At 54.6% G+C, this 60948-nt stretch overlaps 1 protein-coding gene and 2 non-coding genes across 3 annotated transcripts; all 3 read left to right on the top strand.

Moving 5' to 3' along the window:
- Positions 1 to 316: 316 nt before the first annotated feature.
- Positions 317 to 46339, top strand: LOC117718704 (uncharacterized). The gene is made up of 3 exons (XR_013103363.1): positions 317 to 3037; positions 34719 to 39182; positions 45966 to 46339. It is a non-coding gene; the product is annotated as an uncharacterized LOC117718704 (transcript).
- A 28-nt stretch (positions 46340 to 46367) lies between these two features.
- Elfn2 (extracellular leucine rich repeat and fibronectin type III domain containing 2) lies at positions 46368 to 49372 on the top strand. Its single transcript, XM_076911600.1, has one exon. It carries the CDS (start codon positions 46397 to 46399, stop codon positions 48860 to 48862), a length of 2466 nt encoding a protein of 821 aa, XP_076767715.1. The 5' UTR covers positions 46368 to 46396; the 3' UTR covers positions 48863 to 49372.
- A 4958-nt stretch (positions 49373 to 54330) lies between these two features.
- On the top strand, positions 54331 to 54409 carry Trnaa-agc (transfer RNA alanine (anticodon AGC)). The gene has a single exon. It is a non-coding gene; the product is annotated as a tRNA-Ala (tRNA).
- The last annotated feature ends 6539 nt before the right edge of the window (positions 54410 to 60948 follow it).

Below are 60948 nucleotides of genomic sequence, written 5' to 3'. Positions count from 1 at the left end.
GACTTGGGTTTTGTGCAGGGCGATAGATAAGGATCTCTTAGCAATCTTCTACATGTGGGCATCCAGTTAGACCAGCGCCATTTGTCGGAGATGATTTCTTTTTTCCTTGTCCGTTTGTCAAAAATCAAGTGTCCATAGGTGTGTGGGTTTATTTGAGGGTCTTCTGATCAACCTGTGTTTCTATACCACCACCATGCAGTTTTTATTACTATTGCTCTGTAGTACAGCTTGAGGTCAGGGATGGTGATGCCTCCAAAAGTTCTTTTATTGTTCAGGGTTGTTTTAGCTAGCCTGGGTATTTTGTTTTTCCATATGAATTTTATAATTTGCTCAGCCAAGGTCTGTTAAGAAATGTGTTGGAATTTTTATGGAAATTGCATTGAATCTGTAAATTGCTCAGGGTCCTGGTGTGCACACTCACACCAAGCTCTCTCTCTCTGGGCTTCTTCGACCGGGAGGTTGCTGTGTACCCGAATTTTCACTAACATGCTAGCCACAAGCCACCTGTGGCCACTTAAGTCCAAATCAATCAAAATAAAACAGATAAGTGCATTCGGCAGCTGTAGAAGCCACGGTTTTAACCACACAACAACCACAAGAGGTTAGTGGCTCCTTAAATAATTTCTGCCGAGGCAGAAAGTTACACTGGACGGTGCTGGCGTAGAGAAGGCCCAATCAAGGAACCAGATGGTATAGTTGACAATGACTCTACCCAAGCCTCGGCCAAAGTCGTCATCTGTGTAGCTCACAGATCAACAGAGCTCAGAGGGGGAAACTGGTAACAACAGCTTATCTCTGCCCTGCAAGAGCCAGTCTTCAAATCGGGAATGTGGGAACCATGGAAGCTCAAAACTAGCGCTGAGTGAGTCTAGCCAGCTTTGTGGGGGGCCCCAGGAGAGAAGAGAGGGTACCAGTAAGGAAGCATGGCCTTCGGGACTGGCCGGGACTTAACTATTTCATACAGGAGGAAACTGAGGTAGGGGGGCGGGGCGGGTGTGACTCTCACTGGCCTGATGACCGGGAAACTCATACAGATGAACCAGAAATGTTACTTTGCAATTCCATGCCTGGGGCTCCTTGGAGTCATTGTTCAATGTCTTGGGCCAGGGCGGATTTAGGCCTCTGCCAGCGTCCACCTTAGCACACGCGAGCCACAGGAAGTTTTCGGCAGTTGCGCATTTGGTCCGCCAGAGGGCGCAGGGGCAGCTGTCTCTTCACCAGAAGCAGGCCTGGCGGTGGGGTGGTGATATGGTGGGGTGGGGGATGGTAGGGGGTGTGTGCTTCTGGAGCTGGACCCACCTCGGTGTCCAGCTTTAGGTGGGGAACCCTGAGCTCTTCCAGTCCCTCTTCGGGGAAGGGGATTAGGTTAGTAGGCGGAGGCAGCATAAGGCTTCTTTGGGTCTGCAAGGAAGACCTGAAGGACGGGTAGGAAGGAATGTGTCTGCCAACCAAAATGGTACAGGTTGGGAGGCTTAGAGGTGAGACACCCCTCAGCCTCTCTGAATTGTGACATAACAGGTGGCCTGGGTCTCAGCGCTTATCTGCCCTTCTGGTCCTATCCTGGGCTGCTTTCCTGTCCTCGGATGACAAGAGGGAGGCGTTTCTGAACAGCAGATCTTTCTGCTCTAGTAATACCCAGCTCCGCGGGTCCCTCTGTACTTAATACACCAGGATGCTTTCCGCCTCTGTGACTTTGCACATGTCGTTCCCGTAGCCTGGGATACCCTTCTCCACTTCCTTCAGCCGAGCAACTCCTACCCGCCAGCTCCCGTTCATCTGTCCAGACTGCAGCCCAGGCCTGCAGGAGACGTCCTTGTTAGGGGTTCCAGCAGTCGGGCTGAGCCGCTGGGCACCACCTGAGGACAGGCACTGGTGAATGCGGCCTGGAAAAGTGATTGCGAAGCACAAAGCCTGGTGGTGGCAGAGCTCAACTGTCTGGGTTGGCGGGTCACAGCCACTGGAGGAGACTCCTGACACCAGCCCAGACTTCCACCAGCTGCTTATGTGCTCAGCCCCGGGTGCAGAGCGTCCCTACCGCTGCCGTGCAGGGAGCCCCCCTTGCAGGTGGTGGTGATGTGTGTGTGTGTTTGAATCGGAGCGTAAGCTGTGGCCAGGAAGGCCTTAGGAAGTTTCTCTGCGTGGCCACAGAGCACAGTATCCTCCTGGGGGATGGGGTAAGGCAGCGAGAGGTACCCAAGTGCCTTGGTTTGGAGGCAGGGAGAATTGAGAGACTCCGCGAACTCGCTGTGTTAACTTTGGGCAAGCGCTCTGCTCACCCGCCTCAGCTGTCCCGCCTGCAAAATGGGAACGCAGCAGCCCCACCGCAGTGCTCTCCAGTGGTTACGCGCAGAACACAGGGCGCAGGCGGAAAGGGTTGCACGGAGGGAGGGGTGTTGGGGATGAAGTTGTCCTCGAGCAGGGCGCTGCCCCCGGGGCAACTTTGCCTCCAGCTGTTGAATGAGCTGGAGGAGGCGGTGGTGGGGTGAACTGAGACACGGTCCGGAGAGAGGTGGCGGAGGCGGTGCGGGGCCGGGGGGCGCGCTCGGCGGGTGCCCGGGGCTTGGCGGTCCGCGGTGCAGCCACCTCGCAGGGCGCTGCAGCTGCAGTAGCGCCAGAGCCCAGCGCGGCCCCCGCCCCGTGGCGTGTGTCTGGGAGCGCGCTTGTGGCCGTGGAAGCAGACAGCGGAGGGGCGGGAGGGTCTGCAGCGGAGAGGCCTGTGAAGGGATCCGGCCACAGAGCTGGCCGGCCGGACAGACGCAGCGATCGCCAGCCCCTGAGGTCCTCCGCCCAGCACCCGGGCCCTCTGCGGGCAGCAGCCCTGCGCGGCGGGAGGCGGGGGTGGCAGTGTCTGCGCGCACACGCACGCTCACAGACACACACGCCCGGGCCACGCCACAGACACACGACACGCACAGAGCCACGGCCGGCCGCCGCGTACACTCGCACCCGAGCTCACGCTCGCTCTCCGGCGCAGGCCCCGCAGCAGCCGCTGCCCGGAGGCGGTGGCATCCAGCTCGGATCCCAGTCCGGATTGGAGGTGAGTAGATTCCTCCGGATCCGAGCGCTGCAGGGCGGCTGGCGGAGACCCCGGGAATCCGGGCTGAGCTGAGGGCTCCCTGGCCGCCAGCGGGGGGTGGGGCTTGGAAAGAGACCGGGGAGGGGGAGGATGAGCCAAGGAGAGACACTCCCGGGTTCTTCTTGGTCTGGGGATCCCCGTAGGACCCCCAAGGGACCACCCTGCGCAAGGTGGTGGGGGAAAGGCTGGGCGAAGGCGTGGTGGGAGGGCAGGGAGGACGAGCGTCGAGGTGAACATTTTCGCGGTGGTGCAGAATCTTGGTGGAGGACGGTTTTGCTAGCCAGTGCCACACCGCACCTCCCTGGCCCCCATTTTGGCGAACCAGAGCTCCCGGCCGGCTTTTCCCTGAGTCGTGGCGGGTCAAGGAATTCATCACACTGGTAAGGGGTGGGGGCTGACAGGGTGGCTAGATGGCTGGCCCAGGGGAAGGGGACTGGCGTGCGGCTTGTCCCCTCATCACTCGGGGGCACTGTGAATTTAGTAGGGGTACCAGAGTTAGGGTACGTTGGGACCCTTGCAAGGGCTTGAAATCCGCCCCCCCCCCGTCCCCCGCAGAGCTGGTGTGGGACAAGCACAGAAGCACCAGCATAAACCGACAGACTGCAGCTCTGACTGAGCCACCACTGCCTAGTGGGGTGTGTGTGTGTGTGTGTGTGTGTGTGTGTGTGTGTAGACTGCTACTGGTTAGGAGGGGGCAGAGGGTGGGTGTGTAGGCTGGTGGGGTGGCATGAGGAAAGGGGATGTGTACTGATTCAGGATAGAGCCCCACTGCCACACACACACACACACACACACACACACACACACACACACACACACACGATCTGTGGCCCAGCAGGGCTTCTTTGGAATGTTTGGAGGGAAGAGGGCTTGTGTGTGTCTGTGTGTCTGTGTGTGTGTCTCTCTGTGTGAATCTGCGTACTTGGGGAGATTGTGTATAGAGGCTGCCAGGCCTCGGTGTGTCAGGCATGACCAAGGAGAATGAGCCAGGGACACTGCTTGGAATCTCAGTCAGCTTTGGATACATGTGGTACTTAAGGGCACTTCCCAGGGCTCTGGACTCTTCCTACCCTGCAGCTGGTTCCTTGTTGAGAGATACAGGTGTTGGACTGGGGTGTGTGTGTGTGTGTGTTGACTGCGCGTGCATGTGTGTGCGCGTGTGCTCTTGTGTCCGGCTGCGGATGTCACTGTCAGCAGGCCAGGCTGTGGGAGGAGAAGCTGGGGGAAGGGGCAGCTGCTCTCGGTACCTGGAGGAATGTAGTAGAAGCTTGCAGCTCTGGCTGTTGGCTTCACTGACGGAGGAGGGGCATCTCAATGCCCGGAGCTGCATTACGAGGGCTAGGCATGTTTGCCTGTGTATGTGTGTGTGCTTGTTTCAAACTGTTTCTGTAGCCTGTGAACACCTGTGGGACATGTTATGTCTAGATCAACAGTGGGCTTGCACATGCGTGTAAATGTTGTCTGGTATGTGGATGAAGGCACACTGGTGCTGTCTTAGCTCTCTGTGAGCCCCAGTGCTATGCGTGATGGACCGGGAGGCCTCTGGACCGATAGCCTTTAGGCAGGAAAAGAAGAGTAGGAAGACACGGGGAGAAAGAAGTGTGTGTGATGCCAGTGAGAACCTTGGGGTGTGACATCAGCTTCAGGCTACTGGTGACGTCACAGGGACAGCAGTGTGAGGGCCACCCTTATGGGCCGGGGCATGTGATATCACTGTGCATTTGTGGGGCTGAGTATGTTCATGTCCCGTGGGAGGGGAAGAAGTGGAGGAGGGGATAGAGCCTCAGAGCAAGTGGTCTCTTACAAGGGACCTGCATTTCCTGGTGACCTGAGGAGGTGTGGCCCTCCATTTTTAAGGAGGTTGCTCCCCAAAGGATATACCTCCTCCCACTCATGACACCCCCCAGCCTCTGAGCCTCTCAAGCCTGTGACAGCAGCTCACATACCTTGGGCACACACCTTGTTTGTAAGCATTCATGTGGATGCAAGGACATATGGCAAGGGAACCTGGAACCGTGGATTCTAATCTCAATTTGCCGTCTCCTGAGCTTTTCGATTTGAGCGTTCTCTCTCTACTTTCCTGCCTGCAGCTTCATCTGTCACTTGTGGAGGAGGCTAGCGGTGAAGGATGGGGGTCACAGGAACTACAGCGGGCCTTTTGGTGTCTGGCACCTGGGGTGGAGCTCAGTCTGTGCCAGATCTGTCTTCCATTCCCTAGAATACCCCTCCCCTCCAGCACCCCCTGCTGTTCTGGTTAAGTCAAACTTTGCAAAGATTTTGCTTCTCTCTCTGGGGTCCTCACAGTAGTCCTGTAGGTGGGTGGGCTGGCTGCTATCACATCCCTCAGGGAAACTGAGGTCAATGCATTTTTTTTTTCTTCCACAGAGTGGCTGCAGGGAAAACATCAGACCATCAGGGAAGGGGCCCTTATGTGACACACAGGGTGGGTTGAGTCAGGTTGGCAGGTGGGTTGAAAGGTTACTGGCTGCCACTCCCACAGATGTGTATAGAGGTGGGCACCCTCATCTGTCAGGCCTCTCCATGGGCTCTGAAATCTTCAGGCTCTCTCCTCAGTATGGCCCTCTTATTATCCCATGGCTGTTAGGAGTGTTAGGGCCACCTCTGCCACTCCCAGTTGTGTGACATAGGCTCTGTAGGTAGGAAGGAGTGAATGTTTCTCTCAGAATTTGACAAGTGAGACCAGGCCCTGCTAAAGCTCCAGAGTCCAGGTCCTCCCCTGCCCCAAACCTCTACCTCCTGTGTTGAACTAAGCAAGTCCACTGCTTCCCAGTTTGAGACTCTGTTCCTGTCAGGCTGCTTGGATGAGACAGTGTGTAGAAGGCTAACTCACTCGTCTGCCCTGGCTGCCCCAGGCGATCCCTGATCAAATTAACCTTCTCCTGGCTCGGTGACTACCCAGGGCAGAGTTTCTGACACTGCTGTTGGTGATCATGTCTATGGGCTTGGGATAGCAGAGTGCCCTTTCCCTCAGCCCAGCCCTGCACACAGCTCCCAGGGAAGCCCCCGGGAGATCTTGAGGACTGGAGGGACACCTGGGCCAGCTACAGGAAGAGGTTGGCTTTTGAGAATAATGACCAATTCAGTGGCAGTGCTGAGAAGAACATTAGGGAAGGTCCCTTCAGCCCTGCCTTAAGGCCTGGTTTAGGGTACAGTCTATAACTTGTCCTTGGGCCTTGCTTAATCCCACAGAATCCTTGGGTAGTAAGAGCAATAGGAATTCTTCATTTCACAGACAAGACACAGAGAGGTTGTCGACCGGCCCATGGCTGCACAGACGGGCAATCAGGACCAGAACTTCAACGGTGGACTCTAAGACGAACTCCATTCTTTTCTAAACTCCAGTTCCAAGTGGGCCTTGGTCCTCTCATCTTTGGGTGCCCCATCACTAGGGTGCTCTCTTGGCCTGTGTCACTCATTTGTAAGTGGGAACAGAGCCCTGGCCATATGGGGAGCAGTGGGTAGGGCACCTAGTGTGATGGCTGCAAGGAGAGATCGTCAGGAGGAGACACTGGGTTAGCCCCCAGGTCTTGCTCTCCCATCCCAGCTTCTCTTCTGTGATGTTCCTGAAGAAAGTTCTCTGATTCTGGCCTTCCACGATGCCTCCCGCAATGTGTTTGAGGGTATCTGGCAGTGTGTGTGTGTGTGTGTGTGTGTGTGTGTGTGTATGTACACACATGTGAGTACATACTTCCTGCTCTTTCCAGTCTGAACTGCATAGGAACCAGTTCAGAAAGTGAGAAGGGTCTGAGAGTTACGTCTACCCACCCTGGGTTACGTTGTCAGCAAGGAGAGGGCAAGGCCCATCCTCCCTGTCACCCCTCTCTTTAGGGGAATGAGAAGTGATTCTCAAGAGTTGCTGATCTGTTTGCTCTGAGACAGCCCCAAGACTCAGACTTGATTCGGTTTCTCTCCTGAGTGACATCTTTCCCCCCTCTACTGTCCTGTTGGGGTCTTGAACAGACAGAGGCTCGGACCTGCTTGCCTCTCTTCTCTGCCCTTCTCATGACCTGGGCAGGGGGAGGGGTGTATTTCACAGATCTGCTTGCTCGCTGAGCTGTTTCTGGTCTCTCTCTCCCACTGCTTGCCAAACTCCATGGTCCTCAGAAAACGCTCATCCAACACGTCTTTCATCCGCCTGAGGTTGGCCGATGCCGTTCCCATTCCGATTGTGTTCACATATGTACACTGTTCACCCAGGGAGAACAACAGGCCTGGGGCTCAGACAAGTGCCTCTGGAGATGAGTCCTAAGCCTCTGGCACACAGTAGGGCTTGCTCGACAGCTGGTCTTCATTAGTGAGTGATCTGACTAGGAAGAGCTGGGGCTGTAGGCTGAAGGCAGGTGCTCTGAAGCCCCAGGCCGGCTGGTGGAGGCTGGGCTGCCTTCTGTTCTGGGCAATCTAGAGCTCCCTTGAGCCGGCACCTGCTCGGTGCCAGAGAAGCATGAGAAACTCTTTTCTTTTTTTCCTTGTTTAATTTTGGCTAGAGGATTTTGACTGCCAGCCTCTGGGGGTGGGAACAGGAGCTCGACCAGGTGGAAAAACCGTGCGTGGGCCAGGGCCATGGAGGTAGGAAACGGGGCGTGCATTTTGAGAAGGCAAGTCTAGACTTGTGGTTTGGGGGGGTCGACCTTACAGGCCATGAGCGCTGGGCTAAGAAACTGTGAACCAAGCATGCTAATCCCTAGTGTCTGCTGAAATGTAGGCTGTTAGGCCCTGCTTGATATGACTTCGGTTCCATAGGGCGCTGAGAGGGTCCAGGAACCCTACTTTGATGCTTTTCTTAACGATCAATTCATTCATGTTTACAGTGGGGTGACAGTGGGGGGGGGCTGTTACATGCTCCTTCTGGTTTCTAGGGCTCTTCCCAGACTATGGGGGGGGCAGCAAGGCCATCCTGGTTCTCCCGAGGGACCTGAACTAAGGGCTGAGCCCTGCCTCCGGTGACACAGGTGGATATGGACTGACAATCTTCAGCTTGCCCTGGCTGCTGTTCTACATGGATTCCGTGAGCCCCTCACAGTCTCCAAACACCCTTTGGTAGCACCACTGTTGCACATATGATCAAGAGGATGCAGTCTGCCATCCCGGACTCAAGGTGGCACAGCCAGTAAAGCCAGGCCTTGGAGGCGAAGAGCTGGAGAGGGACTGTCCCAGCACCTTGGACAGAGCATCAGCTCTTACACGGAGCTGGGCCTGCCGGCTGCGCACCACAGCGGGCGCGAAGGAGGGGTTCAGAGCCCGGAAGGCGTCCCAGAGGAGGTGTGTATCCGGTGGGCCCGAGCTGGTCCTGCGGGGCCCCCCGCCGCCTCAGTCTCATCCTGCGGCTGCCCGTCCCCGCCCGGCGTCGCCCGCCCCCGGCTCGGCCGTCGCTTTCCGCCTTACTTCCCTGTGCTTAGAATTTGCAGCCGCAGCCGCTGACGCTCTCGCAACCAATTTCACGGGCTCTGGGCTCGGCTCGGTGCGCAGGATGGAGAGCCGCCGGCGGAGGCGGGTCGGGGTGGGAGTGGGAGTGGGGTTGGGGGTGGGGTGGGGATAAGGGTGAGGGTAGGAACGCAGCGAGGCCGGCGCGTTTGTGGGGCAGGAGCGTGCCCTGCTTATACGGGGATCCAACGTGCATCCTCTGAGATGTACTGCAGAAGGTGCAGGCACGGTCCAGTGTCCTGGGGTAGCGTGGCAGGTGTGCATTGGTCCTCGTGCCTGGGAGGGGTTCCCTGTGTGGGCAGGCTTGGGGACATGTATGTGTTGGCGTGTGAAACTCTGTAGGGTGTCCTGTGCACGGGGGCGTGTTTGTCTGGGTGCCTTTGGCAAGCCTGAATGTGTGAGCAGTCCGCAGTGGGGGGCTAGTGTGTGTCTGTGGGTGTGCTGATGTGTGTCTCTGCAGAGTCCCCCAGGCGTGTTGACACAGCTGTGGGGCTCTGTGTTGGGATGTATGCCTATGTAGGGGCTCCCCGCTGTCCAGGCTCTGTGGGCGTGTTGGTTCTGTCTGGGTGCACCGTGTGGGTGTCTTGTCTAGAGTGTGCCGCACAGGATGTTTGGAACCCCGCTGGCTAAGGGTCTCAGTGGGTCTCTGTTAGGACTGGGAGTCACTCTCTAAGCCCCTACCCTTGTTCACCCAATCTGCCTCTGGGTCGGCCTGAGAGAACCCAGGCAGGCAGGGCTTCAGTGTTTATGTTCTGAGTGCAATGGCTGCCAGTGCTGGGTGGGTCTACATATGTTTGTGAATGGCACTGGTGAGGGGGTGAGGTGTGAGCCCCTGCCTGCGTGGGAGGTCTGGGAGTGCCATCTGGACTGATGGAGGATGTGGGAGCAGACAGGAGAGGGGGGCCTGTGAGTGTGCACAACACGTGTGTATACATTCGGAGGCAGAGCATGGGCTCCATCGTCCCTGTTCCAACTGCGCCTGTGCAGGTGGAGAGCAGACAGGTATATGTATGTAAGCCCATGGTGGGAGGCGTGGCAGGGCAGGGCAGGGCAGGGCAGGACTGGGCAAGGGGTGTGTGTCAGTCATGTGGAATTCTGAATGAGAGGGGACACACGGGGTCAGGGCACATCCTTCCGGACAGGATGTGGCTCCAGTTGATGAGAACGAATGGGTGTTGCTGGTGAATTGGAGGACCGGCAGGAGAGTGGCACAGGTGGGCACTGAGGTGAGGTGAACATGTTACTGTGGGTATGTAACTGTGTGGCTGTGACTGTGAGAGAGGGGACTTGAGAGAGTCAGGGACCTCCTGGCAGAGCTGGAGTCCCTCTGTTCCCAGAAGATCTACCCATCTATTGGTCAATATTGATCATCTATTGATCACTTCTGCCCTCTGATTTCAAAGATGTCTGGTGGACCCTGGCCTCTCGCTCTGCCCCTAAACTCCATGGTGTACCTTGGAGAGTTCCCAGTTCCAAGGTTTGAGGCCTGAACCCTCCAGGGCTCCTCCCCCACTGGCACTCTCTCTGCTTCCGTTTCTCACCAGTTTGCCATATTGCTCCATCCTTCACCCGACTCATCTGTACTCTCCCTTCTCTTCCTCTCTATCTCTCACAGCATCTCTGTCTCTCTTCATCTCCCACAAGTCTCTGCCTCCATCTCTCCGGCTATCTCTCTCCATCTATCTCTCCTTTCATCTCTCTGACTTCTCTTCATCTCACCCCGTCTCTTTCCATATCCCACATCTCTTTCTCCTGTCTCCATCCTCTTCAGTCTCTCTCCATCTCTCCCCTCATCTTTCTGTCTCTCGACACATCTCTTTATCTCTGTCTTCCCCCCACTCCCGACCCCCCATCTCCCAGCTGCCACGGCCCTCCAGCTCCAGATCTGCCTCCATCTCTCTCCTTTTCCCTCCACCCCTCCCTTCCCTCAGCCTCTTCTCTCTCACACTGATATCATTTGTGGTATATGCTGTTGCCATGGGAAACCTAAGAAAGAAGTGAGTGTACCCTTCAAGACTTCAGCGGTTTCCCTCCTCCCTCCTCCTGCTGTCCCCTCCCTCTCTTCCTCTCCTCCCTCCCTCTCTCCCCCTTGCCTCCTGGCAGAGCGGAGGACTGAGGAACCGCTGCTATGCTGGGCCAGGACCCAAGACCTTATTGCCACCGCTGCTTCTGGGGCTGCCTAGGGGACCTCCCTCTTTGAGACCTGGGTCAGGGACAGAGCCTCACTGGCTGCAGGGGCCCCCTTTGCCGGCAGACATCTGGTAAGGACAGGGTCCTTATGACTGTGAGTGTGTGGCTGTTTGTGAGCACAGTTCACATGACCTGGCCTTGCAAACCTGTGATCTAGCCCAGCTTCAGCCTGCTGTGGGTCCCTTCCTGCACATTCCAGACCCTGCCCCCAGCCATGGGAACCCTAACCTTGCCTCTTCCTGGCTCCCTTTCCCCAAGGCCTCAGAGGCTGCGGTCAAAGTGGCAGACTATTGGGGGCTGGGACAGTCTTCACGGAGGGCGAGCAGAAACCCCTTACATCTAGCCCTTTTAGCTTAGAGGCCGACTCTCGCTGGCTTGTGCTGAGGATACCTGTATCTGCTGGGAGTCTGGGTCGGCCTCTGGGAAGGCCTCTTTTTTCTCCAGTGGGGGCTTTTCACTAGGGAGCAGGCTGATGAAGGGTTTAGGTGAGGGCCAAGATGCTGGCTGTGCATGCATATGGGGTCTGATCCCATCACTGAATTTTAGAGGTACCAGGGAGAGCAGTGTGACACCAGGAGGCCGTGGGCAGGCAGGCAGGCAGGTAGCCGGCACCAGTCCAGCCTAACTATGGTTGGTGATTGCCCCGGAGAGGAGAGGGTTGTCAATGTCTGCAAGGCTGTGTTGGTGGTGGCCACGTGGAGGGAGCTGTTGTCCAGGCAAGCGGGGCGGGCGCTGAGTGACGGCAGTTGCTGTGGCATTGTGGTCTCCATGGAGAGAGGAGGAGACAGGGAGGAGGCTGGCTGGCTGGGCTCAGTGTTGGTGGTTGCTAAGCAGAGAAAGATGCTGTCTCTAAGATGTGGTGGTCTCCACGTGGAAAGCTGAGGCCACTGAGGTGTGCAGGTCCCAGAAGGGGGTTCTGTGGGGGGGAAGGTGTGATGGAGGAGTAACAAGGTGGGGGCTTCAGGGGACTCCATGTTGCCACTACAGGCTGAAAGTGGGTGTTTGAGGGGGGAGTGCTCTTCTATGGGTGGGCCTGAGCTTTCTGTCCCTTCTGTCCTTCCAAAGCTTTAATTTGTCCTCTGAGGGGACAGTGGCCTTCCTGGATCTCTCTCAGCCCCTCTTTCCTCAGAGCCTTTGATCATCCAAGTCCCCATGTGGACATATGTGTTTCTTTCTTGCTGTGTACCTGTTGGAGACCCGCCATCCCAGGTGCCATGCTGTGGGCATGTGACATTGGTTTCTGTCACTCAGGTCCCAGTTTTAGAAGTTCATTGTGTGAGGTCACCCAAGAGGCTCAGGATCCTGGTTGCCAAATACCCAACTTTCAAGCCCCCCTTCTTCCCCAGGTGTCTCTGCCTCTCCCACTCCCCAGGAATCCCCTGGAAGCAACGTTTTCTTGAAATAACAACAGGAAGTAGCTGAGAAGGATGCTGAACTCCTGGGTTTAAGTCCTGTGATTGTGCTTTGGTTTTCCCCTCTGTACAAAGTGGGGGGGGGGGTTGGCATCTGTGAACAAGACATCTGTCTCACAGGATGGCTTGGTGGGGACATGGCACTGTATACCTAGCATGTTTTTGGGTCATAGCTGACTCACAGCAGGTGACACCGTTACTGTCCTCCTAAAGGTGACTTCAATGTGATTTTCTGCTATTTATGGAAGGTCAGTGGTCTTATCCCCAGAGATCTGCCTTCAGCCAAGCAGCACGGAACCCTGAGTTCTTGTAGACTCCCTAGCTGGTTCCTCTCCTGCCTGCTTTGTGTGTACCCCTAATAAGGGGTCCTGCTCACAGGTACTGCCTGAGTACCTGTTTTCTGCCTTCCTTCTTTTGGTTCTGTGTTCTAAGCTCTCTCAACCAGCCCTTGCCTGGGGCATTGCCCAGCCAGGTAAACTAGGAAATGCTTATCCTGTTTCCTTTCTTAGCACCACAGGGACATTAAGACAAAGGACAGAGAGGGTGCCTACAGGGGACACTGAAGTCATGAATAACAGTCAAGATGACTATTTTTCAGGTGACAAGGGTCATGGTTCAGATCCTGATCTGAGATGCTTGACTTCACCACACCAGTGGCAAGCCCCTTGCCCCTTGCCTCTCCCACCTTGCCAGCCTTCTCTGCATTTCAGGTTGGCCTGAAGAGGGAACAGAGGACTGTTCTTGGTGACCCAGATGGTGTTAAGAGGGACCAGGCATCCCTGGACCAACTTTAGTTAGGTACTATTCCAGACTTACACGGGGTTAAGCTGACGTGAGTCGGGCAGACAATGGACAGGAGCCCAGAGCTGGGGACTACCAGGCTTAGGTGGTCTCCCAAGGTACCATTATGGCCTGTGGGACCTTGGGAGCTGCAGTTTCCTTACCTGTAATATTGAGATATGCAATGAGGATGACTTGAGATGCACTGGGGTATGAGGAAGACATCTCAAATTTACAACTGCCCAGAGATGGGGGATTTAGCTGCTGGCTAAGTCTACTTTCTACTGTTTCCCAACTGTGTCTCAGGTTCCTGGTCTCATCTTATTCCCTGGACTTTGCAGTGGTTGGCTTGTCTGTCATTGCTGCTTCCTGGTTGGCCATTCCAGTTGTTACTTTTTGAGGGGAAGCCCTCCCCCCAAACCAGTGTGTCTCTCTGGGCCTCCTCTTTCTCCCTCTGTGTGGACTTGAACGCAGCCAATAGTGCTTTTAGTCTATTTTTCAAAGTTGCTATTTTATGTGTCTGGGTGGTTTGCCTGATGCCTGAGGGGCAGAAAGAGGGTTTGGATCATCTGGCGTTGGAATCATGGATGGTTGTGAGCTACCATATGGGTGCTGAGAATTGAACCTTGATCTTCTAGAACAACTAGTGCTCATAACTGCTGAGCTATCTCTTTAGAACCTATTAATTCTTTTAGTGTGAATGTGCCTGTGTGTGTGTGTGTATATATATATACATGTGTATGTTCTGGTGTTTGCATGTCTGTAGAGAACAGAGGATATCCTTGTTTGTCATTTCTCAGACACTGTTCAATTTCATTTCATTTCTTCCTTCCTTCCTCCTTTTCTCCCTTCTCTCTCCCTTCCTTCCTTCCCCCTCCCTTTTCCTCCACCCCTCCCTCCCTCCCTCCCTTCTTTCTCTCTTTTAAGACAGGGTCTCTCACTGGCCTAGAACTCACCATGTAGGTTAAACTGCCTGGCCAGTGAGCCCCAGGCACCCTCCTGTCTTTACTTTAGCCGTAGTAAGATCGCAAGCAAGTACCATACCTTACTTTTTTTTTTTTTTTTTTTTTTTTAAATGTATGTCCTGGGGCATGGACTCAGGTCTTCCTGTTTGAAGGCAAATGCTTCCCTGAGAGTTATCTCTCCAGCCTAAGACACTATTTGTTTGAGACAGGGTCTCACAGTAGCCCAGGCTCACCATGTAGGTGAGGATGACCTTGAACTTCTGATCCCCTGATATCATCTCCTGGGTCCTGGCATCACACGCTTGGCTTTGATGCCTTTTTAGTGATCTGTTAGTTTACCCTCTGTCCCCCTAACCCTGTGGTGTATGAACTCCCCAGGGCAAGTCTCTTGTGTTGCCCCTGCTCTGACCCACGATCTGTGTGGGGTCTGGAATACAGCAGGTCACTGTGTAATGAACGTGGGAGGGTAACCCTGCCTGTCAACCAGGCAGGTCAGTCTTTTCAACTCCATTTTATAGGGGGGATGGGGAGAGGGTGGGGTGGACTCAGCTGGGCCTGGGCGATTGCGATCACTGGGATCACATACCAGAAGGTAGGTGACAGGCCCTGAGTTTGAGCCTTGGGCTGACAGACTCCCAATCCGGGGCTTCTGTCTGCTGTGCTGCCAAGTCTTGCTGGGAGCCTCACGTTCCATGCTGGAGGGTTAGCGCTTGACCTGGGCTCCAAAGGCAAGGTCACAGAAGGCTTTTGGATGAGGAGCTCTAAGGACAAAGGGAAGACTTTGTGGTGACAATCAGAGCTGTCAAAAGCAAGTTGGGAACCATTCTGTGTCCTCAGTTTGTGTGACTGTAAAATGGGGATCCTCGATCGAGTCCGCAGGACACCTGAACTTAAGGCTTTGATGTACAGGTTTGGCTTGTGAGACCCCCTCCCCCAGGGTGGGAGGGTAGTATCTGCGAGAGCCACCTAGTCTAGTAGTGCCCATAGTTGCCCTACATGGAACTGAAGTTTTGATTTCTTGTGTGTGTGTGTGTGTGTGTGTGTGTGTAGATGCCAGAGGCCAATATCGTGTGTCATTCCTCAGGTGCCATCTACTTTGATTTCTAGGTGGCTTTGCTCACTTTTATCTGGCCTTCACTGATTTGAACAGTTGATCAAAAAGGAGCCGAAGAGATCTGCCTGTCTCCTCCTTCCCCACCCCAGAATCACAAGTCGGCACCTCCAAGCTGGGCTTTTTATAAGGGTTCTGGGCCTTGAAGCTGGGTCCTCATGCAGCAAGCACGTTACTGACTGAACTACCCCAAAACTCAAAGTGTTGATTTCTAAAAAGAGACATTTTCAGTGTCCGGGGGACAGGTCACACTGTTCCCTGCCAGCTTTGGGTTCTTGCGTATCATCATTATGTCAGCATGGGGATGGAGGGGCTGAGAGAAGAAAGAATATCAAAGAAGAGAGAAATGGGGGTTATAATAATAATAATAATTTATATTATAATATTAAATTTATTATTATTATTATTATTATTATTATTATTATTGTTTTGAGATAGGGTTTCTCTATGTAGTCCTGGCTGTCCTGGAATGTACTGTGTAGACCAGGCTGGCCTCAAACTCATAGATATCCACTTGCCTCTGCCTCCTGAGTTCTGGGATTAAAGTCATGCCACTACAGTCCAGTAAGAAGCTGGTTTAATGGAGCCCCCACTGTATGCCATGGACTTTCCACAGACATTGCACCCCATCCAGCATAGGGGAAGCATCTGAGCACACTAAGGTCCAGGCAGTTCTTTGCCAGGGCATGGGGGTTGGGAAGTTGAGCAAATATCAGAGCTTCCTATTAGAGGAGAGAACAATCCAGGTTTGGGAGAGGTCTATCCTGATCACCTGGACAGTGGGCTATGGTATTAATACTGCAAGGATGGGCTGTAGAGTGCCCAGCCCCATTTCAGACAAGGACAACAGTGGTGAAACAGACAGATGGCCCCCCGGCGTGGTTGCCAACCCCACTGGCAGCCACGACAGGCAGGGAATAGATCTGGCCTTGTATGCAGTGTCCCAGTGGGTTGCTCAAGACCCCATTTGTTTGGGGAGGAGAAAGGGGGGTCTGTGGTACCCAACAGAGGTGAAATTCATAGACAGGGTCTGGCAAGGAGGGTGGCCTGCCTGGTACTGGCCCAGCCTGGAGGGATGCCAGGAGGGAGGGAGAAAGAGGAGGGAATTAGGTGTGGCATACTGCACTCAAGAGGGGGCTATGTGCACAGAGAGCCCAGGCAAGAGGTGGGCGTTGCACTCTGGCTTTCTCATTTGAGGAAAGGGAGTTCCCGCTGTGAGGGGGTAGGGCTTCCTCTTCTAGGATCCCCAGTCTGAGGGTGGAGGTGCTGGGGGTGTTCTCAGCTAAGCTTGTTCTTTGAGTGTGGGAGAGGCTGGTCCCCTTGTCTGTAGGCTTGCTGAATTCTGGGGAGACTCCTTGCAAGAGGCAGCCCCTGGGGACTGCAAGGCGGTGGTTTGAAAGAGGGACAGTAGCTAGGTTTTCTGCCATTAGAAATAAGACAGTGTACATTAGAACCACATTAAAGTGCCAGTTGCATGCGTCTTGGTCTGCCCTGGGGGGGATAAAAGAGGTAAAGTTGGAAGCAGAGGGGCGCGCGAGCACACACACACACACACACAAACACATACACAAAGACACACACAAACACATACACACACACACACACACAAACACATACACAAAGACATACACAAAGACACACACAAACACATGCACATACACACACACACACACACACATACACAAAGACACACACAAACACATGCACATACACACACACACACACACACACACATACACAAAGACACACACAAACACATGCACATACACACACACACACACAAACACATACACAAAGACACACACAAACACATGCACATACACACACACACACACACAAACACATGCACATACACACACACACACACACACACAAACACATACACAAAGACACACACAAACACATGCACATACACACACACACACACACACACACAAACACATACACAAAGACACACACAAACACATGCACATACACACACACACACACAAACACATACACAAAGACACACACACACACAAACACATACACACACACACAAACACATGCACATACATACACACACACACACACACAAACACATACACAAAGACACACACAAACACATGCACATACACACACACACACACACACAAACACATATACAAAGACACACACAAACACATGCACATACACACACACACACAAACACATGCACATACACACACACACACACACACACACACACAAACACATACACAAAGACACACACAAACACATGCACATACACACACACACACACACACACACACACTCACACACACACACACACACACACACACACACACACACGGGTGTGTAGAGAAGGTCCGCAGGGCTACCGTGCCTGCACTTGATGACTTCTAGAAGTTGCTATAGACCTGCCTCCCACCCACCTGGTCCACACTGAGTCACAGCACAGGTAGCCCCGCTGTGATGGTCATAGGCATAGAGAGAGTGGGGGAGGGGCTGCAGGCCTCCTTCCTGCCTTCCACCTTGCAGAGTGACCCTGGCTAGTTCCACACTGTCTCTGGACCTTAGAATAAGAGGTCAGTTCCTGCCCTTGAGAACAGTGACAGAAGTCAGTAGTTGGACATGAACCTTTCTCTCTTCTCCAAGGGCTGGGCCTTGAGGAACCGGTGGGGAGCCAGAACTCTCCAGGAACAGCCGGGAGGAGAGGAGTATAAAAGGGTGGCCACAGAGGAGAGATGGTGGCTTACGAGCCCTGGATCTAGGCAGGACCTCCATTAGTGAGCCTTTTCTGTACTGCTAGACACTCAGGAAGGCTGGCAGGGGTGACAGATTAGAGCTGAGAAACTCCTGGGCAATGACGCATGGAGATGCAGGAGTCAAGCACGTGGGCCCCCATGTCAATTTCTGACTCTACCCACAGCAGGCTCCATTCCTCAATAGCATGAGGTGGTGTTCTTCAGTGCCCAGCCCCACCCCTGACCCAATAAGGGCTCCTGAATGCCAGCTCTGTACCAGCTTCCTGTTGTGAGAAGGAAGGTTCCAGCCATCATGCTTTGAGGCAGTTGGAGGTGAGCATGACCTCTGGTGGCCAGGGCCGGAAATGTGGAGATATCTGCCCCTGTCACCCCTCCCACTCACGGAACTCACTGCCCGTGGAACAGGGCCTGCAAAGACCCTGCCTTTGGAGTGGAAGTAAGGACTCTACCCTAGCTCTTTGCCCCTCTGTGGCTTTGTGGTTCTGGGAAGATCACACTCCCGGTGTCTGTGTCTGTAAAGGGGATCTGTGCTGTTTGGCGGATTGAGCAGCTAGAAGAGGAAGACGGCTTATGTCCATTCCTTGTCAGGCACATGCTGGACACCCACCTGCTGCTGTCTGCTTCTTGTCTTTCTGATTTGGTGATGGCAGGGCAGCGTCTGAGCAGGGTTTGAGCAGAGCTTTCCTTCCGCTGCCTCCTGGGCTCTCCTTCCAGTCCTGTCTACTCCCCAGCTCTTTGCCCGGAGACATCTGGGTTCCACAGTCTTCTCTCTGGCTCTTGGCCTGAAGGGAGTTGGATTGATTTGTGATGGATGCACGGTGGCCTGGGCAGTCTTGCTGTGTGTTAGCTTTGGGCTGCAGGGTATCCCAGTCAAAAAAATGTAAGGGTAAACAACCCTTTAAAGCCAAGGGGCTGATACATGATCGCAAAGTATGAATAGAAAGGACAAGGCTGCTGTCCCCAAGACCCCACAAACCTGCCGCTGAACCTGCCTTCAGCCCCTCCAAGCTAACACATAACAACTCTTTCTCTGGGATTCATCACTCACAGTTCCTGGGTACCCACACACGAAGTCCCTGTTTCTGTTCTCCTCAGGCATAGCCGAGCTGCCTTTCCCTGACTTGGACTTTGGTATGCCAGGTTTCTCTCTCTGCTTCCCTGCTACGGGTAGCCAGGCACTGCCTCCTTCCCAGGGCAGGCTTCTTGGTACACTCTGGGACCAAGGTGGTAGTAGTTCTTAGAGATCTGCTTCCAGGACTGTTGGGCGTCTCAGCTCCCCTGGTGCTTCTTGGCTGAGTGCACGCAGGACCCCGTTCTGGATGGGGTTCTTCCCTGGCTGCTTCTGAAGAAGGGTAGTGTGGAATCAGAGTTCTCGAGTGCCCGGATGTCTCTTGCAGTCCCCGCATGCTCTGACTTAGGCTTCTGGGTCCCCAGGGGAGCTTTTTCAGGACCCAGTAGCCTAGGGTGGCAGAGGAAGAGTGTGCCTATAGACATGCTGTGGTTTTCCATAGTTGGGGTGGGGTAGGGAAGACGAGCGGTAGAAGAAGGGGGAAGAGGAGGCTGGAGCAGGTGTAGGGATTTAGCCCCGCTCTGTCCCCTGTGTTGTCTCCCACAATTGGTCTCAGTGTTTCTTTCCTCCTTGGGGTCTGAGCTGGGTGAGTCTTGGGAATTTTGTTCTCTAGGTTAAACCGGAGATATGCCTTGGGCAGGGAAGCCAGAGCCATGGTTTGATCATTGCCTCTTACTCTCTGTGGGACCCAATTCTTGGGCCGCCCAAGAATCACAGGGAATTTCTTCTTGGGAATTATTTCTTCTTCTTCTTCTTCTTCTTCTTCTTCTTCTTCTTCTTCTTCTTCTTCTTCTTCTTCTTCTTCTTCTTCAAAATGATTCAATAACACCTATTCTGGGCACTATTTTAAGAAGGTTACAGGTGTTCATCATGTCCTCAGCATCCCAAGAAAATAGATACTATTTTATTCCCATTTTAAAGAAGGGAAAAACCAAGGCACAGAGAGGTTAGGGAATCCTGCCCATCATCAGTGGTGGAATTAGGATTTGAACAGCCTAAATCCTTAGCTGCTGCCTGTTGCTTTGTGTGCTAAGTATTCTTGGTGATCTTGAGAGTGCACCCACTGTGTGCTGAGCACCTACTATGTGCCCACCTATGACTGCCCTCCCCAGGCTCCCCATAGGCAGCAACCAGCCATACTTACCACTCCCAGCCTCTGTCTCCTTAGCCCAGTGACCAACTCAACAGCCCCTCCCTCTGCCCCCTGCATCTGCTCAGTTAGGGAAATGGGGAAAGAGGGACCCTGAGCAATCTGCACTTTCTCTGATGGGGGGATCCTGAGTTGGGTGCTTCTGGGAGCCTGGCTGACAGGAGGCACCATAGCCTGCCCCTCATTGTGAAGTCATCTGTTCCCTGTTCTTGTCTCTATAGCCCATGACTGATGACAACTGCTGTCATTGATTGAGTTCTTACTATGTGCTATGAGCAGGATGCCTTTTGGGCATAGCCCAGTCTTCAGGACAATGGTGTGGGACTCAGAGAGGGAAGATGACTTGCTCAAGTCACACAGCTAAGAGGCAAGACAGAGCCCAGATCACTGCCGCCTCAAGCTCCATCCTGTGAGCTGTCCTGGGAGGAGAAATGAAGTGGCCAATAACAGTGATTGCAAAGTGAGTGAGTGCTTACTGTGTGCAGACAGGGGGCAGGCTTACCCTCCCTACTCCCTTTCCTCTCCCTCCTCTCTCCCTCCTTTTCTCTCTCCCCCTCTCCTCTTTCCCTCCCTCCTTCCCTTCTCTTTCCCTCCTTCTCTTTTCTTTTTAAGTTTTTTTTTTCCCTTGAAACCATGGTCCTGTGTAACCCAGGCTGGCCGTGACTTCACAACTTCCTCTTGCCTCTTCCTCCTGAGTGCTGAGATTTCCAACATGAGCCATCATTTCTGGCTTACATGCTTTCATATTTCATGCTCATGGTGACCCCTGTGACCATGTGCTCCATGTCTTTGCTTTCTCTATCTGTATCTAAGGAGTAACAATTCGGGGGGGGGGGGGGGCGGCGATGTGCTCTGGCCTTCCCTTCCTGAGTTCTCTGAGGTCAGGTTTATAACACAGCTGAGGGGCCTGGCATATAGTAGGTGCTCAACACGCAGTAGGTCCCTGGCACACAGAAGGTGCTCGGCACAGCTCAGTTTCTTGCCTTTTCCCTGAACATGTAGCACCTGGAACTGCCCCGGGGATCTGTGGGACAGAGCTTAGGTGACATCCCAGCCCACAATGTTGCCTTTACCTGCCAGTGACACCGGAGAAGACGGAGTCAAGCTGTACTGCAAGGGTCAGGGGAGGCCAGGACTTGAACTCAAGGGATCTGGCTCTAAGCAATGTTATATAACCAGTACCAGGGAACCAGAGTAAGCTGTCATGATACCTGTCCCTAAGAGCTCTCGCTGGGCCTCATCCTCACCCTCATCCTCACCCTCAGCCGTTGCCTAGGCAGTGCTCCAGGCTCCATATCCCTAGAGTTTCTTACAGCAGGCGCTGCAGACACTCACAGCCCTTCGCTGGAATCAGCCTCTGGCTCTCAGGCATCAGTTGTGGCCACTTGCTGATCTGAACGTGTCCTCTGAGTCCAAAGCTCGGTGTATCTCTTGCTGGTCTCTCCCTCTATACTCTGCCCTTCTCCCCTTCCTAAGGCACCCTCCTCCAGGGAGGAGCCTGCACTCTGGTGAGCCTTCTTGGACCTAACTCTGAGCTTCCATCCTGCAGGCCACCAGTCTGTCCTCCTGTCCTTTAGGTCTCCTGTCTGCTGCCCTTGCTGCTGTTCCTTCCCCATCTTTGCCTGCATCCTCACAGCATCTCTGACTCTCCCTGCACCCTTCCTCGGTGCCAGTTCCCGAGCATTTCCCCGGCTTCTCACTGTTTCTGGGCCAAGACCCAGATGCCTTGCTCCAGCTTCTGAGACCTGCCAGGACTTGGCCCAGGCTTGTGACTTCCTCGGGGTCCCTTCTCCCGCTCACATGCACCATCTAGTCCTGGCTTAGCTCCTCCTTTCTGCCACTTTCTGGTTACTACTCTTCTCATGATTCCCTGGCCAGATTTCCCCTGGGTGACATCCTCTCTGACCTTAGGATGGGTAATACCCACAAGTGACCCTGAAGAGGCCACCCTTGGCAGGCGGTATCTGCCCACTCTGCAGATGGAGAAACTGAGGCTCTCATATCTCAGCTGGTACAGGGACCCAAGCCTTTGCTTTTCTGTCCTGTGGTCTCCTCAGTTTGTGCATGTGTGTCTGCACGTGTGCACTCACGTGGGGTATTCTGGCTGCTGTCTACATAAGGCGGTGTTTGGACTGGATTGTTGAATATCCTCCAGGAAAGCAGGGTTGGGGCTGTCTCTGGGGGCCAAACCCTCTTTGTCTATGGGTGGTGGGGATGCTGTGTGTGAACCTGGGGGAGTGTCACAGCCCCCCACCAACCCTTGGGACTACAGCCTTCCAGTTTCTCTCACTTCTCTCCCCTTCTCTTCAAAACAAACACCCGCAAGCCCAAACCGCCCATCCAGCCAAGGCACAGATGGAACCCAAGTTGGAATTAATCAGTCCTGTTGCCAAGGCAACTGGGTCCTAGACTAGCATCCAGTCTTCTCTCTGGGCCCACCCCTCCCTCCTCAGGCCCTTCTCATGTTTTCACCCCTTGTGGCCCTGGCTCTGGTCTTTACCCCTGCAGCAGCTGGGATAGCCTAGGGCCTTCTTGCAAAGTCATGGAGGCAGCGGTGAAGGTGTCTGTGAGCAAGCTTGGAGTCCCCACTGGACCACTCTTAGCTTGGTGGGACCTTGGGCAAGTCCATGGACTGCTGTCAGCCATATTTGGTTAGTAGGACTTACAAATGGAGAGGTGGACCTGTCTGTGGGTGGCAAGTGTCATGGTACCGAGGGGAGGAGGGAATAGTGGAAGGGGTCTAAGCTGGAGAGAACACTGGAGATTGTAGGTATCCACAGTGACACCGGTCAGTGTGACACCCGGTCAGTGACCCATGATGGCTACTTCTAAGAATCTGGCACCTTTGTGATCTGTGACAATTCTGGGATGGCCTCATCCCCACACATGGGCTCCTACCCCGTCCCTCCATCCTGACCTTGTTTCTTCTCCTCCGAGGAGCCCACCTCCCTCCCTCTCTCTTTGCCTCTTTCCCTCTGAGCCTCACAGGACTCCAGTTGTCAGGCTGTGTCCCCCATCTCTGCCCATGGGTGTGTCCAGCTCTGATTCTCCTCTTTGACTTTGTGACACACAGCATACCACTGGTCACCTTGCAGGTGCCCCATCCTGCTTATAGTTCCCAGTGGCCACTGGCTATTTCTCTTGCCTTTAGTGGATATAAGTCAAGGGGTGGATACAAGCCACGAGAGAGGCCCTGGAGAAACTGAGACACATCATAGTCAGTCAGTCCTTCCTCCACTGTTCTCCTGGCCTGGAAGGAGAGGAAGGTGCATCTTGGGAGTGCACAGCCATAGCTTTGAGGGCCAGACACTCAGATCCTCTCAGTGACTCTGAAATCTGCTGCCTGGGCTGGTTGCTTTTCCTGAGGGGTGGGAGATAAGGGAAGATGTTGCTGGAGTATCCAAAACAGACCAGCCTGTGAGGTGTAGTTTTGGTTCATAGTCTTGGGCACTGTGGATGGTTGCTGCCTTGGGCTGTTTGCGGAGGTAGACTCAGCACAGTGGATATGGGGACTTCAGGGAGAAGGGGCCATCTTTACCGATTCTCTTATCTCCCAAGCCCCCAGTGATGGTCTGGGAACGCACAGGTGTCATCTTCCAAGCCCTTGGTTGGCTGGCAATGCAGGCTTCTGCTTCGCCACACTCTGGGTACACCTCTCCCCCTGGCCTGGTGAGACAGGGAGAAAATGGGCAAAGTCTGGTAACATTCTCTCCTCTTGGTCCTTTCCCTTGGGACCTGTAGGTTGGTTACCACTTCCCTCTGCTTTCCTCATCCTTCAGCTGTGTGTGTACGAATGTGTATGTCTGTGTGTCTGTGTGTGTGCAAGAGTGTGTGTGAGTGTGCGTGTGTGTGAGAAAGAGACAGTGTGTATGTATGTGTGTGCATGTGTGTATGTGTGTGCGTGAGAGAGATTGTGTGTGTATGCACAAGCATGTGTGTGTGTATTTGAGTGTGTATGTGAGTGTTTGTGTGCATGAGAGAGAGAGAGAGAGAGAGAGAGAGAGAGAGAGAGAGAGAGAGAGAGGTGTTTGACTGTAGCCTTGAACTTTTGGCAATCCTTCTGCTTCAACTTTCTGAATGCTAGGAGCTCAAGAGTGGGCTACCATGCTCAGCTGTTAGCTTGGCTTTCTGTGGCCATAAAATTACCAAGATGGACACACACACACACACACACACACACACACACACATTTTGTCTTTCTTCTTTCCTTCTCTTTTTTTCTGACAGTCTTACACTGACTGAGTCTAGCCCAGGCTAGCCTCAAGTATTTGTAAGCCCCCTTGCCTCAGCATCTTGAGTGCTGACATTTGTTCTAAGTGTGGGCCGCCATGGTGATCTTTTAAAAATCTTTTTCCTGAAGCAGGGGTCTCATGTAGCCCAGGCTAACCTTGAATTTCTGATCTTCCTGTTTCTACGCCCATGTTCTGGGATTGGATGCATGTGCCATTGTCCCTGGCTCTGAAACAGCTTTTGAGATGCATCAATCATGAGTGACGATCCGTGCTGTACATGGAGGCTGTACCATGTGGAGCTGTCCATAGGGTCTGAGTCAGGCAGTAGGGTGCGGTGAGGCTTGCAGCCAGCTCCAGTGGTTAGCCAGCTCTGCCTGATGGCATAGAAGCTGGAGTTTAAATCCGCAGAGCTAGCCAACACAACTGAACTGTGGGCTGGGCTGTGTTTGGAGCTGCCAGCCTGCCCCAGAAGGCAAACTCTACAAATGGATTAGCTGGGGGAGGTATTTAACTCTCCTTTACATAATAACAAGGGCTAACATTTATTGAGGGCTCACTCGGTGCCAGGAGACTACTAAGCACTTTACTGGGATTATCTGCCTTGATCCTCACACCCACCCCGAGGCAGACAGGGTGCAATCACTATTCCTACTTTGTTGTGGAGGCAATTATACCACAGAGAGGTTAAGTCTGGAGCCCAAGGTCACACAGCAGCAGGAAGATAGTACCCCTAGCCCTGTGCCTTCTGATTTCCTGTGTGTGTGTTGGGGGGCGGGGAGTCCCTCCCCTTCATCTTCCCAGGGCAAGCGGGGAGGGAGGTAAAGGCAGACCCACTTGGCAGGGAAACACTGGAATCTGCAGCTTCTCACGTCTCTCACCGTGGCAGATGCTGGGGGAGGGAGGGAAAACAAAATTAAGCAAACGAAGGGTGTTGTGGGGCTGAGGAAAAATATCTTTTTTTTTTTTTTTTTTTTTTTTTTTTTTTTTTTTTTTTTTTTTTTTTTTGAGCTTGTTAACGTTTGGGAAGTTAAGTATGCAGAAATCCATACCCCTCCTTTGTATGTGAGGGCTGAGGCGGGCTCCATCCAGTGACAGAATAACCCTGTCCTCCAGGTAAGGGTGGCCTCTGCTCCTGCCCAGTGCTGGTTTGCTTGGGTGATTTCAGGTGAGTTCATGACCCACCTGTGGCCATGGCTCCCAGGTGACTGCTGGGCTCAGCCTTACTGTGGCTAGGCCTTCTCTTGTTCTGCTGCTTCTGGGAGCCTTTGGCTTCAATGCCATCTGCAGTGACATGGCCCTTAGATCAGAGAATGTTCTAGTAACTGTTATTAGCCACTTCAGAGACCCCAAGACATATTGGAAAGTCTATAGACCACCAGCTTTGCTGCCTGAGAGCAATAGGGTTTGAGGCCTGTTGCTTCAGATCTCTGGGCCTCAGTTTCCTCGAAGGCAATGGCAGCACATGCCCCCTATCCCTGTGAAGATCACAGAAACGACAGTGGCTTGTCCGACAGCCACGCCCCTTTGCTGGGTGATTCATGTCTTTTGAAATCCTTGTCTTCCATGAGCTGGAGAGGGAGGTTGAACCTTGTTCTAGAGTCTCATTCTGGCCTGGTCTAGGATGTTGTTCTGAAGCCCCGTGGCCACCCCACCGTGACCCACTGACAATGCCTCATCTCCAGTGGATCTCCTCAGGAGCTGTGAGCTTCCTAAGCACAGCAGCATGCCTGTCTGCTCTCCATGGGTCCCTCACTCCTGCCCGAAGGCAGGGCACCGAGGACAGAATGAAAATCATGAGTGACTTACCATGGTGGCTCTCGCTATTGAAACCAGAAGTCCCTTGCAAGTGTGGTGATTTGTGAATGATTCTGGCTGAGCCCTCACTGGATCTTCCCGAGATAGGAAGAAGCAGGGCAGGAGCTGGGAGCCACGGTGACAGGTGACAGGTGACAGGTGACAGGCCTAGAGATGGGCAGGGAGTCGGGAGTCTGTGGTTTTGCAGACACAGCCCTCACTGCAACCTGTTTTAGTTGGGTAGGTGTAAGGCTCATGTGGGCTGTGGCGGGGGATGGGTCTTCTTTCTTTTAGGAGTGGCCCCAGAGTAACAGGACACTGAACCACTGGGAGATGTGACAGAACTGTGGGCCTCAGTTTCCTGTCTGTGGATTGTGGCCATTCAAAAGTCAGAACCTCTTCTGGTGACTCTGGGATGTGGGCAGCTCAGACTTGGTCTCTAGGGAAATCTCAGCTCAGAGGCCCCACCCAGCCTGTCCAGGAAGCTCAGTCCCAGGGCTTCCAGGGGGGCAGGGCAGCTGCAGCAGCTGTCAGTGGAGTGGTTAGCTGTCGGTGCACAGGGAAGGAAGGGTGCCTGAAGCTTAGGTCGCCAGGGAGGGAGAAGGCAGATGCCTCTGCTGTTGTTCCCAGGTGTGGGTGGGCCTTTCTCTGTGTTTCTACATGGGGCCTCTCTGGGGACAGGTCAAGGCTGCTGACCAGAGAGGCTAATGTCACACCCTCTCTCCCCATATCTCCCTGTTCCTTCATGTGCTCTGTCAGGACCTGTTGGGTGCTGCCTCCCTCCCCAGGTTGTAGACAGGGAGGGGTGCTGGTCAGATGCTGGTCAGGGTGTAGGCATGACAGGAGCTTAGGTGTGTGACCCTGGAGGTTCATGGGGATGGAAGAAGTTATGGCTAAGAGGATCACAGTAGACTGGGGAGCCTCTCAGAGCTTAGGGCAGCATGGGAGAGACAGCTCTGCAGGGCCTATATGAAAGAACAATGCAAGGAGCTGGGGTGTCTAGAAGCTGATAGACACAGCCTCTGCATAAGGCCAAGGAGGATGCCAAGCTCAGAGACCAAGCCTAATGTGCTGGAGGATTTCCTATAGGAGACGACTTGGAGTCCCTGGTAGGGGATAGCAATTGCCAGTACAGTGGGGCTGTGGAATCTCTGGGTAGGCCAGGGGGTGTGAACAGATGCTAAGGTTAGAAACAGTGAGATGCTTACCAGAGGGGAACATGAGGACGGCATGTCTTCTAGCAGTAAGGAACATGTCAGGCATGCGAGAGCATGTGGGTGTGGGGTTTCCAGACCAAACACTCAAGGGCTGGAATAGGGAGGAATAGGGTCAAGGGAGGAGCCAAAGCAAGGAACATATCCAGAGGGCCCAGCACCAGCAAAGGGGGGGATGGTATGCATACAGTACAATACATATATGTGTGTGAGCACATATGTATGTGGCATGCATGTACATATGTGTACATGGGAAAACATATGTATATGCATGGCACACACTGGACTGCATGGCACATAAACACAGGTATGCAGATATGCATGTGTGGCACATGTTCACATGCTGTGCACATGCACATCCCTAGCATATGGATATGTGTGTGTGTGTGTGTGTGTGTGTGTGCCTTTTTGTGTGGGGAGAAGTACTTTGTGCTTAGAGTATATAGGTCTTCCAGGTTCGGGCCACAGGGGCCTGTGAGAGTCCCAGGGAGCCGGGGAGGTACCAGATGACTCTGAAATCTAGGATGATGCTCAGGTGGCTGCCGAGATGGTAGCCTGAGGCTAGGGGCTTCCAGGGGGTGGGGCAGCTGCCAGCTGCTGCAGCTGTCTGTGGAGCGGTTTGCTGGCGGTGCACAGGGAGGGAAGGGTGCCTGGATCGGGTCCAGGGAGGACGGAGGGCTTGCTCTCCGGGTGGAAGGGAGGCTGCAGTAAGTGACTGGAGCTGCTGCTGGCTGTGCTGGCTCACAGGCAGAAACAGCTGGGCTAGAAGCCCAGCATCCCAGCTGCTTTTGAAGGGTGAGAGGGAAGGGCAGAGCCAGAGGGGACCTGTAGAGTGGGGGCATTGTGCAAGGTTTGAGGTCACCATGCATGGCATTGCATGGCTAACAGGTCTGGTGCCCTAGTTACAGCAGCAGGGCTCTGAGCAGGCTTTTTTGAAGAGGACCCTGAAAGGGCCTGATTCACAAGGTGCTCCGTAGCGGGTGCTGCTCTGATCTCATCTAACATTGGATCCCTAGAGACCCATGAGGAAGTTGGCTCAGAGAAGCTGCATGGGCTGCCCAAGGTCACACAGCTGGAGGCTTTAGAGCAAGAATTTGGGTCTGGGTTGCAGGTGCCTGCTTGCTGCTCTTTCCCTGGAACCCACGGCTCCCAGGGTGCACTTGGCTGCTGTCTTTGAATGTTCTCTCTTGTGCTCAGAGACTCCTTTGCCTCTCAGAAGCAGATGCAGGCAAGGGTCAGCTCCAGGCCAGCTGCTGGTCTTCAGAGACTGTTTGCCCATGTGAAGTGGGGCCCACGTACGTGGAGAAGAGGCCAGCTGTGTCAGCTGCACATGTGGACTAGGCTCATCTCAGAAGCTCTGTCCATATCCTTCCCTGTCCCTGTCCCTTTGCACTTGCCTGGCCTGACTGTCCTGGGCAGGTTCAGGATGGGATGGCATGTGAACAGCATGTTGTGATAATAACCACCTGCAGCATGTTGTAGCGAGAACTACTGCCATGCAGGGGGCAGACTGATGGGGACCTGCGGGAAGGTCCTCATGTGGTTCTTTTACCTTCAGCGCTAGGACCCGTGCTGCTCTGGCCCTCTAGAGGGGAGACTGTAGGCCATTGGTGATCTGCCAAATACAGGATAATTCAGTAGAGAAACCTAAGATTAGGAAGGACTTCCTGGAGGAAGTGACTGGGCTAACACTGGAGAAGTTCACAGCACAGGTGGGAGGAAGATGCAGGTTCTTATCACAGACGCTTCCTATGACTTTAAGAGCTAGGGTCCCCTCCCCAGGACTGCAGAAACATCAAAAGATTTTGAGCAGCATGGGGCAGCCTCTGGAGCTGCTTTCTGGAAAACTCTGAGAGGTTGTCTGGAGGCAGTGCTGAGGGGCTGAAGGCGAAGAGGAAAGGGACAGACTGACCGTGAGGTGTGAGTTGGGTCTTATCACCTGCTGGGAGAGGCAGAGCTGTAGATAAAGTGGAGCCACAGGCAGGTGACAGTGGCCTTGACACATGGGGACACTCGAGGAGTGGAGGCATTGTGGACCTTCTGAGCCTCAAGCCCTTTGGCTGGTCTATGCTGGGATCCAGCAAGTAGATGCTAAGGTGCTAGCACCTAGCACAGTGGTTCTCAGCCTGTGGGTTGTGACCCCTGGGGGGGGGTGTCAAATAGGGGTCAAATATCTGATACTTAAGTTACAGATCATAACAGTAGCAAAATTATAGCTATGAAGTAGCAATGAAAATAATTTCAGGGTTGGAGTCATCACACCATGAGGAACTGTTAAAGGGTCACAAGGTTGAGAAGGTTGAGACCCACCAGCCTAGGGGACCAGCAGGTATCAGAACACAGAGAGGAGGGGGCCCGAGGAAGGGGCCTGGGAACCTGCAGCAGTTAAGAGGGCAGATACGGATAGAAGGGTGCTCTAGAGGGGGCTGGGGCGCACTTGCTCCCGGACATTGCCTCCTCTGGCTCCAGTCTTCCTTCCTCAGGGCTGTGACCACTGCTGGCTCTGACCTTCACTGAGGTAGAAGGCCACAGCTGGCATCTGCTGTCTGATCATGGACTTGGGGACACGGGCACAGACAGTTGGCATTGGCTGCGTTTACTGATCACCTACTGTATACTTACCTTGTGTAGGGGGCTGGGGAATTGTGACCATGCACCCCCACCACGTCTGCAGTGGTGCAGGACCACGGAGCATACAACACAGGTGCATCCAGAAAGCTGGGAGGGCCTCCTTGCTTTTTGCAAGCCCAGTGGCTTTTTGTAAGAGAAATTAGGAGCTGATCATTGTACAAAATAAGTTTCAGGAAGGTATCTTTAGGCTCTAAAGCTTGAGTGCATTGCGAGGTTGGTGATTTGCCTGGGCCCCACGTGTGTCCCATCCTACGCTCCTGTCTGTCCCCTTATCCCTGCTTCTGTTTGACCGAGTCCGAATCCAGGCAGCCACAGAGCTTGGCAGGTGCTGGTAGCTGGACAGTCTGCTTGGCAGAACACAGGCTTCTGGGGTGCTGAGCTTCCCAGACTCCCCAGCTTCTGTCTGTCGTCTAGTCTCCTGGTGACCCTGGACTTCAGGGCTTGCCCGCTGTCACTCCTTGTCATTCATCCCCTGATCTCCCATCTCTTGGTGATAGTCTGCACTCCCCCTCCCCCATTCCTTCTGCATGTCTTTATAGCTCAGGGTCTGTGGATAGTGGGTAGAGAAGGCTTTTTTGATGAGGTACTGGACCATCTTGTCCCGCACTTACGGGAGGTTGTAAGGAAGCTTGTGTCTGCTGAGGGAAGGCCATCTCAGGTCTCTGCTGCTGTTGGCATGCTTGTGTCCTCTCCCCTACTCCCGAGCAATCTAAGCAGAGTGGGTGGGCAGAGGAGCTAGAGAGGTGTGGCTCTGGGAAATCTCATGCCTTCTGGTTCTTAGCTGTGTGTCACTGGGCAAGTGGCTTCACTGCTCTGGGCTCATTTCCTCATCTCTCAAATGGGTAGGACAACCAGGCCCATCCGTCAGTCACTGTGAGTGACTGAATAATCAGGGCCTGATTTCGATCTTGCCATAACAGATTCTTATGGGGCAGGGCTTATTCCAGCCACACTAACCTGGCCAGGCTGCTCTGTCTTTCTGGGTCTTGATTTCATCTGAGAAATGGTTGGGTTAAGTGGGGGCCCTGTTGGTGGTAGGTGGCCCAGTGCTGGCCACGGGGACTCATAGGAAGCTTCTTTATAGGGTAGCAGGTGCACAGTTGTCTGTCACCAGGGCTGTGGGTTGGGGCCGCTTGCCGTGTGACGCCACAGGTCTGGGAGGAACTCATACTCAGACAAGGTGGGTAGAGTCATCCTGGGGAGAGGAGGGACAGCCAGGCCCTTGGGGGATTGTGACCTTCAAGATAACTTCCAGCTTTAACCTGGGACCCAAGGCAGCTCCTGACTAGCTCTAAGGGGGAGTCCCCGACCGGTGGGCCTCGGGCAGCCAAGCAGAGGCATCGGAGGAGGCAGGGATGCTGGAGGTCCTGCTTGCTATCTGCATAAGAGCTGCTGCTGGTTTGGGCAGTGGGACAGCAGATGTGAGACCTGGGCAGGCGTCAGGATAGATTGTAGATGAGGGATGAGGGAGAGGCCAAAGTGAGACATGAGAAAAATGATGGAGCAGAGGCTTGGGAAGGAGCCCACAGTGATACAACCAGAGGGCGAGAGCAAAGCTTCAGGCCTGCATCTCAGTTGAGTAGGGAGGCAGCTAGACCTGCTGATGGCCCTTAGCTTGGAGCCGCCTGAGGAGTGCAGTGGAGGTGGAAGGCAGGGTTACAGCCAGCGGGGTTGGGGCGGGGAGGGGGGATACAGATCAAGGTATCCGCATGCTTAGTTCAAAGGCCCTCTAGGCACTAGGCATAACGGAGACCAATGTGATGTCTGCTGAGGAAGCCAGGGATGTACGGCTCCCTCAGGCAAGCATAGACATGGAAGGATCCGCTAGGGCAGGAGGCGTTGGCTGGAGCCGGCATGAACCAGATGGTTTGTGGATACCTGAGCTCACAGCCAGCTCTAGCTTTTCTGAGGAGACAAGCTTGACTTCGCTGGTCTTAGTTCCCCCAGCCCCCCATGTCTGCCTCTCCATACTGAAGACAGTGTATGATGGGAGAAACAGTGCTGGGCTTAGCTCAAGTCCTGAGGCAGGGGCGGGCTCAGAAGGTGCTGGGGGGCTGCTATAAACCCTGCCACTATTAGTGTTATGTGACAGAGCCCACCCTGGGTAGTCTTCAGGGTCATTTCACTTCTGGAGAGCAAGGAATGAGTGAGTCCAAGAAACTGACAGAGCAGGGACAAAGGGTGGGATGGGACTACCTTGACAAAGTTGGCTGGTGGCGACTGACCTCTGTCTGATTTTACCAGTTTCAACATGTGGGAAGCCCAGAGAGGGTAAGGGTTTTGTTCAAGGTCACACAGCCGCTGGTGCTGGGATCAGACCTGTTGGCTCACAGGGTCTGGGTGCTGTGCCCCCTCCCTTGTGAAGAAGAGATGTGATCATTTATCAGGGGAGTTTAATAATGAATGAAGTCCAAGTGTCTCTAATGCAGGCAGCAGGCCCGAGGTAATAAAGGACCCTGTATTAATTCAGAAGTTAATGAATATGCAGGTGTGTCTGAATGATTAATGGGGCTCCCGAAGGCCTTGGAGAGGAGGGTGTTGAGCTGTTGCGGGTGGAAACATGAATATTGCATACATCTGGGAAGCTGTATAAACGGGGAGCAGGTGGGTATGAATGAACTGGGGACCACAGCGGCCAAAGTGCTGGAGACACCCAAGCAGATCCTCCAGCTCTGCAGTCACAACCAAACCGTCTCAGTTTCTCCTGCAGTTGTCTTGAGCAAGTCAAGTTAGCTGCTGTGAGCCTCCATGCCCTCCATGAAGGATGAATGGAACCCACAGACTGATGTCTGGCTCCCAGGATGCAAAGGACCAAGTGAGGCAAGCCCTGTGCACTAAGGCAGGCTCAGGGGACCCACTTATCCAGGCGGTGCAGGATTTGAGAGGAGCAGGCAGAGAGGCTGTGGGGGCGCACTCATGGTGGTCCTAACCTAGGGGTGGGCGGGGGGTGGTGCTAGGAAAGAGAGTTGAGATGTAGACTAGGAAGGGTTATAGAAGCTAGTGAAGGAGAGCGTGCTACAGTTTATAAAAGGGGCAGGGACCCTCCATCTACCCTTTGTTCCTTGTAGCAGCTGCATGGGGTCGGGAAGGGAAGGTGGCCTTGAGAATGCCGAAACCAGGATGCTCAGAGACGTCCCGTCACTGTCCGTCACTGTCCAGGCTGCCGGCCATGAGGGGCGAGTGAGTGAGTGAGTGAGTGAGTGAGTGAGTGAGTGAGAGGCAGGCTTGCGCTGTCATCCTGTGACTCAGAGGGCATGAACACAGAGCTCAGAAGAGTGTTCACGATTTTGTCCTAAGGAATGTGGAGGCAGGATGGCCTTAGGGCTCTCTCTCCCACTTCCCTACCTGCTGTGTGAGTCTTGTGAGTCGAGATTTCCGTGAGAACTTGCTCCTTCCCCGTGGATGGCCTTGGGACACCTAGACGCTGCAGCCATCGCTGCTCGGAACTGTGTGTTTATGAGTTCGTAGGCCCTTGTCTCAGATCCCAGAGGTGGTGAGTGCTGGACCACAAGGTCCCCTCTAAGCCTGGCTTTGTCTTACCCGTCAAGTGTTCCCATCCCTGTGGCTGATATCCTAAGCATGCAGGGCCTGGTGCTAGTGAGGTGTGCCTCTGACCCACATCTGCCTGTGGAATCAGCCTGTGGCGCCTTTCCCATCCTTCCTATCCATGCCCATGGAGGACACACTGGGCTCTGCTGCACTTTTGCAGAGTGGCTCAGGCTGTCCCCCTGGCTTCATCCCCAATAAAACCCTAATTCCTCATTGTACAAGCTGGGATAGACCCAGAGGGCAAAGGACACCCCAGGGTGTGGCCCACTGAGCTCTTGAGACTCCTGGATCCTGGCTGTAGGGGCTCTTGCAGCCTGAGCTCTGACCCTAGGTCTCTTTCACTATGACTCCACACTCCTAGGCAGTGAGCAGGCCGCAGCCTTGACACCTTTGTCTGTGAGAGAGCAAGGAGGTCAGGGGAGCCTCCTTTGTTCTTTCTACTTTCTGGAGCTCTGGCCTGGGCCCTAAGGGCCTCTCCCAGTCAGCCCCACTGGGGTAGAATGCTGTTGACTTTGGTGATCTCTGTCCTGGTACAGCTTGCTGTGACAGACATGGAAACCACGGCCCAGAAGGAAGGTGTCTTTGGGACAGAGCTGAGGTTGGGGCCCTGCGGGGCCCATTTAGCTGTGTATTTATAGACCCCACTGATCTATATTAACTCTGGACCTGCTCAGGCTATGGCAGCCTGGGATCTGAGGACTGCTTTGAACCCTCTGGGGGGGCTGCTGTATCTGAGTTCACCCTGTGGGGAGAGGCAAATGGGGGTGAGCCCCTTTCTCACCTTACCCTTCTGTGCTTGGGAACTCCTACTGGGTTCTTGGCTTGCACAGTCTTTAGCTGCTTGGGCTAAACTGGGGCCACCCTCAGTAGGGTGGGGGTGGGGTCGGTATCTTTGTCTGAGGATCATCGTCGTTGTCATGCCTTGCTTCTTCCATCCCTGCAGGGAGATTGCCTAATACAGCATGGGATCCAGGGCAGCCCTGCTCCTGTTCCAAGCCTCAGTCTTCTCAGCTGTAGAATGGGCATGATTCCCAGGCAGTTCACAGGCATTAGGTGCCAAGTACTTACAGCTCCTAAGCTGGAGGCCACTATGTGCATGCCTCCTGTGTCTCTTCTGGTCCTTGTCATCTGCTGGGAGGGACCAACGTGTTACCTCTAGACAGGGCCTGTGAGGCCCTAGGGGCAGCATGACTTGAATTCAGACTCACCTAAGTCTGAATGTTCCCTCTCCCCAGGTCCCTCTCCAGGGCCCTTGGGGTCCTTGGTAGGGGGGTGACTGAACTCCTCCCCCAACAGTGTGGTCCAGCCCCTGGTTGCCATGGAAACAGCTCCACTAACTCTATGCTTCTCTTCCAGAGCAGAGACGACTGGCCGCCCTGAGTGCAATTCAATTCAACAGACATTTACTGAGTGCCTACTATGCGCCAGGCCTTAGGCTAGGCACTGGGGAACACAGAGAGGAAAGTGGGGGGGGTCCCATTCTCAGACAGTTTTGGTACCAAGAGAGAAGCCTTGTGGGTGGTTGGAGGAGCAGAGCCTGAGATTGAAGTGCATCATGGGAAAGCTACTGTTTGTCTATGCCTCAGTTTCCCCTCCCAGTATGGGAGGGCAAGGTGGGGCCAGGCTTGTCCAGGATTCCACTTATTGGGGGCCACTTATTGGGGGTGGAGTAGAGCAGGGAGGCCATCCCTCTCCTGCAGGGTCCTCAGAGAAGGGGCTGAGCTTTGGGCCCCAAGGTATGAGGTGGGGGATAGGTGGGAACAGCCCCTCACTCCTCAGGTGCAGGAACAAAGACCTGGAGGACATGGGGTTGGGCCTCCCAGAAGCTCTGTGGGCGAGAGAAGGAGATGTTAGGTTGTGAGCTCAGAAAAGGTGAGAGGGTTTGAGGATATGAGCTCTGTTTGGGGCAGTGGCAGCCATGGTGGGCCTCTGAGGAGGGAGTCAAGGACACATGTCTTGCTTTGTCTCAACCTTCTCCTTCCCCTTCCCTGGAACTCCCATAGAACCAGCAGCCATGCAGTTAGTGTGGCATCTGTGTTGTGCTGGGCATGTCATGGTTAGTCTTTACTACTGCCCGTGGAGGTGGGTATCTGTGGGCCCAGTTCACAGTGTAGTAGTACACCAGACCCAACCCAAAGTTGCCCAAGGGAATGACTTGACCCCAGCCCACCAATGCCCCTACCATTACCTCTCGTTGAGAGGGTCTGCACTCTGAGTGGCTCTCCCATTCTGTCACCCCAATGTCCTGAGATATTCCCAAGAGCCATGGCAGGAAGACACCCAAATGCCACTAGTTAGTCTGTTGGCTCAGCAGCCACCCTTAAAGACCAGCATAGAGATGGCTCTTTCCCATAGGCTGAGGCTCAGGGTTCAAGGTTAGATGCAGGGAGTGACAGCCTGGGATGGGATCCTGTCTCCTTAGCAGCAGCTAAGGCTTCTGGAATGTTGAACTGCCTGTCCCGCCCCGACCCCGTGGAGAAGTTCTTCCCCTACAGCCTTAGCAGAGAGCGCAAGGGACTCAGACCTCAGATCGGGGCTCCAGTCTGCGTGTTGCCTTGCATGACTGTGTGAGAGACCATTAGCCACTCTGAGCCTCGGTTTCTTTATTTGTTCATGGGAGGGCTGGTTCCCCTCTCCTCTTAGCAGCCGTAGATATTCACTGAGGGCTGGTGTCGACTGGGCTGGTGGGGAGGCTCAGAAGCCGGCCTTCCTTGGAGAACTGAGTCGAAGGGGAGAAGCAAGTGACAGGATTCTTCTAGGGACAGAGAAGGACAAAGCCCAGGGGCCGTAGGGACCCATAAAGGACACCCCAACCAGCTGAGGAGAGCAGGTTCCAGAGGGCCACAGGGGCTGGGTTGTGGGAATTTCCCCCATCATCCCTGAGCCAGGGAAGCTCTCTGTTTTAGCTGTTCTCTCTCTGCCGGGAGGAGGATAGATGTGATAGGTTGGTAAAGTCTGGAGACCGACCAGTCAGGATGCTGGAGCGGAGCACAGCAGGACCAGTGGAGCTGGTGGGCATGAAGATCCCTAGGGTGGGGAGCTGGAGAGAAGCCAGACAGGGTGTGTGGAGGCGGGGAAGAGTGTCTGTCCTTCCAGGTGCTAGGGAGGAGACAGGCAGCGGGGATGGGGCTGTCAGGGGCCAGGAAGGTGATGGTGGGCATCACAGAGCATCCATTAGGAACCATGGAGAGGACCAAGATGTACTCTGGGGCAGGAGGCTTAAAGGAGCAGCGAGCTGTGGGTGGTACCCCAGGGAAGCATCTGGGGAACAGGGACAGTGGGGGAAAGCCAGCCGTGCAGTTCCTCAGACTGGGATGGTTGTATTTCTCTCTGCCCACCATGTTTTCAGAGAGGGAGGCAGAATGGATGTCAAGTCATGGGTGGCATGAGGCCCCTGAGGGTCAGGGAAGGCAGATCCCCCAGCTCAGCCCTAGAAAGGGGAGGCTCCAGTGGGAGGGAGACGTTTGGGATGGAGTAGAGCATTTGCATGCGTAACAGGGCTGGGGCAGGGAGAGAGGAAGTGGTAGAGAGATGAAAGGAAATTACCATACATCAGGATCTTGTTATTCAACCTAATTTTCAAAGGGGCACAGCTGTCGCGCTGAGATAATCTGTTAATTATAACAGCCATTGTGCTTTGGCAATGGGAGAGAAACCGAGGCTGGGTACAGGCTTGAAGGCTGGGGCGGGAAAGGGCCTTTGAGGGTCCAGGACCTCAGAGAGGGGCCAGGGAGAGAGGCAGAGTGGGGTGCTGGGCTCTGAAGACCAGAGGAAAGAGCAGGGCAGGGACTAGGCCGCAGGCTCTGCACGGCCACTTTCAGCGTGGAGGTGGCGAGGCCTGCTGCTTGCCGGTTGGTGCTATTGCTCTCGGAGCCAGCCTTCAGAACCTTTTGGAGCAGTTAACTTTATTGAGCAGTTACTATGTGCCACACCCTGCTCCCTCTAAGCTGTTCCCTATAGTGAGAACCCTTCCTGACCCCCCTTTTTTTCAGAAGAGGAAACACTCAGGAAAGTAGCTTGCCAGGACCACTGAGTGAGGTAGCTGGAGGACCCCCACATGATCAGAGAGTATGGCCCTGACCTTCCAGGGTAGCCTGAGAAACAGGACCCACTGGGTAGATGCAGGAGTTTCCATGGTTTAAGGCATGTCACCACCGTGGTCACGGATGGCCCTCCCCCAGTGGTGTTTCTGGGGCCCTGGATGCAGACAAAGCCTCCTTGTTCTCTGGGCTGCAGCTGCAGGCCCCCTGCGGCCTCCAAGGCAGCCTTCGGGCTGGCCCCCAACTCCCAGAGCAACTACCCTCAGGGCCAGGAGAGGGTGTTCCACACCATCTCAGGTGGCACCCTTGGTGGCCTTTGCCACCACCTGCCTGGAGGTAGGAAGGAGACAGACAGTTGGCTCAGACCTGGGAGGCATTCTTAGTTCCAGCCTTGGGTGGGGCTAAGAGTCCAGAGACACCTGGATGCTGGGGTCTGGGAGAGGCAGGTGGGAGGCAGGGAGTCATGGGAGGGAACCCTGGCTGTCCAGGACCCCCAACCATTTGCTCCAAACTTGGCTCACAAGTCAGACTTAGGCCAGATGTCCATGCAGCTTTGAGCAGGAACTCAGCGGAGGCCAGCTGGCAGGGTAGGGAGCTTGTTCTGAAAATACAGCTGGAACCCCCACAAACTCAGGTAGCACTGTGGAGGGCAGGTGAGAAGCAGAGGTCCTCAGGAGGTGGGGAGTGGGGCAGCAGGTATGGGGCACTCTGTGAAAAGCTACCTGCTAAAAGCCAAGGGGAGGCCAAAAGTACATGGGGCAGTTTAAAGTCCTGGAGAATGGATGACTCCTCGCCCGGGGCCCACATTCAGTAGACTGGAAGGACCAAAGAGCCACAGATACATTCTGGAACCCTAGACTCATCACTGGAGACTCCCCCAAATGATACCCCATGCTGCTGTTGTCTTAAGAGTTCTGAGAGCCAGAACCACTGTGGGGCGGAGTGGTATCTGGTGGGGATGGAGGTAAGGGTCCAACGGTGTGAGCTAAGAGCAGCCTGCTGGTGGGTCCCCATGCAAGCCGGTGTTTCTGCCCCAACTCCGGAGAGTCCCTGTCTTCTTTGCCTCATAACCAACAGTGCCCAGGGATCAGGGCGCCGGTCAGGGAGGATTATGCCTCCTGCTCTATCCTATAGCAGGCAGAACCGTGGCTTACCGGGTTGTCCATGGGTGCTAGTGGGTTCCAGAAACAGGGATGCTTTGCAGAAGAAAGCTCCCAAGCTCGCCACACTGCCAGCTAGCTAAAAACAAAATTTAATTACTGTCCAGATGAAGCAGGGTCCCTTGGCATTGCATGAGTCAGAGCCTGGGGCCAAGGAGAAGACAGCCACTGCATAGCAGCTGGAGATCTAGTCCCCTCCTCTGCATAGAGGTGCTCAGAACAGCACAGGCTCACAGGCCTGCTTCCTGGGATGAGTGATCTTCCCGGAAAGCTTCTAGGCCCAGTTGATGCCTTTTCTGCCCATGTATTCCCCTGACAGGCCAGGCTGCCCCAGTGGGCCGTGTGCTCCAACCTGGAGCCTCCGCTTCTCCCCAGAGGTCCCCTGACATACTGCCCTGCCTTGGAATGACCCTAAGGATATTGGAAGGCAGGAAAATGCCCACCCTTGGGACCCTGGAGGAGGAGCAGACTGCAGGTAGAACCGAGAGGGTGGGCCTAGCCGGTGCCTGGTACATAGTAGGTGTTCCATAAATGTTTATTGAATGAATGAATGGAGGCCATGCAGGCAGAGGCAGCGTGCGCGCGCAGGCACTGTGCAAGAGCGGGTCCAGTGGAGACCGGTGAGTAGTGCCCAGGGGCTGCCGCTGAGCCAAGTGGGGGAGGAGAGGCCAGGCAGAAGAGGGCTGGGGCAATGCGGGTGGAGAGGCCAGGCTGGGAGTGGGCAGGTGTGATAGGGGAAAGAGACTAGGTAGGGAGACAGGAAAGGCTGGTGGGGGAGAGGCCAGGGAAAGGGCAGGGTCAGGTGTGGGGAGGGAGACCTAGGAGGGGAGGTGGGTTCCAGGGGAGGAGAGACCCTGTGAGGGTGGGGGAGAACGAAGACTGCTCCCTGAGCAGAGTGGGTGGTGGGGGTTCTGCAAGAGCCAGGAAGTGACTGGGGTACTGTTAGAACAGACTTCCCTACAGAGCCACCTAAGGGCCGTTGTGCCTGGAGTCTTAGGTTGGCTGGGGCTGGGGTGGGCAGGAGCTGGGCCAGGCTAGGTATCCCAGAACTGCTCACAAACCAGAGCACTGGCCAAGCATAAGGCCTTGTGGCAGTCCTTGACTTCCTGCCTGCAGTTGCTTGGAGGTCTGGCTGTGGTTAGCACGGGGATGCCTTGGTAACAGGGACGTAGAGGGACCCGTGAGCTGGGAGGGGGACATAGCCGGATACCCATGCACAGGGACTGCTGTTCTCTGAACTGATGGGATTGAGGCCCGGAGACCATAAGCCCTGGATCTCAGGCCTTGCACCGGGAACCCGGCCCCCAGAGCGGATGCTCGTCCTGTGTCCGGGCTCCACCTAAGGCAGGCCCTTCTTGGCTATGTCTCCAGCCAAGAGTTCCAGGCTCCATACGTGTGGGGAAGGAGGGAAGGGATTTTCGGCTCTGGAGGAAGTGGAACTAAGGCTCAGAGAGAATAAGTTGTGTGGATTGCGCAGAGCAGGTATAAGAGGAGCCCCTACAGGGTGCTGGAGGTGTAGTGTCTGGAGGGATGACATGTTCCTTCAGCCTGTTCCATCTCCTCCCTGTGACATGGCACAGCTATGGCCGCTCCCAGCAAGGGGCAACACAGAGTGGGTGCCGAGGCAGGGGGCAGAGGCCAGCTCCCCGGGGATGCGGAGCAGCTGGCTTCTGGGCTGAGACTAATGAGACGTGACGGAATGGGGTGGATGAAACCCAGCACCTCGGGTGAGACAGAGACAGAGCGGGCCCCCAGCTGTCCTGGGCGTTCTGAGGGTGTCAGGCAGTGTGTGCACGGGGGCCCTGGGGCCTGGGTGACATCTAGGGCAAGGTGAGAACAACATTGACTCATGCCCCTGCTGCACCGACAGAGGGAGGAAGCCAGGCCTGGTGGAAGTGATAGCTCAGCTGTCAGCCTTGATGCTGCGTTCCAGGTAGCCCAGTTGTAGGAAAGACCTGGGGTGGCTGAAGCTAGGGTAGGATAGAGATGACATCATGGTTCAGGGAGGGAGGGAGAGGCAGCAGCAGGCACCTACTGAGAGATAGATGTGAGCAAGTGTGGGAAGCAGTCCCTGCAGAGACCCTAGCAAGACTCAGGCTGGCCTAGGTTCCTGGCTGTGTGACCTTGGGCATATTGCTATACCTCTCTGAGCCTCTGTCTCTTGGTCTGAAATGAGCAGTGTAAGGGGTTAACCAGGCCAGGAGGCTCAGGGCATCCCCTGACACATCACGAGCCCCCACTGGTTCTAACCTCTGACACCCTGGCCCGGAGGAGTCATGGGTTTCAGCCATCTCTGCTGCACACAGTGACCCAGCACCGGTGTGTCTGGGCTTGTTGTGGCTAGCATGGGAGTTACACCCGAAAACTATCAGATAGAGATGCACCGCCTGTGCTGGGCTGGGTGGTGGTGTAGGGGAGTGGGTGGCAGCTGAGAACTCACAGTAGAGCACAACAAGGGGGTTCTCTCAGCCATGGTGACAAAGCAGGGATGACATGGGGAGCAGTTTAACAGAGATATGACTGAGGTCAGGCAGTGGGTATGCTGAGGAAGTATGTGCCAAGCAGAGTCATGTGCAAAGGTCCTGGGGTCGAGGCCCACATCTAGTCTCAACTAAGAATTTCTTGACTGACAGAAAAGCTAACCTCCCAGGGGCTGGAGCAAGCTCCTTCCATCAGGTAGGGGTACGCTGAGGGAGGAAACTCACAAGAGGGTCAGTGTTTGCCCTACTGTTTTGAGTCCAGTACTCCCGTCTTCTCGTCTGTTAACTGAAGCATTCATTAGCCACACAGGGTTGACGTTCAAGGATATGTCAGATACACCTGAGCCACTGAAAAGGCACCTCTGGGCAAGGAGACTAGAGCCCAGAGAAGGTGATGAGCCTGCCTGTGTCACACAGCTCTGTGTTTGATCCCAGAGCTTCTTACTTCCGGTGCCTGTACTTTTCTGTCTCCTGCAGGGCTTGTCACACTTGAGATCCCAATAACTTATCAACTTGCCAGGTAGTTCAGTGATGGTGGCAGTTTCCCAAGTTCATAGAGGAGCAGAGATCCAGGACGGTTTGTCTTAGAAGCCTCTGGAAGGGGAAGGCAGCAGTAAGCCCCAGTGTCCCGCCCTGAGGCCTGAGCCTTGGCCCCGGAAGGTGGAAAGATGGGTAGTGGCCCGATTGCCCAGTGCTAGCTCCTAGAAAGGGGTGGTGAGGTTGCTGTAAGGTTTGCGAGTTCTGGCTGGGCCTGAGGCATCCGTCCTGTTTAGTCTGGGGTAACGGCACGGCACGGATGGTTATGATGGCACTGGGGGAGCTTGGCCAGCCTGGCTCTGCAGAGAGTCTGTGCCAGGGCTGAGCTGCCACCACCAATGTCTTCCTACTGATACCTCCACCTCTAATGGGTGACCAGGGCACCAGCCATGTTCCCATGTCCTTTCCCTGTCCCTTGAGCAGTGTTCCCATGGAGCAGGAAGCCTGGGATCAGCACAGATGAGGAAACCCTCACTCTGTAGGACAGGTGTGCTCTGCTGTGTCCCAGAGGTTCCTGGAAGTCCCGGGTGCTAGTAGTCATCTTGCCACATTAAGAGGGGAAACTGAGGCTCAGAGTGGGCTGTTCTCATTCAAAGCACCACAGGCTGTGGTGCCACGGTAAAAATCACACCAGGTGCCCTGCTAGGCCTGGGCTGCCACCTGTGGGACCCCACTGTTGCCCCAGCTGTGTGTGTGGGGTACATCCACGGAGCTGTGTGTGGGAGCCAGGGCTCAGGCCAGCGCCTGAACTTCAGAGAGTAAGCAGAGGACACCACTGAGGCCTGGGGTTTATCACCCCGGGTCCTGAGTCTGGAGTCTAGCTTGCTCTAGTTATGTGTAGGACCTGGACCACATTCTTCTCTTGTCCTGGCTCCATCTTCCCTGAGAAGACTGGAATCCAGCTGAGCCGGGACTCACCTTCTCACTTTGCGGATGCCAGGATTCTGAGTCCACAGAGGGAAACCGTGGCCAGGGCACAACCCCAGCTGGGTCAACCTGGCCACTGAAGCTAAGCCTGTGACAGAAGAACACCGCCAGGTGGCTCAGGCAGTCTGTCTCCAGCTCTGACCTGCACCCCCACCTCAATGCCCACTGATGTTGCTGGCTCTCCTTCCTCTTTTCCATCCAAGGATTCACGGGAAGGGACCTCATATAGCCTGTAGCTGGCTAGACTGCTCTTTGCCAATGCTGCACTGATCTGAAATGTGTTCCCTGCCCGCGCTGCCCTGTCTTTGCTGCTGCATGGCTCCTAAGCTGCCCCTGGGGCTCAGCACTGTCAGGATCCGGCTCTGGGCATCTGCTTTCGCACTTTTCCTGACATGCTCTTAGATATGTTTGGGGGTTTAGCTGAGTCCAGTCTCTGTCTCCTTGGGCCTCGGGAGGTAGGCAGCAGGTACCCATGTCACACTGTGGTACTCAGGCTTGTCACCTCCCTCCCTGTGGTCAGTCCTGTGTTGGATGTGCTCCCCTTTTGTCTCTGTGCTCCCTCCCTGTGGTCAGTCCTGTTGGATGGGCTTGCCAATCATCTCCGTGCTCCCTTTCTGTGGTCAGTCCTGTTGGATGTGCTCCCCAATCGTCTCCATGCCCCGCTGTCACTATAGCCTCCTTTCTCCTTCCTCCCAGGTATATTTGTGTTTGAGGAGCACCCTCATGGGAGCAGGGGAGACTGACCTTGTACATCTGACCCTGAGACCCTCACTCCTACCCCCTGCACACCTGCACCTTGATCTGGGGAGCAGCTGGGCAGGGGGCCAAGTGCTGCCATCAGCGCCTTTGTGGCCTTGTCCTCTCCCTGGCTGCACCAGGCCTCAACGGGTGGTGGGCATACAGCCCAGGCTGAGGACAGGGTAACTGACGCATACGGGACACGGGACACAGTGCTGGGAGCCTCCTCCCCACCGTGTATGCGTCACAGGGAGAGTAGGTGCTGGGCCCCAGCCCAAACCATCCTGGGGAGCAGAGGAGCAGGAGAGGGCCACTTCAGGGTCACCTTGAGGGCTTGGGGGAGCTATGGTGCATTCTGTCTACCCTGGCTTGATTGGAAGGGAAGGGCAGAGCCAGGGGAACCAGCAGCACCTCTCCAAACCAGGGCCTCCTTTTGCCCCCTACCCTGGCCTCTTCCTAACCCCCACCTCCCCTGGGCTTTCCTCATATGGGCAGCCTGGCCCTGGCTAAAGTGATTTTAGCTTGGATCTGAGCAGGGGGAGGGACTCTGTGTATGGCTGAAGCTTTGTAAGCATGCACGCGCACACATGTATGAGCGACATACATGTGCTTAATTGGTACGGGGTGGGGGGAGTAGTTGGCTGCACTTCCAAGTCCGCAGACATGAATGCCTGCCACCGTTGCACACAGCAGCATGTGTCCCTGTGGTTGGCTATTGCTGCACACGTCCTGTGCGCACACACATACTCCCGTGTGTGTGCCAGCCTGCACGCTCTCTCGGTGTATACATCAACGCCCTTGTGTCTGTGCACCTGTGTGTGCATCTGCACACCAGTGTGGTCCCCCAGCCTGAGGAGGGACTGCATTACAGACTGAGGGCTCTCGGACAGGCTGGCCCCTGCTTCTCAAGACAGCAACTGAGAGGACTCGGCCCCCTCAAAGATGATCTGGCTGATGGTGGGAAACAAGCCATCGTGTTTCACAGAAGCCAAAGTCTTCGGCTATGAGAGCGTTGTGTGGTATGGGTGAGGATGGGGGGGGGGCTGTCAGCTGCCTGGGCAGCCTTGTGACTCTCACACTTAGCCCCACAATGGGCAGAAAGGTGTGTCAGGCTGGCCTCCAAGGTTCCCAGCCTGCTACAGAGCCAGCCTCTGACCCAGGTTGGACCTTATCAGCTGGCTCTTCAGCATGCACTGAGTGGCACAGGAGCCTCCTCGGGTGCGTTCTCATGCCTCCCTCCCTTTCCCCTCTGCTGCTCACAGCTTTAAATTGGCTTCACTTTAACACAAAGTCTAGACATTCTTTTTTTTTTTTTTTTTTTTTTTTTTTTTTTTTTTTTTCAAAGCACTCTCTTTTCCTAGAGTCTCCCTGGGGGAGGAGCAGGAGGTGGAGGTGGCTCTTGCGGACACTGCTCTGGCTTTCCGGAACAAGTGTGGATTTCTCTTGACCATCTTTTGTCCTTGCTGGAATGCAGCTGTCTAGGGCCTTCGCAGTTTCTGGAGTCTGGAGTGCAGGGTGTGAGCTGGAGCCAGGTTGGGCTGTGTGCAACTTGAAGGGTACCCAGCCAAAGCTCCCCAGGGCTTTGGGGCCTGGTTTTCTCATGGTGGAAAGTGAAGGATGAGTCAGATGGGCCATGGGCTGTGACCCCCTGCTTGCTGCTCAGTCTTCTGTGTCTCAGGATGAGCAGCCAAATGGCACCTTGACACTTCCCATCCACCGGCCCAGGAAAGGGCTGGCTTCCCTGGCACTGCAGAAGTGCAGTATTTAAGAGCGTGTGCCATTTACCCAGCTCATGTGCAGACAGGGCCCCCTGGCTCCTCACTATGGTGACTGTCAGTGTCTTAGGAACCTTGATCCTGGCCCAGCTTTACTATGTCACTTGGTGCAAAGCCTCGTCCTTCTCTGATCCTCTGACTCCGGAAGAGGATATGAGGTGGTCCCAAGTCCCGAACCCTCTTTGTGATTCATGTGCCCTCTTCTGCTAGCGAGTGGGCTACAGTCCCTTACTTTTGCCCCTCCCCCTTTGGCTGAGTTCTGCCCACAGCACCAGCCCTCCTTCTGCAGAGACCCTGGCCCTTACACACCCCTGCCACAAGGGAGGCCCACTGCCAGCCTGTTCTGCTCCCCTCCCCCATGGAAGCTGAGACAAGGGAATTATTTTTGGAACAAGAGCAGTTACACAACAAATGAATTATTTATCTTTGGGCATGGAGAACGAGGCATTTCACTGGGCTTCTTAATTCTTATCCGGATTTGGGGGTGCCCACTTGGATATGTGGACACGTCTGTCATGTACACAGATGGCAGGGAGGGTGTGTGTGTGTGCGCGCGTGCGTGCATGTGTGTGTCCCTCCCATGTGCAGCCCATGCAGTTTTGGTTTCATAGACTTTATACAGGCCAGCAGTTGCATGTGGACACTGCGTGCCGGGTGTGCCCTGGAGGGTGGGTGTCCATGCACGTGTGCCCACGCGGTCCTCTCCAGTCTTTCTCCTCTGTCTTGGTGCTCAAACCACCCCTACCCACACGGTAACTCCTGAGTCTGTCCTGGGAGACTTGCCACCCCAGCCTTCTTTTGCTTTATGGAAGCAGGGTCCAAGGGGTCCTTGCTGTCACGGAGCCCCTGGTTCTATAAAAGAGGAATGGGGCCTACCCTGGACCCTGAATGGGTGGGTCCAGGCCCTCACACTGATCTGTCACTGTCTTTTGATGCTACCTTACAGGAACAGATGGGCTTTTTCCTGTCTCCGTCTTGCTCAGCATCCCTCAGCGTTGCACTCCTGGGTCCTGTGGGAACTGCTTGAAGGTCTGAGCCTGGAACCACAGGGGAAGGGGAAGGAAGAGGAGGAAGAGGAAGAGGAAGAGGAAGAGGAAGACATCAAAGCCTGAAACCCTGCATATTTTTCCATCGGGAATCTGGAGTCACAGCAACGCCCACTGCCTGCTCTTAGCCCTTCAGAGCAGCAGGCACCAGCTGTGTCCATCCTGCCTGTCCTGCCTGTCCTGCCCAAGGCCCCTGTGCTGGGGGTCACCCTCAAGATGGTGACGGCTCCGGGGAGGACTGTGCTACTAGCTCCAGCCTCTGGCTGCTAGGTCCCTCTTGTGCTCCGGCCCTTCACCCCAGCTGGGCCTCTAAGGGGCCAAAGCCTGGGCCATGCTGCGCCTGGGGCTGTGTGCGGCAGCGCTGCTGTGCGTGTTCCAGCCAGGCGCTGTGCACGCTGACTGCTGGCTCATCGAGGGGGACAAGGGCTATGTGTGGCTGGCCATCTGCAGCCAGAACCAGCCACCCTATGAGACCATCCCCCAGCACATCAACAGCACTGTGCACGACCTGCGACTCAATGAGAACAAGCTCAAAGCTGTGCTCTACTCCTCACTCAATCGCTTCGGGAACCTTACGGACCTCAACCTCACCAAGAACGAGATTTCTTATATCGAGGATGGTGCCTTCCTGGGCCAGACAAGCCTGCAGGTCCTGCAGCTGGGCTACAACCGGCTCAGCAACCTGACCGAGGGCATGCTGCGTGGCATGAGCCGCCTGCAGTTCCTCTTTGTCCAGCACAACCTCATTGAGGTGGTGACGCCCACCGCCTTCTCCGAGTGCCCCAGCCTCATCAGCATCGACCTGTCCTCCAACCGCCTCAGCCGTTTGGATGGCGCCACCTTCGCCAGCCTGGCCAGTCTGATGGTGTGTGAGCTGGCCGGCAACCCCTTTAACTGTGAGTGTGACCTCTTCGGCTTCCTAGCCTGGCTTGTGGTCTTCAACAACGTCACCAAGAACTATGACCGCCTGCAGTGTGAGTCACCAAGGGAGTTTGCTGGTTACCCACTGCTCGTGCCCCGACCATACCACAGCCTCAATGCCATTACTGTCCTGCAGGCCAAGTGCCGCAACGGCTCAATGCCTGCCCGGCCCGTCAGTCACCCCACACCCTATTCCACGGATACACAGAGGGAGCCTGACGAGAACTCAGGCTTCAATCCTGACGAGATCCTCTCAGTGGAGCCTCCGGCCTCGTCCACCACAGACGCATCTGCTGGACCAGCCATCAAGTTGCACCAAGTCACCTTCACCTCGGCCACCCTGATTGTCATCATCCCACACCCTTACAGCAAGATGTATGTGCTGGTCCAGTACAACAATAGCTACTTCTCTGACGTCATGACACTCAAGAACAAGAAAGAGATCGTGACGCTAGACAAGCTGAGAGCGCACACTGAGTACACCTTCTGTGTCACCTCACTGCGCAACAGCCGCCGCTTCAACCACACCTGTCTAACTTTTACCACTCGGGACCTTGTGCCTGGGGATCTGGCCCCCAGCACCTCCACCACCACACACTACATCATGACCATCCTGGGCTGCCTGTTTGGCATGGTCATTGTGCTGGGAGCCGTCTACTACTGCCTGCGCAAGCGGCGCATGCAAGAGGAGAAGCAGAAGTCTGTCAATGTCAAGAAGACCATCTTGGAAATGCGCTATGGCGCCGATGTGGATGCTGGCTCCATTGTGCACGCTGCACAGAAGCTAGCCGAGCCACCAGTACTGCCTGTGGCCAGAATGTCCTCTATCCCCTCCATGATCGGGGAGAAACTGCCCACCTCCAAGGGTCTGGAGGCCGGGCTAGACACACCCAAGGTGGCTACCAAAGGCAACTATATTGAGGTGCGCACAGGTGCTGCAGGGGACAGCCTGGCCCGGCCTGAGGATGAACTCCCAGAAGTCGAAAATGGCCAGGGCTCAGCTGCTGAGATCTCTACCATTGCCAAGGAAGTGGACAAGGTCAACCAGATCATTAACAATTGCATCGATGCCCTCAAGCTGGATTCGGCCTCTTTCCTTGGGGGTGGCAGTGGCGGAGGGGGGGATTCCGATCTGGCCTTCGAGTGCCAGTCCCTCCCTGCGGCTCCTGCTGCCTCCTCAGCTGCCACTCCTGGGGCGCTGGAGCGGCCCAGCTTCCTGTCACCCCCCTACAAGGAGAGCTCCCACCACCCACTGCAGCGCCAGCTGAGTGCCGACGCTGCAGTGACCCGCAAGACCTGCAGCGTGTCATCCAGTGGCTCCATCAAGAGCGCCAAGGTCTTCAGTCTGGATGTGCCAGACCACCCAACCCCCACAGGACTGGCCAAGAGCGACTCCAAGTACATCGAGAAAGGCAGCCCCCTCAACAGCCCGCTGGACCGGCTTCCACTGGTGCCCACGGGCAGTAGTGGAAGCAGTACGGGGGGTGGTGGCATTCACCACCTGGAGGTGAAGCCGGCCTACCACTGCAGCGAGCACCGGCATAGCTTCCCCGCTCTCTACTACGAGGAGGGCGCTGACAGCCTGAGCCAGCGCGTGTCCTTCCTCAAGCCACTGACCCGCTCTAAGCGAGACTCCACCTACTCGCAGCTCTCCCCCAGACATTACTACTCAGGGTATTCCTCCAGCCCTGAGTACTCGTCTGAGAGCACACATAAGATCTGGGAGCGTTTCCGGCCCTACAAGAAGCACCATCGTGAGGAGGTATACATGGCTGCTGGCCATGCCCTGCGCAAGAAGGTCCAGTTTGCCAAGGATGAGGACCTGCATGACATCCTTGATTACTGGAAGGGGGTCTCAGCCCAGCAGAAGCTGTGACCCTCTCCTCCCCCACCGGTGAGGTGATGGGGAGGAGGGCAGGGGTACTCGGGGGGAAGGGCCCCCCAACAGGGTGGCCGGGAGGCGGGGGACAGGCCAAGGAGCCTGGGGCCAAGGGGCCCGGGCCTAGGAGTGGACGCACATGCACACCCGCATACACGCACCCACACACACACTTGACCACCACCTGACTGTGAAGTAACCAACACCCAATAATAACGGACAGGAAAACAAACATTTTCCTTAAAGTTTACAACCTGCTACTGACACCAGTTGTCTCTACTGTGCTGCCCAAGGGACTTGCTGGGCTGGGAAAGAGGCCAGAGAGGGTGTGGGGCCTGAGACTCAGGCGGGTTTGGTGGCAAGAGAGATTTGGGTAGAAGCAAACCATAGGCCTCTCGTTCAGGAAGGCTATCCTCCAAGCTGGAGAACATTTCCCTTGGAGATTTGGCAACATGTGGACAGTGGGCATCTTCGACACCCACTATGGATGGCCCACAGAGAGGAAAAGAACCCCTGGGGTCTCTCACCCAACAGGTTACAGCTCTGTCTCCCAGCTTCCTGGCCCAGTGCTGGCCCCGCTTCCAGTTGCTCCTCTGGGCTCTGTCCCCTTCATCTGCTACTCCTTCCAAAGTTGTGGTCTCAGGGGTCTAGGGACAGAAGCAGGCGGGTGCTTTTCTTCTTTAGAAAGTCCATGGACATCTACAAAGTGAAAGGCTATGGTCCCTAGCCCTGGGTGGCCAAATGTAAGCAATGTCCTGCTGACCAGACAGAAGCAGAGGCAAAGGGTGCCACCAGCCCCCTTCAAGTGTCTTCCAAGTAGCCCTGGGGAGCTGCCTGAGTGTGGGGTGGTGGGTAGATCCGCTCCCCACTGGTATCTCAGGTGTAGGCCCCCATGTCACAGCCCCTAGTTTCTCTGGGTCTCTGGGACTCCTACCCACCACAGAGAAGCAACAGTGAGTGATGAGGTCTGGGGCCAGTGTGGAGATGATGTAGAATGTGGGGATCCCTCCCTGCACCCTGCACCCCACTTGCCTGGCTCCTGATGTTTGCAGCATCTCAGCCTGCCCAGGAGGGCATCTGCCCCACCCCACCCTGTCTTATCCCCTGGCTTGAGAGGGGGTCCCATGTTTCCATGGAAATGGCCACAGTCCTCTTTCTGACCCACTCCCAACACCAATCAAAGCACAAATAGTGAGGTGCCTCCTACTGCCCTGGTCAGGGAGCAGGCCAGGTTCCTGGCCCCTCCCCTTCTCTAGCTAGTCTGTTGCCATGGCAACCCAGAGCCTGGCAGTTGGTGCCCAGAGCGACCAACTGACCAACCGTTGAGCTCCGGAGTCCTTTCAGTGTGGGTGGTGGCAGAGGGGGGTAAAAGAGGCCTGGCCAGGCAGCAGCCTTCTCAAGAGCCAGGAGCTTCTGGGGACAAGCTCTGGAGGCTGTTCTTGAGTCCCAAGACTAGACTAAGGCATTGTCCTTTGCCTTTGAGTGGGCAGTGGGCCTGTGGGGCATTGGGACATCTGTACTGGGCACTTCTGCCCCCTGCCTGTGTGCTCTTTAGCTTCCTGTTGAAACAGGGAAGAGCCTTCTCAGCTCGACCCCAACTTCCAGAGTCCTTCATTCCTGTTGCTCTTTGGGGTTTCATGAGATTGGAGAGTGACTGTGGAGTGAGGAGGAGGAGGAGGATGGGAGAGAGACATCTCACTTGCTCTGTGAGGGCTCTGACCAGGAAAGCTGGGGCTCTTTTTGGGGGTAGGGTCTAGGGAAGGACCAGGGTGGGGAGACTTGACCGAACACCTCTATCACATCGACTTTGGGGTGGGCTGAGCCCAGAGCTCACTCAGGGGTGACATTTGCAAAAAAAAAAAAATAATAATAAATAAAGAAAATAAAGAAAAAAAAAAGACTGTTCTAGGGAGAGGAGGGGACTGGCCAGCCTGAATGTGAAGAGCAGAACTCCCCTAGCCACAAACCTGCCCCTCACCCTACCCTAAACCCACCACCCTGAGAACAGCAGGCAGGCCGAGAGGCTGGGGGCGTGAGCAAGCAGACCCCTGTTATCTTTGCATGACGATTTTACTGTATTTTTCTGAGCAAACATCTGTCGTGTATGTGCCAGTTTCTCCAGACTCCCCCCCACCCCCCAACCCCCATTCCCTCTGTGTGATCCGAGCAGCTCTTGAAACCCAGGGAGGACCAGCTCTGCAGAAGACCCAAAACAGGTGCCGCCAACCTAGCCCTGCCCCAGACCCTCCTCCCATCTTTCTGGGCATTGGGCCCACAAGTGCTGCCTGCCTTCCTCCAGTTTTACAGCTTACTCCTTGCCCCTTCCCATCTCTGTCCTGTACCACCTCTGCTTGTCCTCCCTCCTCTCCACTGGGGAAAGCAGTCTGAGAAGAGTGTTCTCAAGGCCACGTTCTTGTGGGAGAGGCTGTGAAAGGATCACCACAGACCTGTTTCCATCTGAAAATGAAACGGGGGGCCCTCCAAAGAGGCACCTGGCCAGCCACATGGGAGGGAGGGACTATCGTACTGAGTACTGGAGGCTAAGCGCCTGGAGCTTCATGGAGTGGCTCCAGGTCCTTGCAGGAGGGGAGTGGGCTTTGTCATGACCAGGGAGACTCCCCACAGTGGAGTGGGCTCTGTCCCTACTTGTTTGGCCATCACTCTTGGTTGAAGGTAACTTTTATAAAACCTCAGATGCCACTTCAAGGGGACTTTAAAGAAAGGATCCATTTCAACAGTGGGGGACCAGGCCACAGGGACCTTTGATACAGAGCAAGGACCCAAGACATAGGTACCTCCATTGGGCAGGTCCTCCAGTTGACCTGGCCAGTCCTTTAGGGTAGGCCCTAGGAGTTTCCCCCTGGCATGTCCTATGTACTATCTAAAATGGCTTGTCCCTGGGCAGAAGTACAATTGTCACAAAAAGACAAATGGATTCTTACACCCCGGAGCCAAGTGAAGCCCCTGGCTTTATGAGTTCTGGGCCTGAGACTTGGGGCAGGCCATGATTAGGGGCACAGGGAAAGGAAGAACCCAGGGGCTTAATGGAGTCATCTGGGGGACATGTGGGTAGGAGGTCACATCTGGGCTTTCCTGTCCTGGTAGAGAACAGCCCGTGAGGCCTCCCTTGTGGAAGTGTGTGCCCTTCCCAAAATAAGTTTGGGTCAGATGGAAAAAACGCTTAGTCTTAGCAGGTTCAGGGAGCCTGGACCAGGTTTTGGAGTCTGTGGAAAGGTCTCCTGTCACCAATGGCCCTTCAATTCTGAGACACTCCCTCTTGAGTACAGAGCAGGAAGCTCTGAAACAAACCTATGCAGGACTGGAGGGCCTGTCAAGGGAGGTGGCCAGGGAAAGCCCACTTAGGAGCACCTGGGCAGTGCAGGGAGGAGAGGCAGCCATTGATGGCGCTGATGTCTGGGGCTGGCCCATGGCCCTTCTCCATGTTCCCAATTAGAAATGGCATTTGCTCACAATCCAGGAAATTTAAGTTGAAGTTGGGCAGAAGTACAGGGAAAGAGAAACCTCTAGATAGGCCCGGGGTAGGGGTCTAGGGGGAGACAGATAGGGACAGAGGTGACAGCCCTCTCATCCTACCAGTTCATGAGGTACTGAAACTACAGGGAAGCAGATGGGGGCTTCCTTGCCATGATGGGCATAGGGGACCAGGTGGCCTCTTGTCTCTTCAAGGAGACAGGCGACAGAGGTCTGCATGGCAAGAACCACCGCTTAGAAAATGGGCAAGGAGGGAGAGGTGGGGGACCTGCCAGCTGTCCCTGAGCTATCCTGTCCCTCTGCCCTAGCAGGCTCTGACAAGGCTGGGAACCTCTTCTCCAGGGTGTGGGTGGGTGGGAAAAGGTATAGGGGATATGGGGTATCTAGCTACCAGTAAGTAGAGTGCCCTCACCCCTTAATGTTTGTCCCTCTTGACAAGGCTTGTTCTCTGGGATCCCCTCTGCCCCAGGACAAGGGGACCTTCCCCCAGGCCCCATGCTCATATCACATGACCTACACCCACCTCTAAGAAACAGTCTCTTCCCCCCTCACTAGCCTTAGTGCCCCCCCCAGATGCCAGCTGCCCCTGCTGAACAGCAGGGAGAATAGAGGTGTCCCCAAGGGTGGCTGGCCTCCTTTTCCTCCTGCCCTCTTCTGCCAGTCAAGCATAGGGCTGAGGTGGAGGTCCAGGCGGTGATGGTCACCTCTCCTCCCTGCTTCCCACATCCCCCTTCCCTGGACCCTCCTCAGGAGCTGCCAGCCCCCAGGGGCATGGCAGCCTGGCACCTGGTTTGAGCCCTGCAGAGCTGGGCTCGGGGCCCTGGACTCTGAACCTGTGACCCCTCGCTGTGTACGGAACTTGCCCCCTCCTGGGGGGCCTTGGCCCTCTCCTTTTCTTCTTTTAGGGGGTAACTTCATTTATTTCTCCTTCCTCCATTCACCTTTCCCTTCAATTTTCCTGTTTTAAACCGAATGGCACGAAATCGTTTTCCTCACCTTGGAGATTCCTGTATGGAGAGAATCAATTTCTATATTTGCAATAAATTTCTTATTTAAAACAACAGGGCTGAGGTTTGTGTTGAATGCATCCCAGCCTCCCCAGTTCCTGCTGTCCTTTCTCATGTCCTCTTTTCCTGGGTAACAGTGCTGAGTGGCAGTGTCATCCTAGAGTGCCTAGCAGGGGATATCAGGGTGCATTCCCAACACCCGTCACCAGAACATGGAAGCCACTTAGCCGTGTGACCTGATGTGTTGACACGACACCTGGCATCTACTGGTGGTTCTCCTTCATCCCAAGATCCACATCCCCGGGGAGGCACATGGGCAGCTTCTCAGGAGGAAAATTGCCCTTGACAGTGGTCATGGAACCTGACTTGTTCCAGGCCACTTTCCCTGCTCCTGCCAGGGTGGATTCCAAGCTGCCTTTGGACCTGGCCTGGGCACCCATCCTTGGATCCTGATCACACCTCTTCTGTGTCCTTTACCATCTGCCAACCTTTCTTAATAGCCATGGGCCACCCCTGCCTTGAAGAACCAAGACTTTCTATGGGTTCCTGTGGCCAGGCAGAATGTGGGTTACATGCTAGGTGGGGCCTCAGGCTTAATTGTCAAACTTGGCTGGAGGTTTGGGGCCAGAGTCACCACCACACGCCCTACCCCACTTGGCTTGGATCTTTGAAGACCTTCTTTAAGTGAGCTGTCAAGATTGAGCTAGTCCCTGTGAGGATGAATATGGCACCATTGTTAGTGGCAGAGGGAAGACAGCCCAGAATTGCTGCCTGGAGTTGGACATTCCTCTAAGAGACCTCCACTTGAGTGCAGTCTGGATTCTTGACTTCACTGTAGAAACATAGCAAAACACACACACACACACACACACACACAACCAAAAAAAAAAAAAAAAAAAAAAAAAAAAAAGCCTTGAGGGTGTGTCAGTCCAAAGCAGAGTCGGAGTTTATTAAGAGTTTTTAAGGGCTGGGGGTGTGGCTCAGTTGGTAGAGTGCTTGCTTAGCAAGCATGAAGTCCTGGGTTCAAACCCCAGCCCCAGGTTCAATAAACAACACATGCCTGTAATCCCAGCACTCTGGAGGTGGAGGCGTTGGCTCTATAGGAAGTTCAAGGCCAGCCTGGAATACATGATATCTTGTCTCCAAAAAAAAAAAAAAAAAAAATAGTTTTAGCATAAATTTAAGTATGGGCATTGAGGGAGAGAGAACACACAGACAAGGACAGTACACATATTCTGGGCTTCTGGCAAGAATGTCCCACTTAAAGTCTTAACAGGCACAATTACATTTTGGGGGAATTCTGGAGTTACATTGTTCAAGGGCTTTCTAAGGACTTTTTCTTCCACAGTGAACAAGGCCCTCTGGTTTCTTAGGTACACTGTACAAGATAGTGGGACTGATACACGGTGAAAACATAGGCCCCGGGGGTCAGGGAACCCTTACTCTCTACCCTAGGTCACCAGAAAGCTGGGACAAAGGCTTCACAGTGTCCCTGGTGTGAGCCTCAGGCTGTGGAGGTTCATTAACAAGGTCACGGAGCTCTAGGCCCTAAGCGTGGTTCATTGCTGTTTTGTGTATGGGTGTTTGCCTGCATATATGTCTGTGCACCACGTGCGTGCCTGTTCTAGTCTCTTTTCTGGACACATACGTGAGAGGAACGTTGTCTCCACATGGGCTGTCTTCACAGTAAATTTCACTGTGCCAAAATTCTTCTCTCAGCTTGTGAGAGACTTCACCAGGGGGTGTGGACTCCCTTCTCTTTGAGTACCATCCTAATCCATTCCAACTTGCCCTCCTGCCTCAGGGCCTGACTCCTGCTGGTCCCTCTAAGCAACCGTTTCACACAGCCTCTGGAAGCCATCTTTAGGTGGCTATGGTAGACCTTGGTCTGACCATCTCAGCCTCCTGACCCTTAGGTGGCTGGGATCCTCCCGAAGTCCATGGTTCTGGGGACTCCTCCTGGGCCTTTTTCCAGCTGCAGGGTGCCCTGCCCTATTGGCCTTCTGCTACCTTCCCCTCCTTGAGATTCTCCCAGGGCCAAAGCCTCTCTCTCTCTCCTACAGAAAAGGCCTATCATTTTGCTTCCCAACAAGGGCTTTGTGGGTGATCTTTCTTTAAATTCTTCCTCACTGTGAGGTCTGGCTCACTCTGGCCCTCCTCTTTTGTATTAGTGGGGAATTCCAGGCCCTGCTCCCCTCTCCCCACTTCCTTGTCTGCAGCTCCGGAGGCCTACCCTTGTTGATAGTACCTAGTCTCTCACAGGCCCTTTATAACTACAGGAAGGTGAGCCTGGGCCAGGCATTTGCCAACAAGGAAAGGTCTGGACTCCCACTCCTGTCCCTGCAGGTGGGTTTTTCTCTACTCCCTGTCCTGTGGCCCACTCCCACGCATGTGTCCTTGGACCTTGCTTTCCGAAGAGAACTCTCCCCTTTACCTGCCTTGCTAACCCCTTTCCTGACTAAGGGACTCAGGATTGTTTCTATGGTCCAACCACAAGGAGAGGCCTGGTCCTGGTCCCTCCTTATCCTTCTTCCTGAGACCCAAACAATAACCTGTGTAGGAGGACCAGCGGTAGTCTCCTCACCACCAAGGTGGCTGGTCTACATTCTGCTCAGCTGCAGCCACACGCTCTGTCTCAAACTCCTATAGAACAGACTCTGGCGGCTTGTCTTTGATCCCAGGGCCCCTGCCAAGCTCATGTGAGGAGTTTCACAGTGACAACAAACACAGACACAGGATGCTATGCCTTGTCAGCATCTTCAGTATCCTGCCCTCCTCCAGTGATCTCCCCTCCTGGACTGGTCCTTCTGCTGGGAAGGCATCTGTCCCTCCCCCTCCTTTCACTTATATTTGCACGGAGGGTTTACAGCTTGCCCTCAGACCTAGCTGGTCTCAATGGTGGGAATTCCTCTGTTCTGCTGCAGACAGCAGAGGTTGCACTTGCATGCAGCTGGGCTGCAGTAGATACTGTTGTCCCCTTGGTCCATCCTGAGGCCCCCATCCCCCAACTGCTGGCGCCAGGATCAAGGCTGCCATGGCAAAGCTGGCTGGTGGTGGAACCAAGGACTCCCATGCTGGGGTGTGAGATTTTTTTTTTCTTTACTCTTTTCTCTTACAATACATCCATCCAGACCTAAGCCTCCCCTCCATGCCCCCCACCCCCAAGTCATCATCCTCAGACCTCCCCTCCACCCCCAGATCCACTACTCCCATTCCTTTTCAGCAAAGAGCAGGCCTCCCAGGGATGTCAACTGAACACGGCATAAACAAGATGCAATAAGACTAGGCACAGATCCTCAAATCAAGGCTAGACAAGACACTCTAGCAGGAGGAAAAAGGTCCCATGATCTGCCAAAAGACACCCCTACTCCCACCATTAGGAGTCTCACAAAAAACCCACGCTGAACAACCACACCATGTATGAGGGTCTAGCACAGACCCATGCAGGCTCTGTGATTGCCTCTTCAGTCTCTGTGAGCCCCTATGAGCCCTGCTTAAGTTGATTCTGTGGGCCGAACTCTCTGGTCCCACCTTCAAGATGTGCTGGGGAAATGGTGGCTCGGAGCTTGTGGGAGTGGCAACCAATGACTGGTCTAACTTGAGGCCCAAGCTCAAGAGGGAGTCCCATTTGTGGCACTGCTTGGATGGCCAGAATCTAGAAACTGATTGGCTTAGAGACCTAGGGTAGAACCAGACAGTGCAGGTCTTACAAAAGCTGCCTGATCTACAGACAAGAAGGCCCAACAAGAAGGCCTGGGCCCTGTGAGGAGTGTAGCAGATTCTGTGTGGATTTGGGGACCTCTCTGGTTCCAGAGGCCTTTGCATGATACAGCCGGTACATCCTGCCCTTCAGTTCTACTGCGCCTTGATAGGGAGACAACATGAGGTCAGAGGTTGCTTCCTTGAGCTAGCCCACCTCATCTGACCCCCAAGGCTTTTCTTGTTCTTCTATATAATTTCTTTCTGACATCCCTTCAGTGGGGATGGCCTTACAGAAAGCACCAGTCTGGAGGCTGTCAGTCAGTGGAGGAATGCTAGCTTGTCTTGATTTCTGCATCTTGACTGAAGCTGCTTAAACTTCTTGTTCTTTCTAAAATAAATTCTTAGGATAAATCCCTCATCCAAAGTAAGAAGAATGAGACAAAAAAAAAAAAAAAAAAAAAAAAAAAGGTTTGGGGAGGAGGGACCACCTTGGGTTCTAGAAAGCATCAGAGGGAGCTAGCTAGGTGGTTCGTTCACTCTGTTTTCAATGCGTCCCAGACATGGCACCATGATCCTGAGATGGGAAAAAAGAGGTAGTATCAGGTCTCCTGGGCCAAGCATGGCCTTCACCCAGGCTGTGTACACAAGAAGGGATTGCATGGACCCAATCCCGCCCCAGCTCCTCACCCCAGTGCCAACATGCATGTTCCCAGAGCCTCCACACTTGACCCTTCTTGAAAGACCCAGGACCCCGGGATGGTCTCTCAGTTGACCTCAGGCCTGCATCCAGGGTCTATGCTCCCGAGGATGGCCAGTGCCCACCTGTGTGTGTGGGGTGTCCTCTTGTGGGTGCAAGTGGCTCAGGTCAGCTGCACAACGAGCTGCAGACAGAGCTTAGAAGGGAGCTGGGTGCATGCAAACACTTGTCCTCCAAGTTGTAGGATATGCTGGGGGTGAGACAGAAAAGAAGAGTGCTATGGGCTAAGGGTTTTTTTACCTTTCCCCAGCCACTGCGTCAAGGAGTCTGCCAACTTGAACTTGATGCCTGTTAGGCTCCTGCTGAGACTTATTTACCAAAAAAAGGGGAGTGGCTATAACAGGTTGTTAGCTTGATTTCTGACTTCTCAATATTTACTACCATGATATGAAGCCACCTTGGGGCTAGACCTGGCATGAGGGGGCTTCAGTAAGATGATGTGGGTGACCCCCATTGGAAGAGGATATGGCCATAGGCTGGGAGCCTCCTTTTGCATTTTGGTGTCTGGTTAGGAGCAGGTGGCTTTGAAGGCCATCACCTGGGTAGAGGTATAGGAAAATGTGTTCCCAGGAGAGAAGATAGTACTAGGACCCAGGAACTGGATGGGACCAGCTTGTGGGTCTGAGGGTAGAGGAGAGTTGAGACCATGGGAAGATAGGTAGGAAGTCTCTTGGCCTGTGGGGTACATTCCCTCTGCCTTTCCAATTGAATAAAGGGTGTGGGCCCTTCTTCTTTAGGAACTTGCACAGATCAGGGTCTCTGTGACTTTTCTGAGACAAGACTACACCTTGTTCTGTGTGCTTCCCAGGCAGCTATCCTAGCTGACCTCTGCAATGGAGAAGCCTAAAGGAAACAGGCAAAGACCTTTGCCCCAGGGATAGCATTTCTGTGGCCACCTCTGAACTCTTTGCCACATTCTTCCACACACTTCAAGACTGGTACCTGGAACCTGGAGCCCAGAGCCCCAGCAGGCAGCATGGTCTCTTGCAGCCCATGCTGTGGAGAGTGCCATCAGGGAAACAGAGTCCAGTCTCCTGGAATGGAGGGACTGGTCCTCTGCTCTAGGACATCTGGGGGACAGTGAGATGTGGGGATGTGGGGCAGGCACCTTTGGGCCCAGGCCTTATTTCTTTTAGTCTCCTTTCCCTACATCCAGCCCTCCATCCCAGTCTGCCACATCCACTGTTACCTTGGTCTCTCAGCCTCTCTGGTCTAAGGACCTGTCTAGGGCTACAACTGGAGGACAGAAGTTCCTCTGCTTGGGCCTAATGCTGATTGCGTGGAGGGCTCAGTTTCCAATGGAGCTCCTGAAGCAGGGTCCTGTGCTGTTGGTCTTCAGGCTTGCCAGCAGTATCTCGAAGGCACAGTGTCCTTTGATTCTTCCCCAGGGACCTCGGGCCTAGTCATGCTGGCTACTAGTCCAAGAAGAGTGCTGGGCTCCCTGACTTCCACTGTTCTAGACCTCCGCAGCCCCGACTGCTCCTCCTGCACCCACCCCCATAAACAGATGGTGGCATCCATTAGACTATGAACAAGGTAGACCCCACTGGGATGACCTGCAAAGGCAAGTGGGGGCTAGGGGGAGGGTTGGGATTGCCCTTCTGAGCTCCAGAGCCTCTGTTTGCACATCTGTGAAATGGAGCCAGCTACGTCCTCTGGCTAAGCTGTAGTGCAGGGCTGAAGACCCGAGAGCTGAGGCCCCTGTGCTTAGGCACGGCCCACCAAGCAGCTACAGAAAGCTGGCTGAGGGCACTGTCCACATGAGAGTTATGCAGGCTTGTCAAAGAGAAGCAGACTCCACAAAAGAGCACAAAAGAGAAATACAGGGAGATGGACGGGGTGGGGCTCTGCTGCCTGGCCATGCTTAAAGCCTGTCCTCTCTGAGCTCTGGTAGTGTCACTGCTTGCCTTCACTGCCTCTGTGCAGCTGCGTGCGGCTCTGTGTAGCTCCGTGCATCTCTGTGCAGGTCCATGCAGGTCCGTGCAGCTCAGCGTAGCTGGTATTCAGATGCCTGCAGTAGTTAAGAGAAAAGCCCAGGGTACTTAGCTACCACACTTTGGCTTTCTGTTCCTTAACTCCCTGGACCTTAAATATCACCCATAGGCTGACAGAGCTCAGGTCACCAAACCAGAGTGGCCCTCAGCCTCCTGGTGGCTGTCTAGCTGTCCTCTCAGAAGCTCCAGCAGTTGTTGAGGGTCACCCTTGTCTCTGTTTTTGTTCCCCAATTCTTACACTGCAGCACCTCCCAGGAAATTCCCTCAGAAGAGCAACTTTAAGTTGCTGACCCCTCTAGGAACCCCTGGCCCCAGGGTACAAGCCATACCCCCTTTCTGTGGCTGTGGAGACCCCCAACTGTCTTCTGGGCCATCCTGAGCACTACATCAGTCTCTGCAAGCCAGTGGGCACTACTGGACATAGTACATGACTATACTCTTTATCTGCTTGTCTTCATAGCCTCTGGGTACCTTCTCTTAGTGGGAGTTCCTTGAGCCTGTTTCTCCTTATGTACTCCAACAATACACCGAGCATTTGTGGGCATCTGAATTGGGCCAAGCCTCGCATGGTGGTGATTGGTTTAAGAATAACTGCATGACCCAGGTCTCATCAAAGTATGGAAGGGGTAGTGAGAGGAGCTGGGCCGGGGCTTCCTCAGGATGCCCTTGTGTGTCCCTGAGATGCAGAAACTCACAGCCTTTGCTCTAGTGCTCTCTGGGAGACGTGGCCAAGGGAGAGGAAGAAAATGAAGCCAAGGATGGCCTAACAGCATCTCTTGGAACTCACTTAGTGGCACTTGTGTGACTTACAGACATGCTTCATCACTATGCCATCGACATATCATCTTCACTCCTGAAGACAGTGGAAGGCTGAACTTGGGGGTGGGGGGGATCCCTGAGTGATAGAGCTGTTTCTAGGTCTGACGCAGCCACAGATCACATTGACAGAAGCACAGGATTCAGAGAAGCCTGTGCTCTTCTGAGGTGTCCAGACTCCACTTGGAGTGACTTCCCAGGAGAGGAATTGACTTCCTGGAGAACAAATCCATTTTAAAGGACTGAGAATCCTTGCCGCACAAAGAATTCAGGAAAATTGGAGGCGTTTGGTCCAGCTTAGAGGAGACTCGAAGA

This window comes from Arvicanthis niloticus, chromosome 13 (assembly GCF_011762505.2).
Source record: "Arvicanthis niloticus isolate mArvNil1 chromosome 13, mArvNil1.pat.X, whole genome shotgun sequence".
NCBI lineage: Eukaryota > Metazoa > Chordata > Mammalia > Rodentia > Muridae > Arvicanthis > Arvicanthis niloticus.
This window is presented reverse-complemented; position numbering and strand designations above follow the sequence as displayed.

Bases quoted from the DNA above. Each gene is read 5' to 3' on its own strand.
- Elfn2 (XM_076911600.1), top strand. From the start codon at position 46,397: ATGCTGCGCCTGGGGCTGTGTGCGGCAGCGCTGCTGTGCGTGTTCCAG.